This window comes from Microtus pennsylvanicus, chromosome 14 (genome assembly GCF_037038515.1).
Source record: "Microtus pennsylvanicus isolate mMicPen1 chromosome 14, mMicPen1.hap1, whole genome shotgun sequence".
Lineage (NCBI taxonomy): Eukaryota > Metazoa > Chordata > Mammalia > Rodentia > Cricetidae > Microtus > Microtus pennsylvanicus.
In genome coordinates, this window is record NC_134592.1 from 14,466,485 (window position 1) to 14,536,939 (window position 70,455).

Genomic DNA, 70,455 nt, shown 5'->3' on the forward strand with positions numbered 1-70,455 from the left:
GGCCAAACTTAATTCACCTTAATACTTTGATTCCCCACTCCTCACATTCCAATGTCTTTCTAGTTGAGGCTTGAGGGGAGGGGGCAGCCCTGTCTGGAGTCAGCTGCTCAAAAGCACCAGGAAGCTCAAAGTTCCAAAACCAGCAATTTGTCATGGGCTTTCCCTTCCCTCCCATCCTTTCCTCTCCCCTCTCTTCTCCTTCCCTCCCCTCCCCTGCTTGGAGGGGAATCTGGCTATGTAGCTCAGGCTGGTCTGGAGCTCATGGACATCCTCCTGCCTCAGTATCCCCAACTCTGTGGTTACAGGCACACCTGTAACACACATGCCCGCCTCTTTTTTTAAAAGAGAGTCTTACTATGTCTCCCTGGCTGCTCTGGAGCTTTCTATGTAGGCCAGGTTGACCTCAACCTCACAAAGATCCAGCTGCTTCTGCTTCTACCTCCCTAGGGTGAGAACTGTATTCCATCCTTTGGGGCGGGGGTAGAATCTCATAGCCTAGGCTGGACTTGAACTCCTATGTAGTAGAGATGACTGAATTTCTAATCTTCCCACTGATACCTCCCAATAGTGTCTGGATTGTAGGTGTTTGCCACATGTCCTGTTTATGTGATGTTGGGGCGGAACCCTAAAATTTAGTGCACGGTAGGCAAACACTCTACCGACTGAAATACAGCCCCAGACCCTGGTGTCCATGTTTTCAGAGGCATGCATGCATCAGGAAATGCATGTGGCTGGGGCTAGACAGGGTAGGGAGACAATGATGCCATCCACCCAGAAGGGATAAGAATATTTAGAGGCATCTGTGAAGGCTGGCAGTCATTTCTGACTTTGCTTTGGTCCTCATGTTTGCAAGGTAACAACACACTTTTAAGGTTCTGATGGTTTCGAGCATAAATGAAGGCCTGGGTTTGGGATGGAGCTCTAACTGGTACCCTACTTAGCATACAGCCTCACATATGACCTGCACTGAGTTACACAACCACACCCTCATGAGGCTTTCTTGCTCACTGTAGGATCAGGACATACACAGCACTGACTTGGCAGGATTTCTGAGAGGCTCAAATGAGACTCCATGGAAGAGTGGGAGGCTCCACCTGGGCCCTCAGCTTACCTCCCCATGATGGGACCCTTCTGTTTTACAGACTTCCTTCCTTCCTTCCAAATGGGCTCTTCCTTTTACCGAGTTCTCCTATTGGTTGGCATCACTGCTCCAATCGTCTGCATGTCCTCAGCCAATTCCAATCTCAGCAACAGAGAGTCCCCCCGCCCTCCCTCCATGAAGAGCAACCCAGCCTCTAAGGTGTCTCCCAGCAACACCATGTTTGCCTTCTCCCTGTACCAGAGACTAGTTCAGGAAAACCCAGGTCAGAATGTTCTCTTTTCTCCTGTGAGCATCTCGACTTCCCTGGCCATGCTGTCCCTGGGGGCCCGCTCAGCCACCAAGATGCAGATACTCCGGAGCCTTGGCTTCGACCTCATGAGCACACCGGAACCCACCATCCATCTGGGCTTCGAGCACCTGGTGCACTCGCTTAATGTATGCCACAAAGACCGGGACTTGAGGATGGGCAGTGTCCTCTTCATCAGGAAGGGGCTGCAGCTGCAGGCCAGTTTCCTGGACAGGGTCAAGAAGCTTTATGGAACAAAAGTCTTTTCCGAAGACTTCTCAGACACTGACACTGCCCAGGCACGAATCAACCGCTATGTGGAAAAAGAGACCAAAGGGAAGGTGGTGGATGTAATCCAAGACCTTGATTCGCAGACCGCCATGGTCCTGGTGAACCATATCTTCTTTAAAGGTGAAGTCAAGTTTCTCTTTTCTTCATTTCTCTTCTCTTTTTTTCCCTTCCCCTTCCTTCTCATTTACTTGGGTGTTTTATTTGTCTGTTTGTTTATCTTTTGAGTCGGGTTCTTATGCATTTCAAGATGGCCTCCATCATGCTGCTGTAGCTGAGGCTGACCTGAAATGTCTGATTCTTCCTGCCTCCACCTCCTTAGTGCTGGGATTATAGGTGTCTTCACCACACCCCACTTATGCAGTGGGGACTGAACCCAGGGCTCTGTGCCTGCTGGCACAAATCTACTGCTGAGAGAGACACAACCCTAGCCCACCCTTGATTTACATTTCTTTTCTTCTTGGTGTTGTGTAGTCAAGGAGACCAGTATGTAAAACAAGTCCTAGACAGCGGGGTGTGCCTAAGCTCTCCTCAGCTTTGCAAGTAGCTACCTGTGCATCCTTGGCAGACTTCTGTTCTCTCTCCTGCTGCCATTCATTCATTAACCTGGGGCCTCATTCAGTTCTGCCTTAGCATGAACCAAGAGGCTGTGCTGAAGACTTGGCTGACACTGTGTTCAGCAAAGAGGACCCCTAAAAGTGCTCTGTTTGGGAGAAGATGAACTTTGCCACCAGTCCCTGTCTTCCTACTACTCCCTGTCAACTTCAGAGCAGTGGCACAAGGGTCCCTGGCAGGCCAGTTTCAAAAGCCATCCCAAGGGTGAAAACAGCGGCAAAGGTTTGGAAGTGTGGTCAAGCTGGTCCATCACTCACAAGGGCTTTGCTGTTTATGAAGACGCCGTCATGAACGGCACTGTTCCCACACAGTCTGAGCATCTGTTTTGAAATCACATGGCCCCGGGTTTCAGTTCTACCCCTGCCTCTCTCTTGCCCCAGGGTGCTAAGTGTGTTGTTGTAAAAGGTCTGCCAGGGACTATGTGCCCCCTCTGTGTCTGTCTGTGCTGCTCGGCTGGGCAGTCACTGAGCACACACGGCCTCACAGGACAGTGTCCGACACTGAGTGTCTGGACGTCAGAGCTATGCAGGCCGCTGTGTCATGGTTTTTCCCACTTCCCACCTTTCCCTTGTGCCTCTTTCCCTCCCTCCCTCCTCTGTTTACCCAACTGCCAGTTCATCCATCCAGCTTTTCTTCCATTCATCCATTTTTCTTTTAACCCATCCCGTCTGCCCATTAATCTAGCTATCCATGCACACATTTACCAAACACAGAAGAGAGGGAAAGGAAATTGAGCTGTTTTCCTTCATTGGTGAGTTATCTTCATCTGCTGTATTATCCAGCTTGGTTTATTTCTAATGAAGGATCATGCACACAGCATATGATGTGTCCATGTCAGTGTCTTTGGCTCCTGGCAGCTTCACCAAGTCACTCACATCTGTCTATTCTCTGGTGTTTCTCAAGACAGTGTATTAAAGAGCACTGTTTCGACGTCAAGTGAGCATCGGCTCTGAAGACAGTTATCAGTCGCTCTCTGGAATTCCACAGCATGTTCTCCTCCCCAGAAGGAAGACCCCATCCCCGCAAGAAAGGGGGATGTCTCCCAACTCCTGCTCTATCCCTACATTATGTTTCTGCAATCTGCCTATTTCATACATTTCAAATCAAGTAAATGAAACGATAGGATTCCAGGCCACATCACACCCAGACTTTCGTGTTCATGTTTAATGGCATCATTTCCTTTGCTGAGGTCTGTTGTTCGTGGTGTAGATCCATGCCACTGTCTCAGTCCAGTCCGAGGGGCTCCTGGAGCACTGGCAAAGCTCCTTTATTCCGTTTCATCCAACTACTGTTTGATCCTCATATCTTCTGATAGGAAACCATTTGTTGGTCTTATGAAGGCCACCTGAAACGGAACCAGTCACTTGTGAATCTCCTTTGCCTTTTGACTGATTGTGCTAAGTCTGGGAGTGGGAATTGTTGACTGTTAAACCAAAGTTTGGGAGCTTCTGGGTGTTACTTCTTCCCATAGCCCCCTCCCCTTTCTTTCTCTCTCCTCCTTTTGGGAGTCCCATGACGTGTGTGTTTGCTATGCTTGGCTGTGTGTCCCAGGTGCCCGATGTGTTGTTGGATTCCCTCCATCTTTTTTCTCAGTGTTCCTCAGATTACACACTTTACGGACACACTTTCTAGCTCACTGGTATTGTCTTCCGTTAGCTCTGATTGGCTGTGGAGTCTCTCTAGTGAACCTTTCATTCCTGTTAGCGTATTTTCTAACTCTAGACTCTATGCAATGGCTTCAAATCATTTCTTTTATTGTGGGCAGATGCTTACTTAAAAAACGGTTTCTTTTAGTTCTTTGAGCATGTTCAAAATAGCTGCCTTGACATGTTTGACTAATAGGGGCCATATCTGGGCCAACTTCCCCCACCCCCTAATGTTTGGCGCATACTTTCTTGTTTCTTTTCATATCCCATTTTTTGTTTTCTTAAAAGTATTTTGTTATTTACTTTTTTTTTTTTGTGGTTTTTCGAGACGAGGTTTCTCTGTGGTTTTGGAGTCTGTCCTGGAACTAGCTCTCCAGGCTGGTCTCGAACTCACAGAGATCCGCCTGCCTCTGCCTCCCGAGTGCTGGGATTAAAGGCGTGCGCCACCACCGCCCGGCTTTGTTATTTACTTTTAATTATGTGTATTCACTTATGTGTCTTGTGGTATTTGTGCACAAGTGCAGCGGCCTGCAGAATCCAGAAGAGGGCTTCAGTCCCCTGGAACTGGAGCTATAGGAGACTGTAGACTGGAAGTTGAAGTGGGTCCTCCGGGAGAACAGTGAGTGCTCTTAACCTCAGAGCCATTTCCTTAGCCCCTTTGTGTGTTTTCAGCACAGCATTGTACACAATGTAAATCAATTCTAGACATAAAATCCCCCTTCTGGAGAGTCCATTCTTGGTGCTGTTCATTGTGGCAATTGTTTCCTGTTTCTTTCAAACGAATTCTTTAACATCACAGATGTCTTCTTGTCTGGAAGATACCCCAATCTTTGCAGTGGGTCACCGCATGTGCATTGCACCTCACCATCCACAATTGATAGGCAGTCTGTCAATTTGTTTCTCCCTTCATTTTCTGTTTGTGAACCCCAAGACCAGCTGGCAGTGAGAGCTCTGAAATGCCTAAAGAGTTTCCAAGCTGCCAATAGCTCTGCTCATGTCTGGGTCTTCTGCATGCTTGAGAGACGCCGAAAGTTTCCAAATCTCCTGTAAACATTGGATTCTTTAGACAATTTTGTTTATTTCTCTTTTTCTTATCTCTTATCCACCCTCTACGCAGCCAGGAAGTGAGGACACTTGCCTGTAATTGCATTTGGAACACACTCCCACACCTATAGGCAGAATAAACCTCAATCAGTTGTGTGACCCCCATGCAGGTCACACCATGATAGTTCTTCGAGAGTTCTTCGGTAATGACACATTGAACCCCTACCCCCGCTGGACTCTATTCCTGTTTCTCTGGTTGCACTAATCCAGTCTGCAATCCTTCTAGACTACTGCTGAGCTGGAAAGTGGCTAAAGGATGGGCCCCGAGCCAGGAAAAGTGTCACAAAGCCGGCCGTTCACATCAAGATTCTGCCATTTGTTTTGAATGAACTCTCCTTAGGGCACCATAGGGCTGTGGTTGCCGGGGTTCTAAAAGACCAGGGCAGTGTTTAGGGAAGGGTAGATGTGTAGAGGTATACTCATGTTGTCATTTGGGTTGGTACGGGCTTCCTCCTCGCTTCTCAGTTCGTCCTCTTAAGCTTTGTGGTTGGTGTCTCAACTGTTATGTTCCGCCGGAGGTGTTTCAGGACTCCGCCTGCCACTGTCTTGGCAATTGTTGCTGGGGAAATGATATTTGCCTTGACTGAATTCCAAGTCAGATTAAATACAGACAGATTTTATAAGTCATTCTTTTGGTATTGTAGGAGGCAGGTCAGATAAAGACAATTCTTTGAGAATGAGTCTATGGTTGTTGTTGTTTTGAAATATGTTCTTTTTCTGTAACTTGAGATAGCTTCAAACTCACAATCTTCCAGCCTTGGCCTCCTAAGTTCTTGATTACAGCTGTGAGCCACTATGCCTGACTGGGGATGAGGTTGTAAAGTGTTCCAGCCCTGTCCTGATTTCACTGCAAATGCTGGTTGTTATTTTCCACAGCCATCCAGAACAAAGAGTGGAGTCTAGAACCAGAGCACACTAGAATACCACAAACTTTACCATTCCACAATCATCCAGAACAAAGAGTGGAGTCTAGAACCAGAGCACACTAGAATACCACAAACTTCACCATTCCACAATCATCCAGAGCAAAGAGTGGAGTCTAGAAACAGAGCATGCTAGAATGCCACAAACTTCACCATTCCACAATCATCCAGAACAAAGAGTGGAGTCTAGAACCAGAGCATGCTAGAATGCCACAAACTTCACCACTCCACAATCATCCAGAACAAAGAGTGGAGTCTAGAACCAGAGCATGCTAGAATACCAAACTTTACAACTTCTAGCCAGACACAGTTTTTTTTCTTTCATGTTTTGTTTCTCAACTACAAGGATTTATATATTGTCCAGAGTTAAAAGTGAATTGATTCTGACCATTGTTGGCAGGGTGTGTGTGTGTGTGTGTACTGTAAGGTGTGCATGTAGTATCCGATAAGTGGGGTGTCTCTGTATGTGTGCAAGTGTGTGTATGGTGTGAATATCTTGTATGATGTGTGTGTGTGTGATGTGCTGTGATCTTTGGGGTGTAGTTGTGTGTGTGGAAGTGTACATGGTGTATGGTATGTATTATAGCGTATGGTGTGCGTAGGTGAAAGTGCGTGTAAGGGTGAGTGGGTGTGGTGTGTGCGGGGTATTTGTGTGTGTGTGTGTGTGTATGCAAGCGTGGGTGTGGTGTGTGCAGGGTATTTGTGTGTATGAAAGCGTGGGTGTGGTGTGTGCGGGGTATTTGTGTGTGTGTGTGTGTGCAAGCATGGGTGTGGTGTGTGTGATATATTTATGGTATGTGAGGTATGTGGGGCATATTTGTGGTGTGTGTATGTGGTGTGTGTGGTGTATGATATGGGTATGTGAGTATGGTATGTATAAGTGTATGGTATATAGTGTGGTATATATATATATATATATATATGTGTATGTGTGTGTTTGTGTGTGTGCATTTGTTTGTGCCTCTGTGTGTGAAGTGTATGGTGTGTGGTGTGTGTGTGTTTTGTGTATATATATATGTGTGTGTGTGTGTGTGGGTGTGGTGTGTTACATATATCTGTGTGGGTGTGGGTGTGTTGTATGGTAGGTGTGGTGTGTGCATGTGTATGCATGTGTATTGGGGATTAAATCTGGGCCTGGAAATCTAGTCATAGTTGTTTCTTATGGAGAAATGAGGTTTTAGGGGTCCTCATTCCCCCCCCCCCCGTCTTCACCTGGCAGACAGCAGGGATATAAACCCCTCTCTTCTTCTGCACTGACAGAACCCTTCCCTCTCTTCTTCCCTTCTTTCTCCATGCTAGCCAACTGGACACAGCCCTTCAGTGCCGCCAATACCATCAAGAACTTCCCATTCCTTCTGAGCCAGGGCACCACTGTGCACGTCCCCATGATGCACCAGACGGAGTTGTTTGCTTTTGGAGTGGACAGAGAGCTGGACTGCTCTGTGCTGCAGATGGACTACAGGGGAGATGCCGTGGCCTACTTTGTCCTCCCTGGCAAGGGCAAGATGTGGCAGCTGGAGAAGAGTCTGTCAGCCAGGAGGCTGAGGAAGTGGAACCGCTCCCTCCAGAAAAGGTGTGCACTGCGGTCAGTTTGCCAGGAGCTGTTCAGCCAAGGATGGGTGGGTGCAGGACGGGGAATGTGGTAGCCGCCGTTCAGGAATGAGTCCTGTGTGCCGAGCCTCCGCTGCCTGCCGGATGGTGGATCTGATGCTGTGTGCACAGGACATCACAGCTTTATCATCCTCCGATTCCCTTTCCCTCCCCCACTTTCCTAGAGGGAAACTGGTTCCTTGAGGGTAAGTGAGTGTATCAGTTACCTTTCTGTTAGGTGACAAAACACCGTGATCCAGGAAGAAGTCATTCACTTCTATTTACCATTCCAGAGGGATAAGAGCGCATCAGGGCAGGGAGGCATGGTAGGAAGTGGTAGGCGTGACGACGGGAACAGGAAGCTGGGAGATGTATCAAATGCAAGTGTGAAGCAGAGAGTGAATTGAGAGAAGGGTGTAACTTTAATTTTTTTTAAATTTGGATTTATTTATTTTTACGTATATGAGTATTTTTCCTGAATGTATGTCAGAATACCATCATATTCCCTAGGACTAGAGTTACAGAAAGTTGTAAGCTGCCATGTGGGTGCTCGAAATGAAGCCCAGGTCCTTGTGGGGGGCAGCCAGTGCTATTAACCCCTGTCATCTCTCTAGCCTAATATTTTCAATGTTTTATATGTCTTCTTCCAATTTTTTTTTATTAATTTTATTGAGCCATACATTTTTTTCTGCTCCCCTCCCTGTCTCTCCTCTCCTCTTCAACCTTCTCCCATGGTCCCCGTGCTCCCAATTTACTCAGGACATCTTGTCTTTTTCTACTTCCCATGTAGATTAGATCCATGTATGTCTCTCTTAGGGTCCTCATTGTTGTCTAGGTTCTCTAGGAAAACTTTAACCTCTTGAAGCCCATCCCAGTGATGTCCTTCCTCCAGCAAGGACTCCCCCATAACCTCTCCATGCAGCACTGCCAACGGGGGACTAAGGGTTCTGATGCCTGGGCCCCTGGGGGACATTTCTCATTCAAATCACCACAGTGAATCACCAAGGACATGCATGCGAAGCTAATATGTCACCGTGGTATTATATTCAAGTAGAGGTCACCCAGAAGCCAAGGTGATGTTGAGTTCTATGAAATTACCTTTGTAAGAGCAGGAAAGCAAACCAGTCAAGGTCCTGGCACTCACTTGTAAAGCGAGGGCCACACTGTCACTGAGTCACCGGACTTAGAGGCTACTGAAGCCACATTGCTACTTGGAAAGTGTCAGAGAACATGGGGCGGTTGTAAGTGCCTAATGAACATCAGCTAACAGCAATGTTGTTAGATCTGCACAGACTGGAGAGAATGAGGATATTAATCATATGATACAAAAGATACCTAATATTTGTTTCAGTCCCCTTACGTGGCTTCCCTGTCATCTTCACCATCCTCAGGTGTTGGTCATCTAAGAGGAAAGAAAAGACAAGTCCGAGAATAGGAGTCATTTAAGTAAGACAGGGACCCATGTCTCAGGAAGGCAGGCAAAGTGCGCAGGAGCTCATGAGCAGAGGGAGCTCGCTTTCGGAAGGGGTGTGTTTCAAGAGGGCAGTGATGATCCAGCGATAAACATGGGCATACAGTAATGGCCAGGGTTCCCGGTCTCTTATTCAAATGGGATATCACAGAGATTTCAAAAGAGCAAGGAAACTTTCTTCAAAGCAAGGCAATAATACAGATCAGAAAGCAACAAGCTGGCAAGGTGGGTAGTGGGCCACACAAATGGGGCTACTCAAAGGCCCTATTGTTTGAAGCATCCTTTTATGAGGCTCAAGAGGAGGAGGAGTTTGATTTCTAAGGGCATAGCAGGGGTGCTCCCCTGTTTTGATTGACAGATTAGGTCAGGTAGTCAATCATTTGTTTGCTGCTCATATCTTGTCTTTATAAGGCTTCTCATTTTAATTATATGCATACCTAATTGTGCACAGACATAAATTGCTAAATAGGGAGCCCTCCTTAAAAGTTCACAGATTTTGTCTTATTTATATGCATCCAAAACCAGTCTAGGCTAGACAGCCCCATTGCCCATAGTTCCTGATTGTGCTCTGGGACATGTTATCAAGGGGTTCTTAAGGGAAGTAAGTTGTTCCATTGATTAAAGCAGGTGTATGTGCAGCTCTGTGTAAGTCAGGGATCCTAGGTGGCTAATAGGTTGCTAGGTGCATTGTTCGGAGGGGATTGTGTGCATAGCCCAGATCAAGCAGAGCCCCACGTCATGGAGCTGTTCCCTATGCTTGCCTCAGGTGGGACATGGACACATAGAGACCTGGGGCGGGCATTTTTGATGGAGGTAACATCACTGACAAAGATGGAAGGTGAAGAATCAAGAGACGCTTTCAGGGTTGCCTCTCTTCTCTTGCTGCACCAGGGCGAGGTGAAAGAAGACATGGTATGGGGGAGGCTGAAGGAAGGTAGAACAGATGGAACCAGAGAATGCAGAGATGCCCAGGTTAGCAGGCATCATTTGTGGTACTAGGGTCAAGGAGGCTTGACAGAAGAAGACTGGGATGTCTCTCCAATGCCCCATGCTTTTATATCTGTGAGAAACTAAGCATATAAACATATAAGCATATAAACATCAACAAGCACTACGGTTGAGCTTAACCATCTCTAAAAATGAGAGAAATGTTGCTGAACACACTCAGGATATGGTTCATGGTAAATGCTCAATAAATGGGCGGTGCTTGCTCTGGGGGAAGAAAACTATTGCAGAAGAAGATAACATGCAAAAGTCCAGGTTTGTGCTAACCAATATGGTAGCCACTGGCCACATGTGGTCATTTATATTTGAGTTAAGTAAAATAAGATAAAATTAATGGATAGTGAGATAGCTCAGTGGGTTTTGCTTCAGAGCCAGACAACCTGAGTTTGACCCCCAATATCCCCAAGTTAGAAGGGGATAACTGACTCTCAAAAGTTGTCCTCTGACCTACACAAACACACACATACACACGTACTCATTTGCACTATTTATTGCACACGAGACACCAAGCCCCATCAATGTAAACAAATAAATTAATAAAAGTAAGAGTTCAGCTTCTTGTCAACTGTAGGCATGTGCCGGATTCTTCAGGAGTCACATGTGGCCAGTGGCAATCATATTGAACAAGATGGTGTAGGCATATTCCTAGCAATGGTAATCTATTCTGGGGGCTTTTGTCGCTATGGGAGATTAGCGGGGCTGCTTGTCTCAGGAAGTCCTACTGGGCACAGCCAGGTTATATGGTTGGTAGGTGAGTTGTCATCACTTCCTAATGTTACTCTGATCTCTGCTGTGACCCATGCTGAGCCATTATCTCATCCCTAGTTCTTATTAGGGTGTTTTATTCTGATCCCCAGAGATGGACTTGCTCAGCGGGGAGGCTCATAGACGGAGCAGCGTGGTGGTTTGGGGCTGGCACATGGGGACAGTTTTAGCAGTCACTAACGTCCTGGAGAAAGAAGAGTCTCCGAAGCACCACAAGGAAACCGAGATGGAGACATTATGACCACAGCTGTTCCCTTTCTATTCTCCATAGGTGGATCAAGGTGTTCATTCCCAAATTTTCCATTTCTGCTTCCTACAACCTGGAAACCATCCTCCCCAAAATGGGGATCCGTGACGCCTTTGACGCAAATGCTGACTTTTCTGGAATTTCAAAGACACGCTTCCTGCAGGTTTCTAAAGTGAGTTGCTAGAGAGGTTTGTAAGAAAGTCCGTGCTGGAAGGCAGCTCACAAAGGACTCTCACCTTACTGAGAAGGTGACAGACTACAGAGAAGCAGAAGCACTTAATGGTCAAAGGAAAGACTGAGTGTCATGGCTGCTGGGCCCGGGCCGTTATGGCCACTACAATCTAACTCACAGTACCCATAATCCCTCTCCAAGCAAATAGTCTTTGCTTAGAGATCTGTTGCCAGCAAGCAACACTGTTGCCACACACCTGCCGTGGAAGAGCAGTGGGCATTGGGTTTCCCTTCCTTCCCCGCACAGCTGAACTCCCAAGCAGGTGCAATGACAGTCACTGCCAGGTGCCTGTGGATGGGGTGTTTGCACTGAAGTGGGGAGGAGTCTGGATATAAAATTCCCGATTTTTGGTTCTCTTCTGAGGGACTGTTGAATTCCCTTCCGATATAGTAATTGCTGCCTCTGAAGACCCTTAGCCTGACAGGTGACCCAGGCACTCCCGTCCCCCACAGAGGCCTCCTTGTCCACTGTCTAGCCTCTGTCCACATTCAAGTTCAGATCCACCAGGTTTTTGGTCCTTGACTTAATGTGTTAATTTGATAATGGGCGGTGATGGTCAGATGTGGTTCTGGGGACATTTTTGTCACTGGTCCCCACGGAAGAAAGGCTGAAAGGTCCCCACAGGATATGATGAACCCAGTAGAGCTTTACCCAAGGGGAAACACTCATAAGCACCTGGGAAAATGAATGCCTGTCCTCGCAGGTGGTTCCCAGCCCATTCTGCAGCTTGGCTATTGGGCGCAGGCTGAAACCTCAGCCCTAGAAGAGAAAGTGGCAGCAGTCTATGTCACTCCAGGCTCACGTCACAGCTTTTGTGGGAGTCACTGACATCTGTCCCCCCCCCTCCACAGGCTGCTCACAAGGCTGTGCTGGACGTCAGTGAGGAGGGGACAGAAGCCGCGGCAGCCACCACCACCAAGCTTATAGTCCGCTCAAAGGACAGCCCCTCTTCTGTCATCTCCTTCAACCAGCCCTTCCTGATACTGCTCTCGGACAGAAGCACGGAATCGATTCTCTTCCTAGGGAAAGTTGAGAATCCCACGAAGATGTAGGTGGGACGTGAACTCTTGGCTGGTCCCACACTGGTGACGAGAGAAAGAAGGCATGTATTGGATAATGCTTACAGGGTGATGTCAAGACTTGCTTCCTTGCTTGAGGCCCACTTGACCCTAACAGGGGTATATTTGCCTCAGGGCTGGCACACTGAGCCTGGTCACCCCAACAGTGGTCCCTCTTACCTGTTCTCGTAGCCCTTTCCAATAGCGTGGCAGAGCAGGCAGGGTTCCATCCCTCGGGGCTCCTGGGAATGAGGCCACGCAGAGCTCAGTGCCCTTTTACTTTTATTGCTGGCTTCCAGCACTGTATTCAATAAAACCTGAGATGGGAACACAGTGACCTCTGACCCCACCGCACCCCATCACCAGGGTCCTGTCTGGAAATGCGACATTGCTCACCTCTGAGTGGTTGGGTTGTCAGTCATGTTCATTTGTTGGGCCCATCGAGCACTTCAAGGGCAAGGATCCTGGCATGCTGGGATTAGATGGGAGAGAGACCATCCAAAAGGGATGAAATGACTCTGTGGATAAAGACATGACAAATTCGGGTAAGTGTCATGGAGGCTGCGTAGGACAGTCATGACACTCCCAGGAGAGGCAAGAGGGGGTTATGGAGTTCTGCAGTGAGCCAGCATCAGAGGGACAGTGGGGAGGCCCTGCAGCTGGAGCATCGGCTGCCAGAGATGCAAAGGTAGACACTGGCTCTTGGGTAAATGGAGAGGGGACTGCATAGGAGTGTACTCTTCCCAGGAAGACCACCTAAGCCAGGAAAGGCCCCAGGGTTTCTGGGGCAGGAACATAGCGAGTGTCAATGCAGTACGGGTTGTAAAGACCGCTTCAAATGCAGCCACCTTTCTGGCCCTGTGACACAGTCCTCGAGCACACAGCCTCTCCCTGGCTGTGGCTGTCTGTAGTGACAACAGTCTGGTGTAACCTGAAAGCCACACTGAATGCCCTGAGACCTGGAGACTCCAAGGCAGAGGCCGCTCATCACCTTCGCCTCATTCCCCACTGTCCTTTCTGCACCCACTGCCAGGTGTTCCATGTGGGCTCCTGGCCACTTCATTTCTCAACACTGGTGTGTCCTGTACACCTCCGGCAAAGCTAGAGTTCATTTTCTGGAGGTACTGGTGCCCCGTGTCCCCATGTGTGTCAACCAGGGGCCCCAAGCTGGTTTTCCCATTTTCTGCTACGTAGGAAACAAAACAAAACCAACCACCTTATCCTGGGGACCGCCACAGACTTTCAAAAGTAAGTTGGGTGGGGTGCCCTCTGCTGCAAAATGCAGGTAGGAAGGCTTGAAGGTTGTATCTGTGTTGTAGCTAGGAATTACTCACCCCCACGAGCTGGCCCAAGACCTCAAACTCATCAGCTACAGAATGTCAAGAATGACTAAGGCTGGCATGAGTGTCTCACCCAAGACGACCAACAGTATTCTAAAGGCAGATGTAGCTAATGGAGCCCAGGGTGAGCAGAGGATCAAAACAAACAGACAACTATAGATTCCTGGTCCTGAAGCCAGAGCTCCAGGTTCTGCCTGTTCATCCAATTCCAGAAGCAACTGCACGATGTTTCAGGCTGCCGTGGTCAGACTGATTGTCAGTGAGACAAAGAGAAGCTTCTGCGTGTCTTCGAGGGGTTATGTAGATGAGGTCCATTGAGGTAGAAAGGCTTAAGGGGGAAGGGTGCCATTCTTTGGGCTGGGGTGTCTGACAAATTGTGAAGGAGAAACCAAGACGTGAGCACTCACTGCTCTCTTCCTCCTGGCTCCAGATGCAATGCGACCACCTGCCTCTAGCTTGGCCACTGAGACTTCTCTGAACTCTACCTCGAGCCTTGAGGCAGAACGAACCTTCCTTTTCTTTATTCGGTTTTGCCAGACTGATTTTTGGTCACAGCAATAAGACAAGTAGCCACCACCGTAGCCACGCTCTGCATCTCACACACCCGGCGTTTCCTCAGCAGAACGTCTTTATTTCTCCACCTAACCATTGGCTGCGCTCATTGTCTATTCTGCTTGGCCAGGGCTTGCAGAATATGTGCTCTCCAGTGCTAAGCAGCCTTCGGAGTGGATGGCTGAGCTGGCTGCATGGTAGCTACCTAAGCACCTTAGAATGTAAACAGAAACAATGGCCATGCATTCCCGTCTGTGCAGGAATATTTTAAAGGGCATTGTAGAGCATTGGGCACCCTGCCCAGGGCACTAGGCATATGGAATTTCTAAGTGGATGTCCGTTCTTCGATACCTACTTAGTGAATCAGTCTGCAGGCAGGAGCAGCCCCGAGGCTGGGGTGTGCTGAAGAATCCCTCCCACATTACGAAGCTTGCCGTGAGGCAGGAGAGGAAGGCACCGGGAAGATCATCAAGTGCAGGGACGTGGCTTCAACTGTGTCTCTGGCCTGTAGAACACGGGTAAGAGCTGCGTCTGTGGTCTGACACTGGGGACCTCACATGCAATGCAGGTTTCTAGCATACAGGCAAGCGGCAGAAGGGACCGAGCTCAGGATGGAGGACTTACAGAGGGTGTTTCAGTTCAGGCTTTCTCAGGCAGAACGGAAAGGCAGTCCTGCCCACCCCTGACTGTGCGCGCTTTGGGGCTCTGTTTAATCTCCATGAGCTTCATCCCCCCCGAAGAATCCATGGCGCCCATGCCATTAGATTGTCCAATGAGCAAACACACTGCACTGCGAATTCTGAGGAAGACTCACCCCAGATAATTGGTGCAGTATACACCGCCTGTGTATACAGCTGCTCTTATCGCAGCTAACGCTGGAAAGGTGGGAAGCAAGGATGTTTCTGATAAGCTTATTCCCCACCTGGCAGCTGTGGAGAAAGGCAGGCATTTATGCAGAATGCCATTCTGACTTCTGCCCACCACCCACATCCCCACTTCCCTGTCCTCCGAGGCATCTATGACACCTCACACCCGGCATCCTCCGTCCTACCTGGAACTCAGAACGGGCTGCAGCAGAGGGTGCCCTTCTGCTCCGTGGTGTGTGATTGCTTTCCAGTGGTAACACACCCCCACTCTGCAGCCCAAAGGAGCCCTCATGTAACGAGTTTGGGGGACAATGATAACGTCACCTGCTTTGTGATGGCTGTGAAGATTGGTAACATAGCACAGGTGTGTAGCCCGGGGCCCAGGGTGTGGTACAGGCTCTGATCAGCACAGGGGTGCCACTGTCGCTGTCCAAAACCACAAGCCATTTGTTTAAAGGTGACCTATAAGTCACATTTCCTTCCTCTTCTGTCCCAGGTGGCTATGCCAAACTGGTAGAGGTGTAACCCTGGAAGAAAATGTGAGCTTCTCTTATTATTAATCAAGTTTGTTCTTATACAATTTTGTATAAGTATACAATGCGTTCTGGTTTCTCTCTCTCTCTCTCTCTCTCTCTCTCTCTCTCTCTCTCTCTCATGCTTTTTCATTTTCTTCCCACTCCAGTCAGCACCTTTTTTTCCTTTCGAGTATTTCCCCCAATATTTACTAGTTCCTATTTCGTTTCATGTCCCACGGAGTTTAACTAAGGCCGTCTGTGTGACCCTGAGTTTGGAACAAACTCACCACTGCAGCCTGACACACTCACCAGTGGATACACAGTTGAATAACATGTCATCAATAGGTCATCAAAGTGAGAAAGTGAGTTTCTGTGTGGAAAAGAACATGTGTGCATTTGCAGAAGACACATGTGCTTGCCCCGTGCCAACACATCAGACACAAGCTCCGATTAGGAGCAGGTTGTGTCTATGAAGATCTCATAGACCAAGGGGAAATGAAGCTCTTTGCAAGCCAGCACGAGAAGTAGGGAGTGATACAAAGTGAGTGCTACAGGCATTGGGGGGGGGATTAGCACAGCAGGCAGGCAGGGAGCAGGTGATTTTTAGGGTGGCTTTCTGCAGGAGAGGTTTGGGCTGAATCCCAGGAATGAAGAAGGAGTAGCAGCTGGTGTCAGCCTGAGAAGCAGACAGCAGACAGGGTGGGGATGGCATTCTAGGCAGGGGACAGGGTGTGCACAAAAGAAAGCAAGGCTCCTTTGCTTATCAGTGATTGTTCGGGGTGGAGCAAGAACAGAGTTTCAGGGGTGGGAGGTGAGGTATGAGGTTGGCAGGTGGGTAACAGCATCACCAGCATCCGGGAGAAAGAGGCGCGCTGGCTAAAGGGGGAAATGGACATATTGCAGAATGGAGAACAGATAGGTACAGCCTGGCCTCCTCTGAGGAGGCCAGGAAACTGCAGGCAACCCAGGAGGGAGATGAGGGTTAGTGCAGCTGGGGCTGGGATCCAGGGCTCTAGAGAGGAATGTGGGGCAGGTCCCGTGAGCCTCCTGAGAGGCTCTGGTGAGGGGACTCTAGAGCCTGGTCCTAGGTTAGGAACATGGGCACCTGGTCTCTCCCTGGAACTCCCACTGAGATCCATCTCTCCCACACTGTGTCTTCTGCTCTCCACGGGACCCTCTGTGCATCCTCAGTGGCAAAGAAAAGAGCGCAGATTTCCCTTCTCAGGTTCCCTATTCAGTCAAGTGGTCAGGCTTAGTGCAAGCACCTCACCCATTCAGCTGTCTGCCGGCGCATGTGACAGGAATTTGAGAGTGCCTCCAGCTCTCACGAAGCTGAGAGAGTATTCAAGACAAGGAGGGGGACAGACATTATGGGCTGTCTCCAAATGATGCTCCAGGGAGCAACTACATCACGTGGACCAGGGAGAGTGTGTGACAGACACAGACCCCCTCCCCCCCCACTGAAGGGTCAGGGCCATCTCTCGTGACACTTTACACTTTAAAAATGCCCCTTGCAGAGAGATTTACTTGTAGGATTAGCAGATTCTACTTTTTAATCTTAAAATTTTGTTTGTTTTATTGAGATCAACATAGATGGTCTGTAGGGAAGTTGCTTGAGGAGGACGAGGCTGAGTTGGTAAAGGGCTGGTCTGTAGGTATGAGAACAAGGGTTAGATTCCCAGCACCCACATAAAATGCTGGGTGCGGTGATTTGTGCCTGTAATCTCACTGAGGAGGTGGAGACAGGTGGATCCTTGGGGCTCCCTGGGGAGCCGACATGGTCCCATCAGTGACCCCCAGGGCCCAGTGTATGAGACCGTATCCCACAAAACAAGGTGGATGTCTTCTGAGCAATGACATCTTCTGGGACTGACCTCTTTCCTCCACATGAATATTGCACACGGCACGCCCCCACCCCACTCCAGCCCACCCCCACACCTACAAGAACACAAAAGTCACCTCTGCTCCATCAGGGAGACACTATCTCTTAAATAAGAAAAAAAAATACCAGCATCCCACTTCACAGGTCTTTCTTATTTAAAATGTTTATTTTCTCTCTCTCTCTCTCTCTCTCTCTCTCTCTCTCTCTCTCTCTCTCTCTCTCTCTGTGTGTGTGTGTGTGTGTGTGTGTGTGTGTGTGTGTGTGTGTGTTTGCATGCGTACAGGCTCTCAGAGAGTCCAGAAAAGGATGTCAGATCCCCTGAAGCTGGAGTTACAGGCAGTTGGGAGTCACTCGAAGTGGGTACTGGGAACCAAACTCAGGCCGTCTGCAAGAGAAGCATCCATTCTAAACCACTGAGCCACAGCTCCAGCCCTCACTTCATAGGTTCTTCAACACTTACTAAACTTCTCTCCAGCACCGTCCGAGATCTATATGGATTATACTTATTTAGAGTGTCTGTGAAACAAGAGGAGGCTTTGGCGTGGTAAGAAAGGCTCAGAGTGACTTCTGAGCAAGGCACTGGGCCTCATGCTTCCGTCTGTGGAGTAGAAATGACCACACGTTCCTCACAGTCTCACCACCAGGGTTCTGGATCCTGCAAAGCCCCAGTACACAGGCCAGCATCTTCCACCTCCCGTGCCCCCATCGCCACCACCAGTGCCGCAGCACCCTCAGACAGAAGGCGACCCTGAACCACAAGCCGCCTGTTGGTGGGACTGGCAGCCGGGACACACACATTGAAAACAGATCCTTTCCCATTTGCCCCATCTGCCTTCCTGTCAGTTCCAGGAATTGACCTGACAAATATTAACCAGGTGACTGTGGTCTTCAAACACTATTGCCCTATGGGCAGAAGGCAGTGTGGGGCTGTGGAGCTGCGCCCACCTCGGTAACTTCTCTGTGAGTATACACTGTACCCCAAATGAGGGTAGGCCTCTGTCTGTCTGTCTGTCTGTCTGTCTATCTATCTATCTATCTATCTATCTATCTATCTATCTATCTATCTACCTATCATTTTTTGGCCTTGGCAGCAGAAATGGGCAGTGAGTTCCCTAGAAGGCCCTGATGAGTACTGCCTCTGAATTTTGCAGCTAGAGCTTCCGGTCTTCTGTCACCTTCTCTGGAAAAGTCAGCCACTGGGAGTCGTGACATATGGACTCCCAATACTGCTAGCAAGCCAATAAGGCAACCGAACTCAAAGCAAAATGGCAACTTCCCTAAGAACTAAGTTATGACCACAGGTCCATGCCCAGAAGTCTAGGTCTGGAATAGAGCCTTGCCAAGTGGAAGCCTCAGTTTCCCCATATGCACAACTGAGTTAAGAGTCTCTGTGACTGGAGGGTCTCAGGGGCATTAATTTAAACAAGAGAGAGCCAACTGCCACAGTATTTGAGAGTTCCCGGCATTCCAACAGCTTTCAGGTGTTTGCGTCTCAGCTGGGAAACATCTTCTGGCCAGTGATAAGACCTGGGATGCCACGCCCACTCACACCCTCCCACACATATGTAAATACCTCTGTCTGCAGACCTGTGATGCAATGTGCCCAATGTACCCAGCGCTTCAACAAACATTTCGAAACCAGGTTTATAATTCAGGAACAGGGTTCTGAGTTTTCTCCAAGGATCTGCCAGGGAATGGAGCTAAGTTAACTGGATTCCCATTGCCCCCAGCCTGGGTAGAAGTGGGAGACAACCTCCTGCAGTGTCTTTCTCAGGCGCTGGCACTTTTCATGTCGATGTCATAAATCATGAAAGGGGATGGCATTGCCATTTGAATTCTGCATAGAACTGCGGAGACAGTGTCCCACAGTGAGTAACTGCAGAGCCCTAGAGCAAGCCCAGGCTATGGCAGCGCTGGCTACATCAGTCTTCCTTGGGAAACACGTGCACCTTGGGGTGCAGCTGGGTAGGGAAGGGTGCTGAGTTCAATGGCCACAATTGGCTCCCTCACAGTTTCCGCCCTTCCTTTACCAGGGGCAGACCAATTACCTAATTGTTTTATATCTTCTGGTTTTTCTATCTAAGGAAAATCCCAACACACAAAACATCCCTTAATATGCTTCCATGGAGCTGGTGCTGGTGGGAGGAGCCGACTTTCGGATCTGGCCACCATACTCTAGCTACCAAATGTGTTTCCGCATTGCCCTCACCTACTGAGAGCAGGTGGCTCTTGTAATTTGGTGGGCATTCTGAGTGCCAGGGGCAGTGCTCCATCCATCTGCAATCTCTCCCTCGTCACTCCAACAGTTAATACTGAGAGCTAAAGGCCACCACATGGGCAAAACCTACAGAAGGTGTTGGTCACAATGTAGATGCTTTCAGGACCAACCAGAGTCAAGGATCAGCTTGTAGCTACTGGATGTGGAATCAAAAAGTGGAAGGGCTTGTTTGGGGGGCACCCAGGAGGATATCAGGGTCCAGAAGTGGATGCAAAGTGGGGTGAGCCTAGCTCTGCCTACACAGCAGGATCCTCCCCTGCACTTAAGCAAAGGGTCTTCTAGCTCCTGTTTCTCTTTGAACCCTGTGGAGGTGACCAAAGGCCTTCTGGGGAGTCTCATATCTTAAACTAGAGCAGAAGACGGGTTGGCATTTGCCCGCAGGGGTCTGCCTCTGTGTACGGAAGGAGGGGCTTAAGCAGACATTTTTGCCTTGCACCTCTGGAAACTAGTTCAGAATCACAGTCAAGGCAATGGCTGTGCCCCTCTGAGGCTGTACTGGAGAGCCCATTCCAGGCCCCTCCCTGGGACTTTCTACATTTTGTGGTTTTCAGCAGTGTCTCATCTCTGCCTTTACCTTCCCTAATACCTTCTTTGGGTGCTTCTCAGAACCCAAAGTCTCCCTCTTTCAAGGACACTAGTCATATGGGATTAAAGACCGACTTTAATGGCCACATCTTGTTTAATTATGTCTGTAAGGACTCCATTTCTTTTCCTTTCATTTTTTCTTTTTCACTCTTTTTTTTTCAAGATAGGGTTTCTCTGTGTAAGCCTGAGTGTTCTGGAATTAACTCTGTAGATCAGGCTGGCCTCAAACTTACAGAGATCTGCCTGCTTCTGCCTCCCAAGAGGGATTAAAGGCGTGTGCTACCATTACCCAGGCAAGCACTCCATTTCTAAGTAAAGCAGCATTATGAGATCTTAGGAGTTGGAACTTGGCATATTAATTTGGGGCAGGCACAACTCAATCTGTAACAGATCTTTCCAAAAATCCTGCATCCATGCACAAAAGACGTTTCTGTGGCTGCAGATAGTGTAGGTGGTACCCTGTAGGTAGAGACTGCTTGTTCATTCCCTGCTACCCAGATCCTAATAATCACACAGAAACTATATTAATCGCAACACTGTTTGTCCTTTTAGCTCAGGCTTCTTATCCCACTCTCTCTAAATATCTCTGTTTGGATTTTCCACCAGGCTTTGCTCTGCTAAGCCATTGGCCAAAACAGCCTTATTAATTGGATAATAAAATTAACACATATACAGAAGGACATCCCACATAAGTGCCCCTGCATCCATGCCACAGGTGTTTCTGTGGCTGCACACAGTGTGGATGGTGCCCCTGCATCCATGCACACAGATGTTTCTGTGGCTGCACACAGTGTGGATGGTGCCCCTGCATCAAAGCACACAGGTGTTTCTGTGTAGATGCTACCGCTGCATGCATGTACATGGATGCTTCCATCACTGCACACAGTGTAGATAGTACCCCTGCATCCATGCACACGGGTGTTTCTGTGGCTGCACACAGTGTAGATGGTACCCCTGCATCCATGCACACGGGTGTTTCTGTGGCTGCACACAGTGTAGATAGTACCCCTGCATCCATGCACACGGGTGTTTCTGTGGCTGCACACAGTGTAGATAGTACCCCTGCATCCATGCACACAGGTGTTTCTGTGGCTGCACACAGTGTAGATGGTACCCTTGCATCCATGCACACGGGTGTTTCTGTGGCTGCACACAGTGTAGGTGACACCCCTGCATCCATGCACACAGGTGTTTCTGTGGCTGCACACAGTGTAGATGGTACCCCTGCATCCATGCACACGGGTGTTTCCATCCCTGCACACAGTGTAGATAGTACCCCTGCATCCATGCACACGGGTGTTTCTGTGGCTGCACACAGTGTAGATGGTACCCTTGCATCCATGCACACGGGTGTTTCTGTGGCTGCACACAGGGTAGATGACACCCCTGCATCCATGCACACGGGTGTTTCTGTGGCTGCACAGAGTGTAGATGACACCCCTGCATCCATGCACACAGGTGTTTCTGTGGCTGCACACAGTGTAGATAGTACCCCTGCATCCATGCACACAGGTGTTTCTGTGGCTGCACACAGTGTAGATGGTACCCCTGCATCCATGCACACGGGTGTTTCTGTGGCTGCACACAGTGTAGATAGTACCCCTGCATCCATGCACACGGGTGTTTCTGTGGCTGCACACAGTGTAGATAGTACCCCTGCATCCATGCACACGGGTGTTTCTGTGGCTGCACACAGTGTAGATAGTACCCCTGCATCCATGCACACAGGTGTTTCTATGGCTGCACACAGTGTAGATGACATCCCTGCATCCATGCACACGGGTGTTTCTGTGGCTGCACACAGTGTAGATAGTACCCCTGCATCCATGCACACGGGTGTTTCTGTGGCTGCACACAGTGTAGATGGTACCCCTGCATCCATGCACACAGGTGTTTCTATGGCTGCATACAGTGTAGATAGTACCCCTGCATCCATGCACACGGGTGTTTCTGTGGCTGCACACAGTGTAGATGACACCCCTGCATCCATGCACACGGGTGTTTCTGTGGCTGCACACAGTGTAGATGACACCCCTGCATCCATGCACACAGGTATTTCTGTGGCTGCACACAGTGTAGATGACACCCCTGCATCCATGCACACAGGTGTTTCTGTGGCTGCACACAGTGTAGATGACACCCCTGCATCCATGCACACGGGTGTTTCTGTGGCTGCACACAGTGTAGATGACACCCCTGCATCCATGCACACAGGTGTTTCTGTGGCTGCACACAGTGTAGATGACACCCCTGCATCCATGCACACGGGTGTTTCTGTGGCTGCACACAGTGTAGATGGTACCCTTGCATCCATGCACACAGGTGTTTCTGTGGCTGCACACAGTGTAGATGACACCCCTGCATCCATGCACACAGGTGTTTCTGTGGCTGCACACAGTGTAGATGACACCCCTGCATCCATGCACACGGGTGTTTCTGTGGCTGCACACAGTGTAGATGACACCCTTGCATCCATGCACACAGGTGTTTCTGTGGCTGCACACAGTGTAGATAGTACCCCTGCATCCATGCACACAGGTATTTCTATGGCTGCACACAGTGTAGATGACACCCCTGCATCCATGCACACAGGTGTTTCTGTGGCTGCACACAGTGTAGATGGTACCCTTGCATCCATGCACACAGGTGTTTCTGTGGCTGCACACAACATAGATGATTTCCCTGCACTCATGCACACAGGTGTTTCCATCCCTGCACACAGCGTGGATAGTTTCTAGGCAGCAGGGGTGTGGAGATGTAGAGACAGAGCCCATCTCTCTTTCAGCTCTTCTCCTGGGAGCCATGGGTCCTGTTACTTTATCCTCCCTCAGAGGCTGCCCTCATCTCTGTGAACTTGAAAGTTGATCCAAGCTAATGTAAGGTGTCAAAGGTAGATGGCCTCTCTCCTTGGGACCTAAAGGAGATGTTGTACTGCACCTTCTTCCTTGCAACTGACTGCACTATCCCATAGCCACACTCAAGGGGCCTAGCATCACTTGTGTTCATACAGAACATTTTCTCCACAGCATCCCCTAGTTTCTAAAGAGGGTTACATAAGCACCCGCCTAGACCAACACTGGATATTGCCTCAAATATGCCCTAAATCAGTGGTTCTCAACCTGTGAGTCACGATATTTATATGATCAATAATAACAGTTGCAAAATTTACAGTTATGAAATAGCAAAAAAATAATTTTATGGTTTGTGGTCATCACACCATAAGGAACTGTATTAAAGGGTTGCAGCATTGGGTAGGTTGAGAATCACTGTCCTAAATTCTGGGGATCCTGGGATAGTGTTAGTATCTTTTCTCCATGATATACTCAGTGCCTAGCACACCTGTACAGCCAATGGAGCCTTGGACACTCTGTATGATTAAAAAAAACCAACAACTAAGTCAAGAAGAATAAAGAAAAATTAAAAATAAAATGGAAGGGGAGGAGGGAGAAAGGAAGGAAGGAAGGAAGGAAGGAAGGAAGGAAGGAAGGAAGGAAGGAAGGAAAGAGAGAGGGAGGGAAGGGAAGGGAGAGAGGAAGAGAGGGGAAGAAAAAGATAAAGATGGAAAGATGAGAAGAGAATCAAAAGGAGGAAGAAGAGGGAGGGAGTGAATGAAGAAGGAGGAAAGGAGGGAAAGGAGGAAGGGAAGAAGATGGGAGGAAGGCTGGATTGCAGGATCTATTTTCCAGCTGGAGTCCCAGTTGTCCCCCTTTCCCCTCTTCTCTGCAGCACAGTGAGGGATAGATAAGTCATGGGTGGTGGCGTCACTGTAAGCTCTGGGGATGATGCTCTCATCTACCAAGAAAACTAATGTGTCCCCATCTTCTTTTCAGATGATGGGGCCAGTGTGGCTGTGGCTGCTGGTAGCCGAGGTCCTGCTCCCTGTTCATTGTCAGCCATTTTCTCCCCATGGAGAGAAGAGTCTGGGGGTGCCTCAACCAGCCAGCCACCAGCTCCTGGAGCCAGCACCTGCCTATGGCAAGGTCACACCCACCATCACTAATTTTGCTTTGCGTCTCTACAAACAGCTAGCAGAGGACGTCCCTGGAAACATCCTCTTCTCCCCCGTGAGCCTCTCTAGCATCCTGGCTCTTCTCTCTCTTGGGGCACCTGCTGACACCCAAATTCAGATTCTGGAGAGCCTGGGCTTCAACCTCACGGAGACCCCAGCAGCTGACGTCCACCGGGGCTTCCAGAGCCTCCTGCACACACTTGACCTGCCCAGCCCCAAACTGGAACTGAAAGTGGGGCATTCCCTGTTCTTAGACAGGCAGCTGAAGCCTCAGCAGCGCTTTCTGGACAGTGCCAAGGAGCTGTATGGAGCACTGGCTTTTTCTGCCAACTTCACGGATGCAGCTGCCACAGGGCAGCAGATCAACGACCTGGTGAGGAAGCAGACCTATGGGCAGGTGGTGGACTCTCTCCCGGAGTTTGGCCCTGACACCGTCATGGTTCTCTTGAACTACATCTTCTTCAAAGGTGAGACTTCTCTAACAGAACTATTGCTCTCTCTGCTCTCTCTGCTCAAGTAAGTGGTCTGTTTGCGGGGCTGGCCAGGCTCCTGCCTTTCGTGGAAATGATAGTTCCCCTACCCTTGTGTAGATCATGTCCCCTGTAGATTGGAACTCAGGAAAGAGAAAGCACAGCTCAGAGGAACAGTGTAAGCATGGGCCATATAACTCTCAACAGAGACCCTGGCCTGCATTAAGGCATACATCCCAGAAAGGGGGCATCTGTTTTAGCATGGCGGCACATTCCTGCAAGCCCAGCATTCGGGAGGCTGGGGAAAGAGCGTTCCAATTGGATATGAGCCTGGATTATATAGCGAGACCTTACCTCAAATGAATAAATGAAAAAAAAAAGAATCAATGAATGAACGAATAAATGGAGGGCCAAGGAGACGGCTCCATGAGTACATGATCCTCTAGCCTCAGCTTCCTGAGGGCTGACATTACAGGTGTGGGCCCCCATCCCCAGCTTGAAGTTCTTCACAGATGCTGAGCCATCTGGTCAAACGCTTGCTTTCGCGTTCCCACATAACCTGAGCAGTGCTGTCAGAATCAGGCTGCCAGTCCCAGTCACATCCCTCAGGGCCCTGGAGATCAGGGTGTGTTAATCAACCCATGCCTACCAAGTTACTAAAAACGCACTCTTCTTACTCATTTCTGATGATGTAAGTCTTAAGAGGTAGTTCTTCAGGGGCTGGAGAGATGACTCAATGGTTAGGACTACTGGCTGCTCTCCTAGAGGACCTGGATTCAATTCCTGGCACCAGCTCATGGCTGTAATGCCATGTTCAGGGGGATCTGATGCCCACTTTGTGCCTCCATGGGCACTGCACATACATAGTGACTAGACATACAGGTGCTAAATACTCATACACATAAAATAAAAACACATTTTTCTTTTTTTTTGTCAGTATGTTCTTCTTTTTTTTAAATTTATTTATTTATTAAAGATTTCTGCCTCCTCCCCGCCACAGCCTCCCATTTCCCTCCCCCTCCCCCAATCAAGTCCCTCATCAGCCCGAAGATCAATCAGGGTTCCCTGACCTGTGGGAAGTCCAAGGGCCACCCACCTCCATCCAGGTCTAGTAAGGTGAGCATCCCAACTTCCTAGGCTCCCACAAAGCCAGTACGTGCAGTAGGATCAAAAACCCACTGCCATTGTTTTTGAGTTCTCAGTAGTCCTCATTGTCCACTATGTTCAGAGAGTCCGGTTTTATCCCATGCTTTTTCAGACCCAGGCCAGCTGGCCTTGGTGAGTTCCCGATAGAACATCCCCATTGTCTCAGTGTGTGGGTGCACCCCTCACGGTCCTGAGTTCCTTGCTTGTGCTCTCTCTCCTTCTGCTCCTGATTTGGACCTTGAGATTTCAGTCTGGTGCTCCAGTGAAAACACATCTTTCTTAAAGGAGAGAAATCAGGCTTTGTACAAGGAAGGCAGGGCCACCCCATGTCTGCTTTGTAGGCAAATTCTCTCAGTGCAGTGTAACCATGGGTCACTGAGTTCGGACCCTAAGGACACAAGTTCACCCTGGCTTTGGGTCCTGCTACTTCTGACCCATTCCAGAGGACATCACCACCCTGCATGACCTTGTGGAGGGAGGTCTCCCTGAATGGCTGCCTTGCCCATGTGTTCATTTGTACCCTCAGCCAAATGGAAGCATCCCTTTGATCGCTACCAGACCCGGAAGCAAGAGAACTTCTCCCGGGACCAGAGGACGGCACTCCGCATCCCAATGATGCGGCAGAAGGAAATGCACAGGTTCCTGTATGACCAGGAGGCATCATGCACTGTCCTTCAGATCGAGTACAGCGGCACTGCCCTGCTGCTGCTGGTCCTCCCTGACCCTGGGAAGATGCAGCAGGTAGAGGCTGCCCTCCAACCAGAGACGCTGAGAAGGTGGAGCCAGAGGTTCCTGCCCAGGTGAGTGCCCCAACGTGTTGTCTATCCTTGCTCAAGAGCTGGGGCAAGTTTGATCAATCCAGCCCCAAGATCTATCTGCTGGTTTGCCTCACCATCTCACCCTCGACTTCACATTGATTTCCCCGTGTCTTTGGGTCCCAGACTTCCTCGAGTGTTCAAGCAAGAACACGGTACCTGCTGCATGGCAGTGAGGGTGGAGACGAATGGAGACAGTAATTGAGTTCTTAGGCTGTTACTAGGATCTGAGTGCTCTCTGGGCTGACTTTATTATCCCTCCTTGGGATCCTTCTGACCCCCCAACCATAAAATTATTTTTTGTTGCTACTCCAAAACTGTAATTTTGCTACCGTTATGAATCATAATGTAAACAATTTTTGGAACTAGAGGTTTGCAAACAGGACCCACAGGTTGAGAACCACTGCTCTAGATGCTTGCAGCAGCCCTGAGGGTGGGCATCCCCATGCCATTTTCCAGGAAAGCTCAGGCAGGTGGAGGAAGGTAATGGAGGCTTGCATTGGGGCAGTGTCAGTAAATGCAGTTAGCGTACAGTTGGGGAACTGAGTCAGAAGCACCTGCAGATGAGTCGGATATAGAGGTGGGAAGTATAAATGGTATTTTATTTACTCTACCTGGTGTCACGTGGATTCAATCAGTGGAGCCTTGGGAAACTCTGGCTAGTGTCTGGCACTTAAAAAGCTCTCCGCAAACCCAGGGAAGATGATGAAGACAGACGCCTCTGCCAGGGAACTTCTTAGAACCAGCCATGAGTCACTGTGAGGTCTGCATGGTCTACATAGAGGAAGATTTGGGTTGGCATAGGTTGTGGAATACTCTACCATCATAAATGACGTCATAGGAAGACTGATTGTCCCACAAGCTGGGGGACCCTGTTCTTTCTCAGGGCCCAGGCTGTGACACACAACAGGACGGTGCCTTTTCTCTGATTCCCTCTCTAGTCTGCTGGATTTGCACCTGCCAAGGTTCTCAATTTCTGCATCCTACAACCTGGAAGAGATCCTGCCCCTCATTGGTCTCAGCAACATGTTTGACATGGAAGCTGACCTATCAGGAATCATGGGGCAACTCAACAGAACTGTCTCCAGGGTAAGGCAGGGAGTGTGGATGTGGGGAGGTTGATGTTTCTCTTCCCACATGAAGTGTATTGGGAACCAAAGTCCCCAGTCTCTTCCCTTGACTGACTTTTCAACACACAGTCTTTACAGATTCTATTCATGGACAACTCCATTTCATCTTCCCTTCCCGAGATCCACACTAGTCAGGGTGGTAGTGTAGGGTTCTAAGTAGAATGGAACTCATTGAACAGTAATCATCTGGTCATCCACAGAGCCAGAATGATGCCAGGTTAGTGGCAGCATTTTTTTTTTGTTTCAAATACTTTCTCTTTGGGTACCAGGAACTCTGTCTTTGTCATAGCTGTAGAAAGTGATATAGTATGAACAGGAGGTGCAGTAGTCAGCATTGCTACATAACAAGCATCCCCCACATCCCAACGCATTGTCATAACAGAGACTTATTGTGAGAATTCCTTCCCAGAGGAGATGTAAGCAATGTCTATCCTTTCTTCATTAGGTCCCACAACAGACCAAAGTACAGTTCCATCCAAGTTCATCTTGGGGAGCCTTTGAGTTCATTAGGCTTACTTATAGGGCACGGGTGAGGGGCTACTGGCAGGAGAATAGGTGACCCCAAGTCAGCTTTCTTCACTCAGCACAGACAGAGTCCTTCTTCCATCAGTCTTCCTCACCATTTACTCTTTTCAGGATGCTGACCCACATGAAAATAGAACAGAATTGTGTACAAATGGCTGACAGGAGCCCCTGGACACTCAGGTGTGGGCTGATGACTCATCTCCACCCCCTCCTTCTGTGAGGGAATGTCAACAGTTGTGGTGGACACTTGTAGGCACGCAAAACACTCTGCTAAAGATGACAGCGTCTTTGCTCAACCCATCTCTAGCGGGCAGTGCCTCCTAGAAGCAGCTGGCTGGTTAAAGAGCTGCTCCCTCTGACTTCTTCCAGGACAGGAGTTAAAGGACAATCCCTCTCTCAGAGGAGAAAAGGAGGACAAGAGAAACACCCAGCGACTCTTAACTCTCCCATCCTCCACAGGCCTGTGCAACAGCCACTGATTAAAACAGGGATCCTGTGCAGGCAGTGGGAAAGGGCTGGGTCCTCTCCTGATGGACGACACCACAAGCCAGGTGGAATGGGCAAGGATTTGTAGCCCTTGAACAGAAAGGGTAGCCTTTCCCAGGAGGGAAGGTGGCCAAGGCCCTTCCCAGAGCTCAGCTTGGTTTACGTTAGTGGTGTTCACTACCATTGGGATTTCTGTTAGGACCTTGTGAGGAATGGACTCTGTCTTGTCTTTAGGAGGGACCAGCTAAGAACTGAATGCACGACCCTGGCAGCAGGGATGCGATACATGTATAAGTGTGCCTGCACATGCATGGCAATGTGTGTGTGTGTGTGCGTGTGGACCTGTGTGGGGTGAGGTGGTGGACTAGAAGAAAACGAAAGATTTCTAAGAACTTCACACAGTGGCCGTGCATAACTCAGTGGCCTTTCAAGACCCTTTTTTGGAGATAAAAGAACTCATCAAGGCCCTTTCCCCAACTTTTTCTGGAATCTGAGTCCTTTCTTGTTAGGCAGTTGTGTAAAATGAGACTTTAAATGTTCTGTGCTTAGGGCAGCGTGGGGCCGTGTTCCATCTTTCTCCTTTAGAACCCGCTATTGGCCACAAGCCATCTTTAAGATGGGGGGAGGAGTTTAGAGGGGGTAGGCAAAGTTCAAAGGAGCCTGTGCCCTGTGTGCGTGCTGGATTTGAGCCACCCGGCACTTAGCTCCTCAGCGGGGCCAAGGCTGCCTCATGTCAGGGTGCTGGGCCTAGGGAGGGGAGTCAGTACAGAGGCAGGGGGTGACACACAGAACTGGGGCTGTTTCTTAGGCAGGCTCTAACCTCTGCCCTCAAACCATGGATGAGTGCTGACTCAGTCTGTCCTCTCTCCTAGGTGTCACACAAGGCTGCAGTGGACATGAACGAGAAGGGAACTGAGGCCTCCGCTGCCTCTGGCCTTCTTTCCCAGCCGGTGCCCCTGAACATGACATCGGCCCCACACGGCCACGCCCATTTCAACAGGCCCTTCCTGCTCCTTCTCTGGGAGGTGTACACTCAGAGTCTGCTCTTCCTGGGGAAAGTGGTCAATCCAGCTGCTGTGTGACTGTGGTGGGAGGCACAGTATGGCTACCGGGCTGCACTGCAGGACCCTCCGGAGCAGGCTTCCTTTGGGCCACCAACCAGCTCCCAAATAAAGACACGGAGACTTAATATTAGTTATGAATGCCCAATCTTAGCTTATACTTGTCCTGCTGGCTCTTATAACTTACTTTGTTTCTCCCATTTACATTTGCCTCAGGTTTTATTTTTTTTAACCTTTCTTTCATTCTGTATGTCTTACTCCACTGCTTACTCCATGTCTGGCTGGTAGATGTCTGGCTAGGTGTCTCCCTAGAGTTTCTGCCTCATTCTCTTCTCCCTTCTTTCCCAGCCTAGCTTATTTCCTCCTACTTATTCTCCCTGCTATTGGCTCTCCAGTTTTTTATTAAACCAATCAGATGTCTTAGGCAGGCGAAGCAACGTATCTTTACACCATTAAGCAAATGCAGCATAACAGATGTAACATATCCTTGCATCGTTAAAAGTACTATTCCACAACACCCCTGTTCTAATAAAGCTGAGTTTGGCTGTGAAGTCATGTGAGTCATGCTTGCAGGAGGGCAATGTCCAGGGCAGCTTCTAGTCATTCCCTCTGTGACCTTTACAACCCCCCCTCTTCCATTGCAGACATTTGCTGAGTTACCTTAGGGTCAGGGAATACCTAGGACACGCAGAGAAAGAGCAAGCTTCTGTCTTCACAGCCTCGAACCTGGGCTTGAACCAAGTGATGTCCCCCTGCAGTGTCATCTGGAGGGGAAGCTAGACCTAGGGAAGGGATTTCAAATCATGAAGAAAAAGGGTGGGAGAATGGACCAGCTTCGTCATCAATCCAACAGCAGAATTCAAAAGGCAGCAAAACAGCGTCAGAGGCAAGGGTTGCCCAAGGACAAAGAGGATGGGGTGGGATGTAGGGCAAAATCTCCTTCAGTGGGATGAACTTGGGAGCTTTATTCCTGTGTGTGTCTATGCGTGCACACACACATGCACACGCACGTGCACGTGCATATATATAATTTTAAATCTAGGATCTGTGTGTAAGGGAAACATGGCATTTGTCTTTCTATTCTACCTAGTTCTCTTCAACAGCCATGAATTTCCAGTGTCAAGCATTTTCTGCAAACGTCGTGGTTTCACTTTTCTTTATAGCTGCATAGAACGGCACTGAGCTATGTACCACCCCTCCTCCACCCATCCATCCTCTGAGGGACATCTAGGCTGGCTGCACATCCCAGCTTTTGTGTGCAGAGCAGTGACAAACCCAGAGGCACAACACTGACGTTTTATCCTACGGGTCTGCGCTGTTAGACAAAAATCCTAACCCAAAGTCCTGAGTTCAGTTCTGGACAGCCAGAGGGAATATTGGAAAAAGGCTTGGGTTGCTGAGCGGTGAATGATACCTGAGCAGCCTGAGCTGGGAAGTGCCTGCCTTCTGTTTTGTCTGCAGCAAGATTAATAAGATCAATGGGCAATATTGCCGGTTCACTTCATATTTGAGGGGAAAGGTATTTCTTAAAGTAATTTAGAGGCCTCAGATAAGAGGAGTCCCCTTTTATCTAGAGCAGTGGTTCTCAACCTTTCTGATCCCATGACCCTCCTAATATTGTGGTGATCCCCCAATCATAAAATTATTTTCGTTGCTACTTCATAACTGCAATTTTTTTACTGATGAGAATCATAATGTAAATATCTTAGGCAATCCCTCTGAAAAGGTTGTTTGACTCTGAAGGGGCTGTGACCCACAGGTTGAGAATCAAATGATCTAAACCGAGGTATTGGGAGGGGAAGATGTTGATCCCACACCTACCTGCCCATCATCAAAGGCTCATACTGCCCCCTGCCGGTTATAGAAGGTCATTGGCACATCTTGGAATCTAGCCATCTAGTTGGTGCACCCCTAGGTTAGTTGGACAGAGGATTCCTTGTAAAATGATAGGGTTGCCAAATATGATACAGTTTGCTGAAATTTAGGTACGCCAAATAAGTTTTTTATGTAAGAATTCACCATGAAATATTTGGACCATATTTATACTAAAACATTTACTTTTCTTGTTCACTCCTCTAATTAGTAAGTTGTCTTACGTTTTTACAGAGGCATAGAGAGGGGCCCCTGGGTCAACACTCCTTGATGTTTAGCCTCAGAATGAAGTCACATGGGACTGAAGGGCAGGCTGGTCCCTCCTCGGGGCAGAACATGAAGCCAACAACAGAAGGGAACAAATAAAGCACTGTTCAGAAGTGAGGCCATTTCTGAGACACCACTGCCTCCCCTGAGAAGCAAACACCAGAGATGCCCAGAACCACAGAGAGCATCACAAACACATCTGTGTTCCCTTGGCAGTAAATTACACTTCCCTTCCCGGATAAGGCTATTTTCAACATGAAGGGGCAGGCAGCTCCTGTGAAGGTCTTTGGGGAAGGGGCAGGGTGAGGCAGAGGTCCTGAAACCACTAAAGGGCTAGGGAGTCTCCAGGGAGCGCCGTGGGCAGCCGAAGGCACTGCTGGAGAGTTTATTCCTGTCAGTCTTTAAGAAATAATGACGTTGGGACATTTTAGATATTGTCTCTACTGTTTGTACAGGAGGATTATTAGTGTAGTGAATCAGAAAAGCAAACACCTAAGACAGTAGGTCCTCGTCATGCTTTAGTCCAGGTTTGGCCGTGTCCACTGCTCCTGCCTTGACAAGACTGACTTCCACGGCAGTGGAATTTCCTCCTAGTGAGGTGGTCTGAACAGTGATGTGTCCTTCAGGGCCTTCCCGAGGACAAACTCCCTCAGACCCCGATGAGGATGACATCTGGACTCTGCCTTAAGACGAGTCTACAGTGAGGAAGGAGAGCAAGAGGGGCCTCTTGTGCCAGAGGGGAGTTCATGGCCCTCAGAAAGCAAGGGCACAGTATCCTGATGGTGACAGGGAGAGGACAGGGGGAAAGCTAACACGTGAAAGACCTCATTTGCAGTGAAGGCCACATGCCCAGTGCTCACCACTTCATGCACAATTCTCTTTTATTTCTTTATTGTTTCTTCTAGGTGTTTTGTTGTTGTTGTTGACTCTGTTCACTGTACACAGTATTGGTTTAATATAGACAGTGTTTTTGAGCACATCAAATGCATTGACCGCATTCACCCCTCCTACCCTTTCTCTATAGTCTCCTCTTCCTTATTCCCCCACTAGTCTCCTCTCTCTCTCTTTCTCTCTCTCTCTCTCGTCTCCATTCTGTTTTTATGGCATATATGATTCACAATATATTTATATGATTTTATGTATGTATAAAAATCCTAGGACACACAAATGACAGAAAATATATTTAATATACTTGTCTTACTGAGTCTGGGTTTTTTCTCCTAAAATATTAATCTCCAGTTGCACCCATTTTTTAGCAAATGACATCATTTCACAGTTCTTCAGTAATGAATAAAACTCCATTCTGTGTCATCTGTGGCCCGGTACCTGAGCTGATTCTGTCACTTGGCTACTGTAAATTGTATAGGAAATAAAGAGATACTCCAAGTGTCTTGTGGCATGTCAACTTAGAATCCTTCTACAACATTTTCTATGTCTCTGTGCCACCACCCAGCTGCATTCTCCGAATTTTGACCCCAGGAAAACTACTTCAAGCAGGAGAGAAGATGGCAGTGTCGCAAGGCACAGCAGCCACTCTGCAGAGGTGCCCCACAGCTGGAAGAGTGAAGAACTGTGAGGACACAGCCTGCGATCCCCGAGTTCATTGCTCACGACTCTCTCGCCTTTTGTGGTGGTGCCATGCCACATTGTTAGCTTGTGGGCTTCAGAGCAGCTGTGTAGACCTTGTCTCATTAAAGATTGTCTCTCTGCTGAGCCCACATGATGCAAGTCACATCCGCTGAACTCTGAGAACACTGTGTTTCCACAGCACTTACCCCAGCGACGGGTTGTTATGAGTCGGTGCTGTGATCGGCAACTTTTCCTAACTGAGTCTCTGAGCCCTGGGTAGGAAAACATCCATATCATTGACTTCTGCCACTCTAGCAGTTAAGATAGAGCAAACAGAATGATTACAGTGGAAAGACGTATGGTAAGGTGTCATGAGTCACACAGCTGTTGCAGTTATGGGTGACAGAGATGATGTCCGTGTTTGTCCTGTACAGGGAAGCTCCCAGCAGGCTGTGCGTGTGAGCCTGTCCTGGTCATGCTACATCATTGTTGATGCTGCAGTAGCAATCTGGGAATGGGCATGGCCAAGCACAGATCGATGGAAGGGGAAGGAAGCAAGGAGACAGGTAAGCTGAAGAAGCAGAGCCTGGAGCAGGTTGTGTCGATGATTCCAGAGGAGGGGGCGATCTTAAAGAGACACCGTGCATATACTCCAAACCTAGACAGATACTAAGCTGGTGGAAGTTGGGCAGAGCAAAGAGGAGGCGTGAAAGTGCCCATAGCTGAAGAACTCACAAGTTCCAACAAGGCAGCAGGTGTCAACTGCTGGAACTAAGCAGGCAGGATGAGGCTGCTCTCTGGAAGAAGACTGAAGAACATCAAGCTGCCCCAGCATTGGAGGAGAAGACCTGAGGAGAGCCTCTGGCTGCGTAGGACCGCGGGCTGGAGTGCGTTCTGATAGTAGGCACACAGGGTCGTATCAGGATGCTGATGGAGGTCGGGGCTTCATAGCCAAGGGTCTCATGAAGAAAACTCGAATCTGACAGATCAGGAAGACGGTTCCTCGGTCCCTGTTGTGGAGTGAATATTTATACCCTACCAGCAAAAAAAGCCCTCACATGATGGCATCAGGAGGTGGGGACTTTGTGTGTGTGTGTGTCTGCGGGGGGGGTGATTAGACCATGAGGATGGAGCCTAGGAATAAGCCTGGTGCCCGTACAACAAGAGGCACAAGAATTTGCCTGAACTGTGTTGAGGATGCCTGGGTGGGGCCCATCTAGTACCAGATCCACAGGCACCTTTGTCACCAATTAGCTCGCTGGGGTCCTTTGGCCACACCCTGACAGACAGGCATCATGGGCAGGCAAGGAGAAGATCAAGTGTTGGTCTATTAACCTTTATGTCCTTGGAACCTTTGTTGGCAACAGTAGACAAGCCCAGGCAGCAGACAGTGGCGCCCTCTAGTGTTACAGCCGTCTCTGGCCTTGAGTATCTGCAGCCTGGGCTCCCAGCAGCAGCCTTGTTTGGTTTAGTGCCCAACCTTGGGTGTGACGTCTTGGCAGCTCTCTGGGTTTCTTCTAGTGACCCAAACCGGCTGAGTCTCTTTTCTGGATTTTTACAGCCCTTGTCCCCTTTTCAGTGCCAGTTCCCCCCATTCTTGTCATCTCTCTCTAGTTCAGCTTTCCTGCCCCCGAACCCCACCACTCTCTCTGTCCTGCTGCTCCTTCTGCTGCCGGGCAGTTGGTGCCCACCAGGGCCACCACTCTGCCATCTCAGCAGATTCTTTCCGTGTGCTACCAGCTCAGGTTACAGGAAGAAGAGATCTTTTATTAGGCCAAGTGCTGCAACAGGCGATGTGGGGTGAGGGGAGCAAAGAAGGGGCGTCACCCGGAATACTCATGAGAGAGCCCCAGCAGCCTGCACGCATAGCAAAACAACCTGTTTGAACCATCACAGCCTTGGCTCTTAGAAGTCGTCACACTCATTGAGACCCACTCGAAGCCCTGCCTCTGAATGCCAATCACAGGCATTAGGAAGAGGATTTTTGGACCAGGGACTCTTACCTCCAATCACCAGTTATAGAAGTCCTAGAGAGAATGATGCAACTCCTCCGGCCAAGACAAAAATGGTTCTAAGACATTACACAGAGTGTGGGTGGAGGGAAGAGAAATCGGTAAGAACTGTGTTTTCAACCATCCCTGGTTGGATGGAATAACTCCGTTGCAAGTCAGGGCACTCAGCTTCCTGTTGTTTGTGCACAGCTGTCTGAAGGACTCCGTAGCATGTTCAGGAAGGTCAGTGCACAGGCAAGGGTTGTCCAGCTAGTTGTTAGACTGGTTGTCCATTGCTCAAGGCATCTAGGGCAACCAGGATCAGCTCGACAGTTGCCAATTAGCAGATCACGTTGCTCCATCCTAAGCATGCCTGCTTACGTACGGGAAAATGGACATCAAAAGAGATGCTGACGCCATGCATTAACACTAGCAGTAATTTTCGCAGATTTTAACAGTGCCCGGTGCCCCGGGGAGAGGTGGTCCACTCACCCACTCGGCTTTATCTTGAAATTGTTCAGCCCCAGCAGCAGTCATCCATGTAAGCAGCCAGTGTCTGTCCTGTCAGGATTTGAAAGCCGGTGCCTATGACCGGGTGTTTCCTATGCCACGGAGTGGTAACCGTTGCTCATAGTTCTGAGGCCCAGATCAGGCTCCGGCAGATTTGGTGACAGGAGAGAGCCCATTCCGCATGGAGGCTACCTTCTGTGTGACACCTCACCCTGAAAGAGAAAAAGTAGCCACCCTGGTCCTCTTTTACAGGGGTCACAATTCCATTCTGAGGGCATCACCCTCCTGCCTGGTCACCTCTCTTCATACTGTCTCACTGGGGCTGAGGTAGCCGCGCAGCACAGACCACAGCAGAGTCTGATTAAGACGTCCCTCCTAGGCTATTCCTTGCAGAAAGACAAGGGCTCTTGACAGACAGACAGGCAGACAGACAGTAGAGCTGACAGAACTTAGCTTGTGGTCCACAACCAATTCCAGAGCATCCATCTGTCTTACAAGGACTCATTAAAAGCACAGTTTTTGTGTCGAAACAAACACTTGTTTATCATGGAACAAAAGGTAAAAATTGCCAAAATTTCAAGGAAATCCACTCTGTGCTCTAGTCCCTGGGAAGCAGAACCTGCAGCTAGGGGATCTGATGACAAGATCAGCACTGCATCCTTCCTGACAGCTCTGATTGGGGGTGGGGTGGACAGGATCTGAGAAAGATGGATGATCTTCCTTGAAGTCCCGAATCCTGTTTCCACAGCGTCCACGGACGACACCGCTCCTGTCTTATACTAGAACAGTTCACAGCAACCCTGACTTTTAAATGTATGGTTCTCCCTTCCCCATGCCCTCATGTGAGGGATCTCACCGACCCAGGGCATCATCGTCAGATGCCAATTTGACCGTGTGGGTGGACATGATCTCTGGCAACTTCTCATTCCTTGTGAGTTAATTCCATACTGCATAGTTGACAATTTCATGCATGTATACCATGTATGTTGATCCAATTTACTCCCCCTTCCCCTCTCTTATCCCCTTTTCACTTCCTCTGGAACCTTTCTTCTCCACACATCCCTTCCTGTTCCCATCCTTTCCCTTATATGCCCCATTGGGTTTAGCTAGAGCTGCTTGCAGGAGCATGCACGGGCGTGGGGCTGGTTACTGGAATTCGAGCAACTCAACAATGGCTCCCTCCCTGAAGAAAAGCCAGAAATTGCCTAAAGTTCCTCAGCTGGGGTGGGACCTAACGTAGCCTACCCTACCATGCTGGAATGGTGACAGCTCTATCTTACGCAGGTCACCACACCTCTTCCAGAGGACCCAGGTTTGATTCCCAGCACATGGTGACTCACAACCGTCTGCACTTCTAGTTCTAGGGAATCCGACGCCCTCTTCTAGCTCCCTCCAGCATCAGGCACACACATGGTCCACAGAACATACATGCAGGCAAAACACATAAACACATGAAATTTTATTTAAACTTTAGGGAGAAATACACACCACTACCACCTCTCTCTCCTTCTCTTTCTCTCTCTCTCTCTCTCTCTCTCTCTCTCTCTCTCTCTCTCTCTCTCACACACACACACACACACACACACACACACACACGCACAAACACAAATACATACACTTGCTGGTTGGGTTTTGGTCAAAGACAAGAGAGACAGCTTTGATCTTTGGCCATGTGCTTTGATGGGGACTGAGTAATGTAAAATCTCCCACTCCTGCCTGGGCAGGGCGAGGAGCCCAGAGGCAAGGCCAGCATTCACTAATGAAAAGATGGCTAGTCAAACAAATAGCAACTTCTAAGTACTGACTAGGTTATTTGTTTGAAGCAACCAGGAAGGCCAGAGGTTTTTTTTTGGGGGGGGGAGGGGATCTCAAGAGTAAAATTCATTCTGAGGTCAAAAGTAGAAACCAGGTGTATGTGTTGGAGTGGGGGTGGGGAGCAGATCTTCAGCCTTATTAGCAATCATCTCCCACATAATGGGATCATGATTAGAGTGAAGACAAGAATGCAGGTGACCTGCAAGAGGCATGGTTCACATACAGGGATGGAACCTGAGACAGACCCATCCGCAGAGAGATCAGCGCTCCCTAAAGGGTAACTGGGTAGCCTTGTGGCCTCTTCCAGGCATTCCCTTTAGTTCATGGAAATCCAGATATCGCAGTCCTTACTCAGCCAGGCTCTGCAACAGGTTGCTTTCTGTTCCCTTGGCACTCCACTTGGGTAGCTCTTTCTTTTTGTGTGCAGTTGCAGGGACCCACAGAGGACAAACCCAGTTCTAACCTGAGCATGCATACCGCACGCAATCACCCTGCCAAAGGGGACTGTAATGTTCGTGTGGACAGCTGAGCTCTGAGCATGTGTGTGAGGGAGTTTCTAGATCAATTGAGGTAAGAAGACTTACCTTAAATGCAGAAGTCTTTGCCATGTTTCACATTGGGTGGGTTTTTTTAAAGATTAATTTACTTTTATTTTATGTGCATGGGTACTTTGCCTACATGCATGTTTGTGTACCAGAAATGTACTTGTACATGCATATGTTCACAGAGGCCTGAAGAAGGTGTCAGATCCCTTGGAACTGGAGTTTCAGATGTTTGTGGGCTCTGGGAATTGAGCCTGGGTCCTCTGGAAGACCAGTCAAGGCTCTTAGCCATGAGCCCTTCCCCCAGTCCTGTCAAACTGCTTTCTATGAGTATAGCAGACTTCCTAAGGCAAGGTAATTTTATAAAGGAAAGAGATTTATTCAGCTCATAGGAGGTCTTATGTCCTGGAGGTCTTAGGTCCTTCTTGCAGGTGGCATCAGAATAGTAGAAACATATATAAAAATGGAGGGATGTACTCACTCATATTTGGTTTCTAGCCATAAATAAAGGACATTGAGCTTATAATGCATGTTCCTAGAGAAGCTAAATAAGAAGGTGAACCCAAAGACAAACAAATAGGCATCCTCATGAATATTAACCTTCATCAGGCGATGAAAGGAGACAGAGACAGAGGAGCACGGGACAGAAATCTCAAGGTCCAAATCAGGAGCAGAAGGAGACGGAGCACGAGCAAGGAACTCAGGACCGTGAGGGGTGCACCCACACACTGAGACAATGGGGATGTCCTATCAGGAACTCACCAAGGCCAGCTGGCCTGGGTCTGAAAAAGCATGGGATAAATCCGGACTAGCTGAACATAGAGGACAATGAGGAATACTGAGATCTCAAGAACAATGGCAGTGGGTTTTTGATCCTACTGCACTTACTGGCTTTGGGGGAGCCTAGGCAGTTTGGATGCTCACCTTAGGAGACCTGGATAGAGGTGGGCGGTCCTTGGGCTTCCCACAGGTCAGGGAATCCTGATTGCTCTTCGAGCAGATGAGGGAGGGTGACTTGATCGGGGGAGGGGGAGGGAAATGGGAGGCGGTTGCGGGGAGGAGGCAGAAATCCTTAATAAATAAATAAATTAAAAAAAATGGAGGGATCACATTGCCAGGAAGAAACCCAGGGAGGCCACTGAGTTGCCTCTACAGAACCAACTAAGGCCTATCAGAAGAACATTATCCCTGTCCATGAGCAGGGCCCTAGTGACCTGATGAGGCTCTTTCTCAACAACGATACTCTTAAGATCAAGCCTTCCACTCATGAGCCAGAGAGCAGGCAATAACTCATGCAAGGGCTGATGGTGGCAGGGACCATAGCAATGGAGCAGGTCACCACACTCTGCATTTTTCCTGCAGGGAGGGCCACTCAGATGTTCTACCGGGAATGAATTGAGAAAGAGAGGGTTAAAGAACAACCAATGATTTTATCTTGAGCAACTGAAGAACCGAGCTGCAGTTACACCGATTGTCAACTTATAGTCTCAGCTCCAGATTCAGTCAGTTCTGAGTCTTTCATGCCATCTTTTCCTTTGCCATCTGGCTTGAACCCAAGATCAGCAGTCAAAGAGACCCCAAGAGGCATGGCAAGATGGTGGGGACTTCGCCTTCTCAAACTCAGCGTGCTCTCTAAGGACAGGCTCCTGCAGGTCACCCAGCCTCCATCTTCAGATATACAGATGGTTTCTCCGGTAGGTCCAGCCTGTTGGGCATAGTAGCCATCCATACCCAGTGGCCAACTGGTTCCTTTAGCCACCCACTTGATCCTAGTCTAGAATTTAGAATAGCCAATACAATATTTGATTTCTTTCTAGAACATAAAAATGCCACTGCCGGGGCCAGAGAGATGGCTCAACAATTAAGAGTGCTTGCTGAAGGCTTCCAGTGGCAATACTGAGACACCAACCCAGCCACAAATTCTTTGATCTATAACTTGTCCTGCCTTCTGGTTTGTGCTGGGTCAATTGTGGCTCAGAGCTTGTGGGGCGTGGCCAACCAGTGACTAGTCTAATTTGACACCCATAGCACGAAAGGAAGCCCATACCTAACACTGCCTGGATGGTCAGAAACCAGAAGCTGTGGCCCAGAGACCTAGGGTAGAACCAGACATGACTGAAAAAAGTCAATGGCTTGGTTCCTAATGATGTTCTGCTATGTTCCACACTCACAGACTGGTGTCTGGCCCAGCTGTCATCAGAGAGGCTTCCTCCAGCAGCTGAGGGGAGCAGATGCAGAGACCCCCAGCCAAATATTAGACAGATCTTTTGGAACCCAGTGAAAGAGTAGGAACCAGAGGGGCTGAGGACATCAGGAGAATGTGGTCCACAGAATCAACTACACAGGGCTCATGGGGGCTCACAGAGACTGAAGCAGCAATCATAGAGCCTGCATGGGTCTGCACTCTGCATACATTCTGTGGTTGTTTAGCTTGGGTTTTATTGTGGGGGGTGTAGAACTTCTAACAGTGGTAATGGGGGTGTTTCTGACTCTTTTTTGCCTGCTTTTGGGATCCATTTCTTCTTACTGGGTTGCCTTGTCCACTTGGTATGAGGGCATGCACCTAGTCTTATTGAATCTTGTTATGCCATGTTCAGTAGATAGCCACGGAAGGCCTGCTCTTTTCTGAAGGGAAACAAGCAGTGGATCTGGAGGAGAGGGGAGATAGGGGAGGAACTGGGAGAAGTGGAGAGAGGGGAGCTGCGGTCGAGAGGTATTATATGAAAGCAGAGAGAGAGAGAGAGAGAGAGAGAGAGAGAGAGAGAGAGAGAGAGAGAGAGAGAGAGAGAGAGAGATTGCTTTTCTTACAGGACCTGGGTTTTGTTCCCAGCACTAATGCTGGGTGGGTGACTGAGGGCAGGTTCCAGGAGTTATCTGATGCCCCTGGCTCCTGTGGGCACCTGCACTCACATGCAAATACCCACACAAAGACACCTCATTGGAAATATAAAGTATACTGCTCCGTCATGTCACCTGAGACGTGACTGCTACAGGCAGCAAGCAGTTGTCTCCTCCCTGCACATAAAAACCACTAATAAAACTGTTCTGCGAGACCCTGCCCTACTCCTCTGCAGTTTCAACTAAGTGAGTCGTGAACGGGTCACTTTGGTAGCAGCATCTGTGGAGATGGGCTTTCTGGCCATTCCCCCTGTAGAGTGTCTTTGCTCGCTGCCTTCTCATGTTTGAGAGTGGATCTTCTTTCTTTTGAAACTACGTACCCGACACTTGTGCAATAAAGACACAAAGGACTCAGGGTCTACTAGCTCATGGTCCAGTCACCATCCGAGAAATGTTAGCATCTCCATGCTGGCTCGAGAAATGCCTGGCGCAGCCGCAGGACCAACAACATTGCTCAAAGTCTAAGGCAAGCAAGCAATGAAATCAAATGGATGGTTGACTAGCAGAACTGAGTTTAGAGATGCCATGGGTTTCCCATGTAAAAGCTACAACATTGGCCATAATAATGTATGGCTTGAATTTTAAGACGGGGCACTGACTAGACTACAATTCTTAGAGCTTTCATCCGAATTGTAAGATACAATGATGAATAAGAAAAGATACGAAAGGAGACAGACGTGGGTCTTGGTGGTGGTCACGACTCAGACAGCCCTGTATGGAGGGCAAATGGATCCTGGAGATTGACAAGAACATGTGTCCCTTACATGCCCACTGTGGGTAGGGTAGAAGATAAAATTTCCCTGAATCCAGGGCTTGCCGTTACTGAGGATGGACTTGGGGGGTGATGATTGGAGGCCAGGCATGGCATCCCCTCTGAGGTGACATTGTCACCACCACATCAGCACAGGAGGCCCAGGGCTCAGGTCTAAAGACTCCATGTGGACCTGGCATCCACAGTCAGAAGTGGTAATCTGATATTGCACAGCACCACCTCCTGAAGGTTCTCCGTGTGCTCTTTCTCTTTTCTGGCTCCAGGAATCATTCTGTAGGTCCTGGAGGGAGCTTTTCCTTGCCTCAGGGCCTTTATGCATGATGTCATCCCTCTGCCTGGCATGTTTTCTCTTCCAGTGGGAAGCATGGCTCCCTCCCTCACAGATGGTTTCCCTAATTACCCTGCTGGCTTGGTTTCCCACGCACATTCAGACTTTCCACCTCTGCCTTTCTTAATCTCCTCTGCCACATAACTTGACACTTGTTATCTGCTTCCTGTCCCACGTCACAACACACCTCCCTCCTCCGGTCTTCTGTGACTTAGAGTCACACCGGTAAATCTTTCCAGTGCCTGCCCTTCCCCTCGGATGATGGTCCATGAACTTGGTCATGCTTCCATCTTTACCCAAGACTGGGATCCATCATCTGAATCCCTCAGCCAGGCTGCGTCTTTCTCCACTCAGCACAGGGCACAACCCAGCCCTAAGTAAGTGAGTCCTCTGTGCACTCACTGAATACCCGCAGGAGCAGGATACTGGGAACAACAGGACTCTAATGATTGGTCCCATTGTAACTTCACTATTGCTGAGAGCCTAAGCACATCCCCGGTGGGTCCCGGCCATCATCCTCCTCTTCTCTAGTTTGCTCTGAGTCTTCTAAGAAACTATCTCTTATTCTCTCCATTTCCTCAGCCTCCTGAAAAATCTTCTCCCCTCCAGTCCATTCTTATTCGCAGCCTATGAAGCTATTTCTTGCTGCACTGTAACCAGGAGGGAATTTCTAAAATCTCCCTCTGGTCCTTTTCTACATTCTGACACAGAAGACCTAGCTCTTTTCTCTCCACTGTGCAAGGACTGAATGAAGAGGCCCTGCCAGCAACCACACTCATTAGACCGATGGGCCTCGACCACAGAGAGTCAATGCTGGCAAGGCCCCACTTTCTGCTCCACCACAATTCCCCTCTCTACCGAACTTTTTTTTTTCTCTGCTGACAAATAGCCTTTTCCTGCAGGAGCTGGTATCAGGTGCTGTAGGATGCCCAGAGGTGAGTAAACACATTATCCGTTTCCCAGAACACAGAAAGTGGCTCCACCTGATCTACCGGAACAACGCCTCTGAGAATTTGCATCTAAAAATGGTAAGGCTGGGGCAGGAGAGATGGCTCAGCAGTCAAAAGCACAGACTGCTCTTCTAGAGGACCCGGGTCAGTCCTCAGCATCCACATGATGACTAACAGCTGTCTGGAGTCCCAGGGCCAGGGGGATCCAGAGTCCTCTTTGGGCTTTCATTGGCCCTGGCACACAATCAGTACACAGACAGATTGTGCAGGCAGACTCCCATATACATAAACTAAACTAAAAATGCTGCATTATGTATGTAGACTGAGACTTGGCTTCTAGCCTTACATCTACCATATGAAATCATTACTTCTAATTTAGACTTGCCAAATAATAATAATAATAACTTTAACCAGGCAAATAAGAGATGTAGTACTTTAACTAACTGACACTTTCAGGATCAGGACTGTTCTGTGGCTCTAACATGAGGAGGCTTCAGCAAACTCCCAATGTATTCCTGTCTTCACCTTCCTAGATTGGGTGCCTTTGAGTGTTAGTCCCATACTTTTAGGGGTGCCATTGTAAACATCTCTCATGTGAACTGGCCATGGTTAGGAGGACACGTGGACACCTGTTCTTCCAGACATCATGGGTGAGGTGTCACTATTTATAATTTCACATCTCAGCACAAGACTCCCACTTTGACCATTGTGAGATGAAGTGACTCACTCAGGGCCATCGGTGTTTCAGTCCAGATGGAGCAGACAGTACTTTTTTTCTGTCTCTAAACAAAGTATAGATCCACCAGCAGCTTGGCTGGGAAGTGTTACTCTCCATGAGCCTTAAAGCAAAGGAAACCCCAACGTTGGAAAGTGTAGCATGTCTCCTATACCCAACTCAGCCATTCTTTCTTCTAGAAGTTTCTACTCAGCTTGGCATCTGGCTTCCAGAGTTCCACAGCACAAAGATACTGGTGCCCTGATGTGAGTGGCAATAGTTCCTTCAATGAGGTCATTTTGCCATCTCTACAATTAATAAACCAGACTGTCATGTAGAGTGGCCTTTCCTGGAAACATTGCTCAGATCTGTGGATCCTCGAGGTTTATTGGCCTGCAAGGATGCCAAGTTCATGACTGGCTGGACCCAGGAATCAGGCATTTCTATGTTGATAGTTGCCAGCTCCTAGACTTGTTGGCATCCTGATCAGGCATAGGGAGTTCAGGTCAGCTTAACATTGTTCTTTTCCTGAACCACACACGTCCCTTCTGCCCCGACGGAGGGGCTGGCCATTTCCCCAGCCTTAGAGGCAGAGTAGATGTGAATTGCAAATTGTTCGAATGCCAACAGCTAAATTATAAGCATAGTATGTGTGTCTGTGTATCTTATTGCTCATCTCATCTCAAAGATCACAAACTCAAACACCACCTGCTTTAAAATGGCTGCTGCCGCTCAGATCAGCAGGCAAGCATCTCCTTCCTGGGGACCTCTAGAAGCCAGATTACCAGGACTCGGGCAGCTGAGCATTTACAGACTTTTACTGGAACGCCTGACATGTCTCCCAGAAGCCCATTGCAGCACGGAGCTCACCCACGGTACAAGAGGAAACAGAGATGGCAAATGTTCCTAGAAACTGATTTGTCAAGGTGCCGTTCTTGGCAGCCGTGGAGAAATGCGTCAGGAGAGATGTATGCGAGCGATTTACGCAGGAGTCACCCTTCCTGACGGTAGACAAACACTGAAGATAATGGGTTACCTTCACTCGGGCGCCTCACTGATGCCAAGGTCAGCAAAAGAGGAGAGAGTTGCAGCAATGTGTGGACAACGCCAATCTATGGACTGAGCTACTTAGTCTAAAACCTCTGTAGATCAAGACTTTGTAACCCCAGGGCTGTGAGGGAGCCATCCCTATAGAGTCCCAGAGGCCCACGGGCATGTTCAGCTTGCCCCGTGGGCACCGCATGTGCCCGTACAGAAAGATGCGCAAACAGTGTCTTCGTTGCTTCATTCATGTGTGGGAGGGTAGGGATTCAGTCTACGCACCGGGGTTATTTTTCTCATTCCTGTAACAGATTACCTGGCAAAGCAGCTTAAGGCAAGAAGGCCTCGTTTTGGCTCACGGCTGGCTCACATTTTGCCTCAGAGATGGGAAAGTCATGGTGGTGGCAGTATGAGGACAGAGTTGGGACTTGTTTCCAAGCAGGAAGCAGAGACCTACGAGCACTGATGCTCGGCTTTCTCTCCACTTGTTCTATAGTTCAAGACCCCAGTGTACCTCAAATAATAAAGGGTTCAAGCTGAAGATCAAAAAAACAAAGCAGTGAAGCCACTAGAGAGACCTTTTACCTCTATCAGATCTTCAAACCGAAAAGGCAAGATCCTGTCTCCACGAATCTCCAGACTCCACACTCCACTGGGTTCCTGTCTCTTCCCCTCTTCATTCCTCTCTCCACCCAGCCATATAGCTCCTGTCTCCACCTCCCTAGTGCTGGGATTAAAAGTGTGTGACTCCCAATAACTGGGATTAAAGGTGTGAGCCACTTTCACTTGGATCTGCTTCTGGATGGATCTTGTGTAGCCCAGGGTAGCCTTGAACTCACAGAGATCTGCCTGCCTCTGTCTCCTGAGTCCTGGGATTGAAGGTGTGTGCCAGCACTCCCTGGCCTCTAGTGGCTTAGCTTTGCACTCTGGTCTTCAGGCAAGCTTTATTTATTAAAATACAAATAAAGTATCGCTGCAATCCATGGCGTGTGCAGCTGCAAGCAGGGTCAGTCTTTCCACCTCTAGTAGGCCAGTCTAGAAACTCCTCCCAGACATGCTCAGAGCTTCAACTCCTAGGTAATCCTCAAACCTGTGGTGCTGATGGCCAATAGGAACTACCACAACTTGGGGTCATAGTTTGGATAAACACATCGGGAGACTGTTGCGGAACTGCTCCAAGAGTAGGTGATGTGGCGGTGAGGGGGGTGGGGGTGGGGACGGACTGTAAATCCTAAAGAGACAGGTCACAATCCCCATAGTGTCCCTCCACAAGTGACTGATGACCCACATGCTTAACAGGGAAGTAAAGGCTCCAAGCAGGGAGCTCCCAGGCATTGCCTTTGCATCTAACACATGACTTTAGACATAAAGGTCTTTCTACGTGAATGAGGCTAACAGGTTAATTCTCAAAAGCCAAGCCGTGCCAGCTCCCATACCATGCTGATTATCCTGGAAACTTTCCTGGCAGAAGTTGCAGGAAGACAAGCGTGTCGTTCACACAGCCCTCCGCACCTCTCCAGGATCCCCGTCATCCACATCCAGTCATACTAGAATCCTCTGGCATTCAGAGAACGTGCGCACTGTACTGTGAACACAGAGAATAAAGACAGCTGTGGCTCTCCATCTAGAAAGAAAGGCGAGGCTATGGATCACCCCTGCCCAGGAAGGTGGAGATGATGCCCTCAGAGCATAAAGGGATATATGGTATAGGGAGAAAGCTCCATCAGGTGTTTCTCTGTGTTTGGACCATATGTATTGAGCTTCCTCGAACCTCCTCAACAAAATCAGCATTCCTGAGTACGCACAGGAGGAAGCAGCTGCCTAGGATATGAACCCAATGCTGGACAGGGCTTTACTTCTTTGCTCTCTGCTCCCAAGCAGGAGTTGGGGAGGAGAATGCAAAAGGCATCATCTGAAGATCACAAAAGAAACAGTCACACGTTCCAATGTAGCATCCATTTGATTGCATTAAAATGGAACGAAGCCCTTTCTTACAAAGACATATTGTTCTTATAAAAATGTAAGCAACACACGAAACAATAAAGAACAAAGTCTAAGTGGCCCCGGCTGGAAGCCTGCATTCTGGGATAATTGCCCTTTGTCTTCTTCTAGAATCTTACACATATGTACATACACACACACACACACACACACACACACACACACACATACACACACTTACATATCTGTGTGTGTATCACACACACATATATTCTTACCCTTTACAATGTATTATGACTTTCTCTGTTTTTTACTTCATTGATGGTTGACGCTTGAGACAGGATCTCAATATATAGTCTAGTTGACCTGGAATTCAGTCTGTTGTTCAAGCTGGTTTCAGTTTTGCAGTGACCCTCCTGCCTCTGTCTCCTAGAGGTAGCATGAATTTTAGTTGGTATTAATAATAAAAACCCAGAGACAGATATAGGATTTAATGCTGAAGGTCAGAGAAGCAAAGGCCAGCCACTAGAGAGGATTTTTTACCTCTACCAATGTTCAGACCAAAGGGGTGATCCTGTCCTCAAACTACCTCTATCTCCACCAAACCTCAGATTGCACGGAGCTCCTGCCTTATAGTCCTCTCTCCCCCGAGCCATATCACTCCTGTCTCTACTTTTCTGTGTTGTGATTAAAGGCATGGGATCTCAAGTGCTGGGATCTCCTTTGAGTGAGCTCCGTTTCTCTCTTAGACAGAATCAACCTTGTGCAGCCCAGGGTGGCCCTGAACTCACAGAGATCCCTTTGCTTCTGTCTCCGGAGTCCTAGGATTAAAGGTTTGTGCCACCACTCCTTGGCCTCTAGTGGCTGAGATCTGCACTCTTTAGGCTATCTTTATTTGTTAAAACACAAACAAAATATCACTACACCTAGGTGTTGGAATGGCAGGCGTGTGCTGCCTCGCCCGTCCTGTTCTTTCCCGTCTTCGTGCTTATAATGAAAGCCCAAAAGCGATGAGAGAAAAATGGGAAGAGAGGCCACATTGTAGGTATCCATCTACCCTCTGCAAGTCACTCCCAGGTGTGCCAAGTGCACTCCCAAGCATTCATTTGTGTTATCAAACAATGATAAGACCTTCAAACTATTTATATTTATATGTAAAGACAACAAAACCACTAACTTGTCCACAGAGAACTGAATTTTAACGTTTCTAGCTCTGGCTGTTCACAGACCCTGAGATGTTATTGAAGTCCATATTATTCAACCTTCAGGGGGTGTCAGGACCATCATTTTTCCAGAATAGAAAGAAGAACCCCATATGACTCTCCTTTATATGGTGGGAGAACCCCAGAGTCTTGAATAGGGCTGGTTATGTGCCTGGCTGTGTGTTTGTCGTCAACTCCTCCAGTGGCCTCTAGAGGGCGCCACAGTAGAAGGAGGAGTTCTTCAAGGAACCCTTCCTTGGCCGTCTTAACACTGACTACACAGCTTCCATTAGCTGGGTACAAATTTCTCAACAGACTCTCCACCTAGCTACTTCCCACAGCTGAGACCTGTGGGCAGTAGAGATGGGGGAAGGGCACAGAAACCCAGAGGACATTTTTTAGATGTCTGCTCTGAACAGACCTTGATAGCAGAGACACTGTGACCTATGGTGCTTGCCTGACTTACTCAATTCTAGGCAATACTAAGCTCCTAGTGTTAGGATTCAGACATTATACTGTCTAATCCTGTCATCTGGCAGGATGTACCCAGATTGTACCTTGGCAAGCCCAGGGTCCCAGTTTGTAAGCAGGTGCAAAGGTCCCTTTAAGAGACAAGCTCCGCCTACTCCCAGCTGCTCTTCCCCTCTGTTCTTCTGAAAAGGCAGACGGGGCTTTTCCTGCTTCTTCTCTTTTCTCTCTCTCTTCCTGTCCCCTCTCTTACTTCCTTTTCCCGTTCCCTTCTCTTCCCCCAATAAAACTCCTCGCTTAAGCTCTGCCTGTATGGTGTATTCTCTCACCCACTGAGCCGTCCTCCCCTGCCAGGGTACCTGACAAAGTCCAAGTCATGCCTTTAACCACACCCAGAAGAAGCTTATCCCCCCTCTCCATCCCAAAGATAAAAAAGGTTGATTTCTATGGAACCCAGAACATCTTGGCCACATGGGCCCAGAACAGCTTGGCCACACTGCTGCCATAACATTTAATAAAAACAAGCTAAAAAGTAGGCCTGAGTTTCAGTTTAGTGGCAGGCAACACTGGGTTCCAGGGAAATCCATAAGCTGAAACCTCCTAGGAAGGGCCAGCATCTAAAGGAAGTACCTGACATTCCAAACATTAGATAAGATTTGATAAGATCACCAGATGACATTCCTGAGCCTAGGGAATCACCTATTCCCCTTTTGCTAAGATCCATAGACAAATATCAGTCAATCAGGGTCCTGAACCCTGGAAATCCCTTCATCCGAACCTCAACTATGATAAAAACCCTGCCCCACTGTGACTCAGGGTCTCTTCTACTCCACCCATTGTGTCGGACAGATGGAGGTCCCAAGTTAACTCGTGGTTAAAAAGACTCTTTGCTTTGACTTTGGATCTGGTCTCTTGGTAGTTTTGGGGGCCCACACTCTGGAAACAACAATTTCCAGGACCCATGTTCTCAGTGTTCAGGTCAGTGGGATTGTATTATGTCTGTCTAACTGTATTTCTTATCTTCCCAGAACCCTCATAAGCTGAGAGAATGAGGAAGGACAGAGAAGAAAACAACAATGATTCTTAAAGTTGAGTGTGCACTATCCTGTAGACAGCCATGTCCACACAAAGACTTATGCTATACGTGAATACTCCCAGCAGCTGCATTCAAAAAAGCACAGATGTGCTATGATCCCAGGACTTGAGAGGCAGAGGCAGGAGGTTCTTGTGTTTGACATCATTCTGGGCTGCATAATATGATTACATAATGAGACCATGTCTCAAGGAAAAAAAAAAGAAGAAGAAGAAGAAGTTCAAAAATATCCCTCAGTAGGGGGACTCAGTGTAGGCTAGTCATGCAACAGAAATCCTTGACAAAAAGCAGGGGCAGACTCTAGATGTGTGTGGATGGATGGATGGATGGATGGATGGATGGATGGATGGATGATGGATGGGAGGATGGGTGGATGGGTGGGTGGATGGATGGATGATGGATGGGAGGATGGGTGAATGGATTTCTTTGCTATTTTGCTTAGAAGAGCAATTACATACTTGTCTGCAGATGTGAAAGTCTGCATGCTAAGGATGCCTCAGCAAAAATGTAGTCCTAAAATGTGAAGGGAGAGGAGAGAGCATGGTGTGTGTGACCACACAGCATACACCATTTGGTGTAGGAGGTCCTTTTGTGTTTGTATGGCTTTTATTGGTTGAATAAAGAAACTGCCTTGGCCTTTTGATAGAGCCAAGCACTTAGGTGGGCGGAGTAGACAGAACAGGATGCTGGAACCAAGGCAGGCAGGGAGACCCGCCATGGAGTCGCCAGAGTCAGATATGCTGAATCTTTCCCAGTAAGCCACGACCTTGTAGTAACATACAGATTAATAAGAATGGGTTAGATCAAGATGTGAGAGTTAGCCAAGAAGAAGCTAGATATAATGGCAATAATTTAATTAATACAATTCCTGTGTGGTTATTTCGGGTGTAAGCTAGCCGGGCGGGATGAAACTAAGGGGCCCGCTCCCTCTCCATACAACAGAGGGGCAGGACGGAACAAAGGAGCCTGTTCCTTCCTTACGACATCATTTCTCTGTGTTACAACCCTGGCTATCCTGGAACTAGCTCTTGTAGACGGGGTTGACCTCAAACTCACAAAGATCCGCCTGTCTCTGCTTCCCGAGTGCTGGTATTAAAGGTGTGCGCCACCACGGCTTGGCATCATTGGTCATCTTAAAAGGCCTCTCTGAGCCTTCCCTGCAAGGAAGGTACAACAAACTCCTCTTACAGTGCCCTTGGGGAAATGAGAGCTTGTGCACACAAATTGGCTAACAGAATATCTGCCAGCAAATGGGCTGATTTCCGAGGAATAGCTAGTCAGCTCACAGGCCAGGATGTCAAGGTGAAAGGCCCCTGCACTGGCCAGGCTGGGTGGAGCTCTAGGCAGAAAGAGACAACCAATCAATGAGGCAATCCACTTTCCTGGCAATAGCTCCCACCCTCAGAGCTCAGCCCTCACACTGCTCTCCTGCGTGAACAGGACCTGTTACCCTTCCAGAGAGGCCAGATAAGGAAGCAGGTTTGGGTGGGGTAGGACCTCAGGATTGACCATCTCGTCTGCCACCTTCCCTTTCTCTAGTCTTCCCTTCCAGCTCAAAGAACAAGGCATATAAGATTTTTGTTTAATTATTATTTACTTTTAAAAACTTTTCTGAAACAAGTTCTTATAATACATACCCTAACTGAAGAGTTCAAGCCTGCATGGTTCCTGGCTTCTCTTTGTTCCTTTAATCTAAGAAGTGACATGTCCCACACAAACATCTGCCAAGCCAGATGTTCTCACTCTGGCAGGAGCTGCTGCACCTTAACTACCCAATAAGAGAAAGGTACTATTTCTCCCCCCCCCCCCAATTAACTCTGCCCTTCAGTCAGCTCAGACACCCTGTTCTATGCTTATCCCCAAACCAAAAAGGCAGAAAACATAATCCCCCTGCCTCAGGTTACTTGCGGACTAGAAATGCAGCCGAGCTTTGGTGACCCATGACATATTCCTCCAGTCACACATCAGGTTAGATTGTCCTTTCTGTCCCCTACCAGCCCTGGTGAGCTAGGGCTAGTTGCTGGACTCCAGTAAGCCTTTCTTGCCTAATCTACAATGTAAAAATCCGACAAGCACGGACCCGAGGGCTCAGTGTGAGCATCAGCATCCACGCAGGGCTCAGAAGGGCATCTGTCTTGTGTCATGGGCTCAGTAATCAACAGTTGCTGTGAGCATGCTATGGGCGAAGGCTATAAAAGCAGCTGAGAGGGAGGCAAAGAGGAAGGGTGGGCACACACTGTCAGCAGTTCCCACATTTGTACTAAAAGGTTAAGAAAAATGGCTGCAGAATGATCAGCCAGCCATCCCACTGCACCCTGGACTACTCCCACCCCTGACCCCTCTGTCTGTGCCATGTGAAATTGGGGACCATGTTCAGGAGGTCAGAACAGGTAGAGCTTTTAGAGTGAGAAAAACATTGGTGGGTGGTGGATTGCATCATTCTCTTGGCTTCCCTTCCCCCACAAGGCTCTGCCTGGCTTCAGAATGGTAAAACATCTTGCCCGGAACTCACTCTACCAGAAGGAAGAGTTTTCTAGAACCTACTATACCTTGCAAGGTTTGAGAAATACTACTTTGGCCAGGGAACTGCTATGCCACATGTGGACTTAGAAAATCTGCTACTACCTGGCTTGTTACTGAGCTTGCCAGACTTCTGGCCTCCGCTGGAGAAGTCTCTGTTTTCAAAAACAAAAAACAAACAAACAAACAAAAAACAACAACAACAATAATAATAAAAAAAAACCCACAAACCTCCTTACTTCTTGACCTCTGAGGAACAGCAGCCTGGCTTCCACACTCTATGACCTCCAATGTGTTCCACTACACAGCACCCGAATAAAAACATCTCAGCCACATTTTAACTGCATTTCTGATTTTTTTTTTTGTTTGTTGTTTCTCAAGATGTAGGAAGAGTGCCCACTGTCTGGGGCCATGCAAGTTCATGCCTTTTAGAACAAGGCCTGCCAGGCAGTGCCTGATAAGTGTCGATCGTAAGTTAATAAGGGATGCCCCCCATCTTGGAGTCCGTTTGAGGATCTGCGTGGTCAAATGACAGCAGGGAGAGACCCGGTAAAACAGAGCAAACAGAAATGTTCAAGATCAACACCAGAAAGTCAACAAGGTCAGTCAAAACAAGCCAAGGTCGGAGTTGGGCAAGTTCTAAGAATTGAGGCCCGTGTTGTCTGAGCTACCCCTGCCAAGCTTGTGTTGGTGCATAACAAACCCCAAACACCTACTGGCTGTCCCTTGGCCCCTCTAAGGCAAGTCCTGCATGTTCCACTCCACCAGTGATTCACTGAAGGTCTTGCACAAACCCCTTATTTGTTTCCCACAGGGACATCATGTCTGGAGAAAATGCACATGGGGCTTGGCCTGGCGTCACTGCCAGAAGACAAGGCTTCCAAAATGTCAGCAGGAGTCAAAGAGAAATCCCCCACCCCCTGCATGCACACACACAGACAAATACACACGTCACCTCAAGAGTTCCTATTGGGCAAAATGTGACAAATTAACCACCAAAAAGGAAACTGGGATAGGTTTAGTCTCTCTCTCAAAAATTCTGTAACAGTCACAATGTCCAGAACTTACTCTTATATTTTATGTTCATGGGTATTTTGCCTGCATGGATGTTTGTGCACCATTTGCATGCCTGGTGCCTCTTGGGCCAGAAGAGGATGTCAGATTCCCTGAAACAGAAGTTACAGGTGGTGTGAGCCACCCTGTGGGTACTGGAAATTGAACCCAGGCCCTCTGGGAAGAGCAGTTTTTAATGGCTCTTAATGGCTCAGCCATTTCCCCAGCCCTTGATCCAGAACTTCAAATGAGCAAAGTTAAAGTACGAAAAGGACTTGCTATAAAAATTAACTAACACAGAAAGCCTCTAGTTTCATTAATTTAACAAGGAAATGAAACTAAAGTCACATCCTCCATTCCTTGGGTTAATGGCATCGTTATTTGTGATGCACGGAGTAACCTCTCTTTTTCTACCTGAGGAAAGATGAGACATGAAAACAGGAAGCTGAGAGTGGCTGAGAGAGAGTTCCAGAAAAGAATAATTGTGCCTTCATAGGAAGCTACCAGAAGGACCCAGAAGGTTATATATATATATCTGTATTATACATATCAGGGGTTGGCATGTTGGAAGATGCCCGGTGGAGGCACAGAGTCTGTGCTGATTCAGTTCCTCCCCAGAAAAGAAACATGGACCCCCAGTTAAATGAGGTACAGCCAGCACTCTGCCGACCCAGAGGCTTCTGTGTGAAATGCTCGCCATCACTGTGCCTTCCAGCTGTCACCACAACCACAAGGAAAGGCTCGGAGAGATGAGAAGCCCTCCACACACTCCGTCTGCCCACTGTCAATCATCCCAAATGCTCTGCCCACCACACATGCTTAGGAAAAGAAGCTCACAAAGACCTGAGCCTTCAGTAGAGAAATGAGCACCCTCTGCTCACCAAGGACTGGCTCCAAGGCCTTCTGGGTAACCAGATGCTTGACTATGAGGTGGCTCTGGGCAAAGGGCACTGCCCCTAGCCAGGGACCATGCACAGCAGGTGCTCTGCTCAGACCCTGCAATCCTTTCGCAAGGCCTCAGTGACATGGAAGAGGAAACCGAGGCACAAAGAGGTTAAGTGTCTACGATCTAGCTGGGAGCAAGACTGGAACCAGTGCTCTGTAGCAGGCACCTAGGAGGGTGCATGGGCACATGCGTGCATGTACGTGCGCCTGTGTGTGTGTATATGTGCACTCATGCTTGTGCGTGTGACTATGCATGTGCTCATGTGTCTGTGTGCATGTGTGTGTGTGTACATCTCTGTGTGTATATATATATATGTGTGTGTACTTGTGCCTGTGTGTACTCATGTGTATGTGTTTGTGTGCATGTGGGAGGGAGAGGGAGTATCAGTGTGTCTGTCTGTGTTTGCCTGCCTCTGTGTGTGTCTGTCAGTGTGTCTGTGTGCATGTGTATGTCTGTTTGTGAGTGTGAGTTTCTGTGTATGTCTGTGTGTGTCCTCATGGTGTGTTTGTCTGAGGCAAGTCACACTCATTCCAGAATGCTATTCCTAAGTCTGCCATCACTCTCCCTTACATCCATGATGAGATCGGACCCACCTTCCCCCAGCAGAGTCCCACCCCCCTCTTTGCTGAAGACTCCAAGTTCAGAGCTCAGCCACCGGCAGCACACAGTCAAGGCCCCCGCATCCAGCCAGAACCCTGTGCAGGATTTCCCTAGAATCTTCTCAGAAGCCCTTTACCTCCCGAACAGCCTAGATGTCGCCAAGACAGTTCTAGAAGTAACCAATGGATAAGACTTCCCCCCACTGTGGCCTGGAGACTGACTGTGGGGTCCCCCAGGGATTCTGCCCATGCTAACATACTGGTTCAGAGGAAAAGGGGCACGGGGCATAGGGTTCATGACCAAGGGGTAGGGTCTCCTCCTGAAGCCCCCCCTTGCCTCAGAGGCTCTAGTTTTGTAGTCTTATTCATTTACACTTCAGATGGCCCGGCCCGCCCACTGTCCCCCCTGATATACTTAGATTATGAAAACATGCATGCATGCACACAAACACACACCCCTGCCCCAGCCTCAGGGGCTCATCTTGGCATGGAAGACTGGTATGGCCCCTTTGCTACTACAGTCCCAGAAAACCTGGCAAGATACTGGGGCTGAGCCCTTTTGAGATCCTCTAAGCCAGGGCCACTGTTCCTCTTCCAGAGGTGACCAGTTCGTTTACAAGCAAGTGTAGATGAGCCCACACTGGGTCATCTGGTGTGGCCACAGCCAGTACAGTAGGTGGCTCCCAGTACTGCTTGGGCCAGGAAGGACTGGTCTGATGTGCTCCTGGCACAGGGCGAGGCCCCTTCCTGCCCCAGCTCCCGCCCCTCCCGGACCTAGCACTACTGTCCAGAACTGCCCTCCTGCCTGGCAGGCAGACACCAGACACGCTTAGCACGCCGGCTTCCCGACACAGCCTTGGGAGCCAAGGATTTGACTCTGAGGAGGAGTGGAAACAGCAGCCACCAGAGGGATTGGAGGCTTGGCTGCCAGGAGCCTGGCCAGGATTCTCAGGTAGAGCTCTGGGACCTCCCACCTGCCTGCAGGCTGCTGCCTGCCCCAGGGGGTTGAGTTTGGGGAGAGCAATGGGATACTTGCACAGGCTGCCATCCACCTAGTGCAACAGATGGGAGGGGCATTGTACAGATGGGGAAACTGAGGCCCAGAGAGGGGAAGTGCAGACGGAGTCATACCTCAACCACAGTCTGGTTCTCCAGATACTGGGTGAATGTAGAATAAATACTCCTACATACAAGGACGGGAAGACAGGTGTTTGGGGGGAGGGAGGGAACGAAAGAGGATGGGGGTGGAGAAGCTGAGCTGTTTCCAGTGAGGGAGGCACACTTCCACCCACTCCCCAGATCTATAGGGGTTACTGAATGAGATAATATGCAATCCATCCCACTCTATACCTTCACCCCATCCCATGACATCAAGGAGACCCACTGGCAGGGGCAACAGCTGAAAGAGCCAGTTGGATGATTTGAGCCCTAGGCTCTGAGCTTCCCTTGAACCACTGCATACAGTTCTTGTAGGAGCTATGTGCAGTCATAGCCCCATCTTAGAGATGGGGAAACTGAGGCGCAGGAGGTGAAAAGACTTGTCTGATAGCTTGAGGTCTGAGCTCATCACATACTGCAGGGTCCTGTGGAACATCCAGTTGGCACCCTAAGGTGGAGCCCAAGGGTACTAGAGAGTGGCTGAGGATGGACGCATGAGCATCATGTATCTACCTAACACCTGCTGTGACCTGCCAAGAGCCAGGAAAGCTGGACCACCAGGGTGGGGGTGAGGCGGAGGGGTGGGGGCGTGTGTGAACTCACCACCCACATCATTCACAGGGTCAGTGGGATGTGAAGGAGGTTTTGAAAAGTGTCAGAGTGGAATGCCCAATAGCCTCCACCCTGAACCCCTTCAAACCACGGACAGAACCTTCGAGAGCTACCTCCTTCCCACCACAGAGCAGAGAGACTGTCCCTGCAGAGTTTCCCCATCCCCAAGGATAGCCCCCACTAGGAGGAAAGTCCGCACACTAACTTCAGTGTGGGAGCGCGCACAGCTCACAGGAGGGGCACGGTGGGGGATGGGAAGGCTGGAAAAGGACTTCTTAGATAAAGAGTTGGCTGTGTGCACTCTTTACCCAAGGTGCTTCGTGTACCCCTAGCAACCATGCTGGCATCCGACTGGCTGGCATCCAATCTGCTATCCTACAGGGAGAAATGTCTCTGGTGCAGAAAGGTAAAGCAACTCGCTGGGGCAGCGTTCTTCCTTACAGACCTAATCTCTGTCCCCTAGCCTGTCAGCTGGGCACTGTGCTCCAGCCTGTCATGGGAGTGTCCTGCCTATCACATTCCAGTCTCCTGTAAAGAAAATAAGAATTTAACATTCACACTTAGAGGACTATCCCTGTTCTGGGCCTGTTTCTCCATCTGCCAAGTGTGTTCCCAACCTACTGAGCCCCCAGGGAGGCAGTGGATCTTCAGTCCCAGGCATTTGTAGGCAGATGGTTCAGTGAATACTGATTTTGTTTGTACGAAGGCAACCCCAGCATTGTCCAGAAGAGTGCGAGGCTTGCCATGGGGTGCCTTCCCAGAGGCTGTGTGACTCAGGCCACCAGATGCTCCCAGGATGCTTCTGGATGCCGTGCTCATGGGGGATGTCCTCACACCTTTGATTTGGGAACAAAGGGCTGAGCTCTGTTCCCGGACAGTGTGGGTGGTAGCTCAGGGCCCAGGTGATGGACTTAGTCCCTCTCTGTTTGCTCCTCCGATAACTGTGCTGACCTTGGTTAATATTCACTAGCAGACTCCCCCATGGCCCCTCGGCACCCACTGTTTAAATACAGACTAGAACACGGGCTCTGCCTCCTCGGTCACCACCCAGCTCTGGGACAGCAAGTTGTGAGTATATGTTTCCCTGGGGAGGTTTTGGAAGGGCCCCTGCGTTCCCACACTTCCCAAGCAGGCAGCAGATCTGGGACCAGAGCGATACTAGGAAGATAAAGTTCATCGCACCTGTGGCTCCTAGGCCTCCTGTTGCCATGGGAACAGCAGTCCCTAAGGTCTCTTCTTGAACCAAGGTGCCCAGTACCTAGCTAGTACCTTCAGGTGATAGGAGGCTAAGACGTGAAGGGGCCAAGGGGCAGCCACAGCTGTTTCCAGGCAGGCACCACCTGCCCTTCTCCGGCCTTTCCTGTGTGGCTTTTTCAGGCCTTTCCCGCTCCTGTGTTGTGGGGTGTTGTGGGGTGTGGACCTTCCCCTTCAGCAGATAAGCAAGGTAAGACTGGAGGGACAGTGGGAACTGTGACTCTCAGGCTGGCCTCTCCAACTGCACCCCAAATTCACATTCTGGGGCCTCAGCCTGTAGACCTCAGGGTGCCTGACTGTCCTAGGCATTGTGGCCTGTGAGCTATCCTTGCATCATAGGTGTGTGTGTGTGTGTGTGTGTGTGTGTGTGTGTGTGTGTGAGAGAGAGAGAGAGAGAGAGAGAGAGACAGAGACAGAGACAGACAGAGAGAGAGAGACAGAGAGAGAGAGAGAGACAGAGAGAGACAGACAGAGAGAGAGAGAGAGAGAGAGAGAAAGAGAGAGAGAGACAGAGACAGAGACAGAGAGAGAGAGAGATTTCAGCTTTCAGCTCCACAGGCCCCTCAGAGGAGGCTTATCCCCATTTTACAGACAAGGAGATGGGAAACACAAAGGAGAATACTTTGTGTTAATCTTACACAGCACAGTGTTCAAACCGGGGCGTACTCCTGATCTTGCCGACTGAGACATCTTTTCCTCTGGGCTAACCTCCAGGCACCTGATAGTAGCTGTAGCTTAATGGCTCTGCTCTGTGAGGCAGAAGACCTTCACCCTTTCTCCAGTCAACCTTGGCCTTTGGAGGATGGGAGGGATTTGGTTTACCACTGTGGTGTTTTGGAGACTAAGGTGGGCAAGGTCAAGGTGACCAGATCCCCATGATTCCACTGAAATAGCCAGAGCGGGAGTAATGGGTTCTTCTGGGCTCTTTGTACTGTCTCTGCCTTGGTCTCTGTGAACCAATCAGTAACTGATTCTCGGAGAGGCTAAGCAGCTGGTGTAAGGTCATAGAGAATAACAGCGGGCCTCCGACTTTGCCATTTTAGCACCAATGATTCTGTCCTTTAGCCAAGCCACCTCTGACATCTGTTTCAAGTCTTCCGGCTTCAATGTTGTACATAGAGAAGCGCTCAGTCCTAGAACTAACCCATGGGGTTAAGCACTAGCTCTTTTCCAGAATGGTTCTGTGGGTTTTCGGATGTGGATTAGCCTGTTTGGACCTTAGTTTTTCTTTTCACAAAGTAGAATGAATACAAAGCATTGAGGGTGTTATGCCCAAGTTTCTGGTCCCCAAATGAATTCACGGAGCTAGATTTCCAATGCAAATTACATGAGGGTTTTAAATATTCAAACTCAAGTTTGAACCAGCACCTTTCCAACACCCCAGCATGGTGGGTATGGAAAGGGTGGCAGGGAGGCCTGGGAGGGTAGAACTTTTAAAGGGGAAACACTGTAGTCAGGGGAGTTCATGTCCTGTCGCCTTGGCATTGGGTAAGGAGGGCATAGGGAAAGGTAGTTTCTGAAACCATTGGTCAGGTTTGGGGCACGAAAACCTAACAACGAGCCATTAGTAACTGGCAAGGTATCTTTACGGACAGGATGCCTCCAAAGGACATCTGGACATTGCTTAATTTTATGACCATGCTCCCTAACTCCTTAATTGGCCATTTTCAGGGTGTCTGTTCAAATTCTGCTGTGGTAGCATATTTCTGGAATTGAGATCTGGCCTTAAGATGAAGTCCCTTATTTAAAACAGAGTTTGCAAAATCAGGTCCTCTCACGGAAAGGCTAGATAAGATAGGTATAAGGCCTGTTTAGTGAGAACATCTATAAGGACTACAGCTAATACTCCTGTTTGCACAGCGCATGGCTGCTAACAGGCGGTGCACCTGATGGTGATGGACAGGCACCTGACTAGCAGGAGCCCTTCTCTGGTCATGGGGGGCTCTGAACAAGGTCTTAGAACAAGCTCCCATGTGCAGGTGCAGGGGCTTGGGAGACTCCAGTGCCTGTAGGTACTCTGAGCCTGTCTTGGTTCCTGCCACACCCCTTTCTTCAAAGGACTTTTCTCTCCACCGTGCAAACAGGAACTGAGGCTTAAAGAGATGAGATCATTTGCCTAAGGCCACTGGCAGTAAGTGGAGGAGCTGGGCTCCCACAGGTTGTGACCTGCCTCAGTTGATTCTCTGGAGCGTTCATTTTCTGCTCCTAGCTGGATATGGTATAGAATGAAGCAAACCAGGAGGCATCACCTTTCTCTTGCCTCCCAAAGGCCACTCCCCCCAGCCTCTGAAGTCAGAATGTCACCCGAGCTATCACCAGCTTTTTGGCTTTTGTGACCCAACACCACAAGAGCTTAAGCTTCTTCCTCCTTTCCAGTTGACCTGGGGGTCATAGGTCACCTCTTACAGATCAGGGAGAAAGCAAGGCTCAGGACCCTGAGCTTCAGAGGAACAGGTTGGAATGCAAAATGCACCTGACTGGACGTGTCAGACCAGAGTCAGGGCCTGTGATGAATCCGTTGTCAACTTGTTTGCCTAGGGCAGTAGTGAGGCACTGAGGGCCTGCTCAAGGAGGATTAACTGAGGTGATAATCTGCCCCAAATGTGTGTGGTTCCTCCCACGGGCGGCGGGGGGGGGGGGGGGGGGGGATGAGGGGGGGGTGGTCTCAGATAGAATCGAAAGACAAAGTGAGCTGAGCTCTCTTCCTCCGCCTTTACCTCGCCCTCTGCGATGTGAGCCAGCAGCCACTTTAGGCTGCTGCCACCAGCATGCCTTCCTACCGTGAAGTACCATATCCCCTCAAATCGTGACCAGAATAAACCTCTCCCACTTAAGTGACTTTTCAACTATTTGACCCACTCCTGACATTTCCAGGAACTCATTTCCTGGAACTCATGCTGCGTCAGTCAGTGGCAGGTTCTCTCCAGGCCTCAGACCCTTCACCATCAGAGGAGGAAATCAAAGAGGTGATGGGACATGGGGAAGATGGAAGAGAGTGTGTTCGCCCTAGCAGGGCATCTCTCCTGCCCAATGCTAGCCTTGCCTCCTTAAAGCTCATCAGTAACCCCCCAAATAGGAGAGCACCCCCTTTCATCCCTCCCTAGACAGAGACCCTTGGAACTAGAGTCTGATGTATTGGGATGAAAAAATGGCTCCGTCTGTACAATGTTTGCCAAACAAACATGAAGACCAAAGTTTGCCCCCTAGAACCCAAGTAACAAAACCAGGTGTGGGGGCATGGTCTTGTAATCCCAGCACTGGGGAGATGGGCACAGGCAGGTCTCTGGCTTTCTAGCCAGCTAGCCTAGCTGGATTGTTAGGCTCCAGGCCAAAGAGACACTGTTTCATAAGAAAAGTTGCATGACACCTGAAGAGCCACCTGAAGAGGACCTCTGGCCCCTCTCTCTCTCTCTCTCTCTCTCTCTCTCTCTCTCTATATATATATATATATATATATATATATATATATATATATGTGTGTGTGTGTGTGTGTGTGTGTGTGTGTGTGTGTGTATGTGTGTGTGTGTGAGTGCACACGTGCACACACACATTTACACACATATAGAATACAGCATCTGTGCACAGGGCATCTCCTCCTCTTAACTCTCCCCAGACCCACTTCATACTCCTGAGGCGGCGCTGTCTAGGTTGTGCTTCCCAAATGCTGTTGAATGCCTAGTGAACAGTGATGGTCATGCCAGGACTTGAAGCCACAACCTCTGGCCTGAGGTCACTTGGTGTTTTATCCCCACCCTGTGAAGGCCCAAGCTCTTGGTGAAGGTGGGAAATTTCCACAGGATTCACCAAAATCCAAACAGGAAGCAACCGAGACATGAGAGAGATGGAAATACACAGAACTAGATCCAGTGCTGTCCCAGCCTTAAGACACTGCCTGGTTTAAGAAAACATTAGCATGTATTATGCAATGTGTGGCCGGCCCTCCAGATCATTCACACCGAAGAGCAGAAAGCACCATGGTGGGCCGAGAGATGTCCCTGCTTCGTTTTGTTGTGTACTTGGAAAGACCCTTCACAGGTCGAGGGCAGGCAAAACTCAGTCTTCAACATTAGCTTTGTTTGCAAGTCTCAGACTTGAGGGCGCCTTTTATTAAACTGAGATTATAGTTTTAACTATGGGTCTAGGGGTTGTAGAATGTTCACCTAGCACACGTGAAGCCCAGAGCTACACAAAGAGGTCACGGTAGTACATACCTGTCATCCCAGTGCTCAAGAGGTAGAGGTAGGAGGATCCGGCTTTCAGGGTCATCCTCAGCTACATAGTGAGTTTAAGGCTCTCCTGGGACACATGAAATCATCTCAAAAATTTTTTAAAGCTTTTTTTTCATTATTGAATTAATAACAAACACATTCTTTATAGCTCCAGCCTCTGTTTCCCTGTCTAGAAAGAGAGAATGAGGTTGTAGACTAGAAGCTTGTGGCACGTCAGTCGAGGGGGATTTGTATGGAACAGGGAAGGCTGGGACTGCGGATGTAACCTTGACTTTGACCACCTCCAAACAGAGGCTGCCCTGTCTGGTGCATGCCAGGCCTTGCCCCTCCCTCTTGCCTCACTGAGCCACACAAAACATTGCCCCGCCTGCCTGTTTCTCCAGCATTTGAATTAGCAACATCTGCCACCCCTCTGTCCCCAAGACTGCCTTTTGAGAGCTCATCTGTGGAAGGTTTGAATGGTGACACTTAGTGCACTGAATTCTCCCAGCCCCATTTTGTACCTGAGGCAAAATAAGGATCAGCGAGATCCAATGACTTGTCCTGGCTTTCCCGGGTGTTGGGTGTCAGAACCTGGGTTAGAACTCAGGGTTGTCAGGGATGGGTCTTCCCCTCTACCGCACACATATCCCTCCCATAACTAAAGCAGAGGCAGTAACTTCTGCTCTTCCAGAACCGAGACAGGAGTGGTGGCAAGATGGCAGAGGGAAGGTCAACCCAACATGAGGCTGGAGATGCAGAGTGGTGACGGTCCCTCTCTCAGGGAAAGCCACTAGATACTGAGCTTCCTTGTGGGCACTGAGTGGAGACAGCCCCTGTGTGCCCCCTCCTTCTCTAGAGATTCATTTTTGTCTTATGTGTATGAGTGTTCTGCCTGCATGTATGTAAGTACACTGTGTGTGTGCTTCTAGTGCCTGAGAGGACCGAAGAAGGCACCAGAGACCCTGAAACTAGTAACAGATGTTGTAATCTGCCTGGGAATCGAACCCAGGTCCTCTGCTGGAGGACCAAGTGCTCTTACCTGCTGAACCATCTCTCTGGCCCACCTGGGTTGTTTCTTTACAGCCTTAAACTTCCCATGTGCCCAGGTTCCTGGCTACCAACATTCATCTCTTCTCCTTATGACAATCACCACACCTTCAACATGGTCTCTCTGGGGACCAGAGGTGACACCCACACCTGGATTCTGGAAACCGTCCATGGGTTTTTCTGGTTTCAAGTGACTGTAGTCTGGGTCATCCCCTGCTCCCCTTGTAATTACTGACAAGTCCATTCCTCACCCCGAGCCTTGGTTTCTTCCTTGTAAAATGGGGCTGGGGCTTGTGACTCAAAATCATTGCAGGTGGGAGTTGAGCTGAAGAGAGCACGGGCCAGGAACCAGACCACTCATTGTGTGTGGCTTAGACCTGTTGCATTATTTGTTGACTTTATTTTTTTTTAACATTTATTTTTATTTTTATTTTTTTTTCAATTTATTTATTTATTAAGGATTTCTGCCTCCTCCCCGCAACTGCCTCCCATTTCCCTCCCCCTCCCCCGATCAAGTCCCCCTCCCTCATCTGCTCAAAGAGCAATCAGGGTTCCCTGGCCTGTGGAAAGCCCAAGGGTCGCCCACCTCTATCCAGGTCTCCTAAGGTGAGCATCCAAACTGCCTAGGCTCCCCCAAAGCCAGTACGTGCAGTAGGATCAAAAACCCACTGCGACCTACCTCTGGATCCAGCAATACCACTCTTGGGAATATACCCAAGAGAGGCCCTATCATACAACAAAAGTATATGCTCAACTATGTTCATGGCAGCATTGTTTGTAATAGCCAGAACCTGGAAACAACCTAGATGCCCTTCAACGGAAGAATGGATGAAGAAAGTATGGAATATATACATATTTGTTGACTTTAAATGTGGTCTTAATATCTCCCTTACCAGCGACCTGAAGGGGAGCAATGGTCTTCCCACAAGACCCTGGGAGTTCACACACATGAGGGCTCAGGAAAGCACTGGACAGATGGAGAGCATTCGGTCTGTTCTTGCTCTTTGTTTTCACACATGCTTGTGTGTGAGGTGTGAGCATGTGTGTGTGTGCTTACATGTATGTGGAAATGTGTGCATGCGGGAAACTCACATTGATGTCGGATGATCTCCTCAACCACTCTCCACTTTGCTTATGGAGGCAGTGTCTCTCACTGCTCCAAGAGCTCAGAGATCCTGGTTAGCAAATCAGTCAGCTTGTCTCTGCCCCCCATGCCCCGCCCCTGTGTTGAGACTGCAGATGGCTTCTGTGCCCACATATCCTGTGGGTTCTAGACACCCTCTTCTCGCACTTACATAATAAGAACAGAACTGTCTCCAATTTTCTTTTAACAGTTTTACTTCAATGATAGCAATTTGGAACAGTGCTTGATCTAGGCTGGCATGCAGCAGCTATTATTAGGCCCTGGTTATTTTTTGCATTGTGCCAAGTTGTAGCTGACGGGAGTCACCACAGCCCCGACTCCCTCTCAGCTTGCATCTCTTTCTGTGTCTTACAGAAAAATGACATCCTCTTTATCAAGGGGCATCCTGCTGCTGGCAGGCCTGTGCTGCCTAGTCCCCAGCTTCCTGGCTGAGGATGCCCAGAAGACAGAGGCTTCCCAGCAGGAGCAAGAGCATGCAGCCTGCCGTAAGATTGCTCCAAATCTGGCAGACTTTGCCTTCAGTCTATATCGGGAGTTGGCCCATCAGTCCAATACCACCAACATCTTCTTCTCTCCTGTGAGCATCACCACGGCCTTTGCCATGCTCTCCCTAGGATCCAAGGGTGTCACTCACACCCAGATTCTAGAGGGCCTGGAATTCAACCTCACAGAAGTAGGCGAGGCTGAGATCCACAAGGGCTACCATCACCTCCTCCAGACCCTCAACAAGCCAGACAATGAGCTTCAGCTGACCACAGGCAATGGCCTGTTCGTCCAAAAGAGTCTGAAGCTGGCGGAGAAGTTCCTGGAAGAAGTCAAGAACAATTACCACTCAGAACCCTTCCCCGTCGACTTCACAGACTCAGAAGAGGCCAAGAAAGTGATCAATGGTTTTGTGGAGAAGGGAACCCAAGGAAAGATAGTCGATTTAGTGAAGGACCTTGACAAGGACACAGTTCTCGCCCTGGTGAACTACATTTTCTTTAAAGGTAAGAGGGCACAAGCAGCTTGAGCTGGTTCTGGGTGTCTCCACACATATTCTCAAGGGCCAGTTTCTGAGTTCTCACTCAGGGCTGTGTCACTCCGTCTCACCACCTTCCTTACTCGCTGGTGGGTAAGCTCTGTCATATTCTAAATCATCACTAAGTTTGGGAATTGTCAATGATAAAATCCACCAGCTTCTTTGAAGTGGGCTGATCAGAGACCTTATTGTGTTCATGCTCATTGAAGACCCCTATAAAGAAGTCTTAGAATAGGCAATCCTTCCCCAGCCTCAGAACCAAGGGTATCAGGTGTTATGGAGAACACTGTTCCATAGAACATACTTTGAGTATGAACTCTGGAAACATGGGATTGAATTTTGCCTCTACTGTCTTTTAGTTTTGATGTTGGACAAGTCATTTTACATGTTTGGGGTATGACTGTCCACATGACTAGCTACAAAGCTGCTGTGAGGTGATAAAGGGATTAGTGACTAGTGTACACAGGGATAGTTTGGAAGGAAACACTTGATCAACTATCCTTGACCCTAGGCATGGCCTTCAGCCTGGACATGGTTAGGTCAGGGATCTATGGTAAGCACCTATATCCCAGAGAAACCATCTGAGCAGGGTCTGGGAGTCAAAGCCAGGAGTCTCTCTGCCCTTCAAGGCTGCCTTCTCCTTAGGCAGAGTCTTACAGAACAGAATATCAGGTCACATCCAGCACAGCTCAAGTCTTGGCTTTTCTGTCACAAGGGCAAGCGCCAACCCCTCCCCAAACCCTTCACCTCTTCCCATCCGATAAGAAGATGGAGCCAGGGCTCCTGATGCCCTTCTACTTCTGAGGGCCTTGACAGTGGATCCCTGAGAGCCTTGTCCACTCTGACAGCTTTGGTGATGGGTCCTTGAGAGCCTTGCTTACCCTAGTGGCCTTGTAGATGTGTCTCTGAGACTCTTACCCGTTCTGATGTCCTTGTTGGTGGGTCTCTGGGGCCCCTGCTCACTCCGGTGATCAATGATGGTGGTCTTACACAGCAGATGGCTTTTTGCACTGAACCCAAAGGACATTTATTCTGAGTGATAACTGAACTCACAGTTCCCAACAAGTGCATCACCCATGATAAGAAGCTAGCAAATGGAATTGCTGTCAAGATTTCCACTTATAACCCCAAGTCACCTTTCCATGAACATCTAATACTTATTCAAAATGCTTTCTAGGCACAACGGGGATGGTAGCTGTCAGCTTTTGTAATCTGTAAAGCGCGAGTCCTTCTCTAGGTCTGAGTTACCCTCACCAAAGTCCCTGGGCAACCTGGAAGGCTGGTAGTGTCCGCTGGTCACATGGAAAGCCAAGGCCTGGGCCACCACCTTACTAAGCTCTCTTCCCTCTCCCTGCCCCACCCCCTACAGGAAAGTGGAAGAAGCCTTTCGACGCAAAGCACACTGAGGAAGCTGACTTCCACGTGGATAAGTCTACCACGGTGAAGGTGCCCATGATGAACCGCCTGGGCATGTTTGACGTGCATCACTGCAGTACCCTGTCCAGCTGGATCCTGCTGATGGATTACCTTGGCAACGCCACTGCCATCTTCATCCTGCCTGATGATGGGCAGATGCAGCATCTGGAGCAAACTCTTACCAAGGAACTCATTGGCAAGTTCCTGGCGCACAGGCATACAAGGTGACTCCCCGGACAGAGACTTTCCCCTGAGTGTCCTGACCTAAATGTCACAAGGTGCTTGCAGAGGGTGGACTCAATGCCAAGGCCACAGCTAAGTGCATAATCTTGGGCTAAAATAGCCTTCAGCTCAGATAGTGCCAGGTAGAGTCTGGGGAGGGACAAGGCCCCTGATGAGACAGCCCTGCCCCTGCTTTAGAGGGGCTTCCATCCCCAGAGGACATGGGATATTCTAACCCAGAGCCCCGGGGCTGGGGCATCAGCAGTACTAGCATACATTATGCATTAACTAAGAACTGAGACTGGTCTCAAATCTTGGGCAAAGATGAAGGTAGAGGTTGGGGTGGGAAGTTTACAGAATGCAGGAGAGCCTGAATGAACAGCAATAGAGATCTCCGGGCGGCTTTACAAAAGGTTCTGTTCTTCTGCCACTCCTCAGGGCAGCTTCTAGGTCTCCAGAACCAGGTAGTCCTAAAGTTTGCTCCTCAGAACCCAGGCTCTGCTGCCTGTTGGATGAGCTTCAGACCTGAGGTTAGGAGTGGGTAGAGGTGGCCTCTCTGCTGCTTGGCCTGGCCTCTTCTTTGGCTTAATACCCATCAAAGTACAGAGGACCAGACACTGCTGGGTCCAGAATAGGTGGCATATCCTGAGGGCCAGTAAGACCCTATTGGGATCGCCTCTTGACCTATGGAAGTTGAGAGTTGAGCCTTCAGTCCTGGGAGGGTGTGGAATGTCAACTCTGCTACAAGGCCCTAGTTCCCTTGATAATCAGATCCAAGGGTATCCTTGGATCGAGAGGAGGGATTGACCAAACACCACAGGGCATACATAGTGAAACATAGTTCCATGTGAATACCCTGAATCTGCCCGAATTCTCAGAGGAGGTGACCCCTAGGGGCTTCCAAGAGCCAGTCTGGTTGATCTCATTATCTTATGCTAGATGGGGACCATGTCAAAGAAAAGCACATCAAGAAGCTTTCTCGTCCTGCAGTGGGTAGTGACGTGTTCCCTGGGAGAATCAGCCAGAAACAATTCCACAACAACAATTCTGGTCTCAGCAGATCCCAGAGGTCCCAAGAAACTCCTTTAACTTGAACTCCTTCCTGGCCCCCCAGGTCAGCCAATCTTCACTTCCCCAAACTGTCCATCTCTGGAACCTATAACTTGAAGACAGCCTTGAGTTCCCTGGGCATTACCCAGGTCTTCAGCAACGAAGCTGACCTCTCTGGGGTCACAGAGGATGTTGCCCTGAAACTCAACAAGGTGAGGTCATCTCATTATGGAGGTGTGTCTGCAGGGCAGCATAGGGTATGGGGGGAGCTCAGACTCAAGGCTGGGGAAGAGGGAAGGTATTCAGTCTGGGCTGAGCTCTTCCTGAAGACTCGGGATTCACCTGGACGGGATGTGCTGGTCAGATGTCAGCTGGCAGGGTGGGTAGATTTATGGGCCTTCCCTGAGGTGACACCCCAACCCTTGGTTTCCAGGGAATCTGAGTGCTTGGGCTCAGTTTATGTATACTCACATAGAGACTTAGGCCTGGTGACCTCAGAGAGTGTTCAGGCATTTAGAGCTAACTAGTGAGCTGCCAATTTTGAATTTTAAGTTCAACCGAACAGGGCACTGGTTCAGAGAAATGAAAGGCGGTTCAGAATGGGTAGAACATTATGGAGAATCTGGATGTTAAAGATCATCTCCAGAACCCCTGTCACAGCATGCTCACTGGAAGGGAACACTTGCACAGGGGACATGAAGTTCCTTTCCTTGGGAAGCTATGAGCTGCACCTAAGGCCATGAGAGATGGAATCAGGAAGGGAGAATGGAGGGAAGTGGACCAAGGCAGGCAAAGATTAAGGAGACAAGGAGAGGGCTCAGGCCATCACCATGAAAGGGGACTTGGGGAGGACTAGGAGACATGGAGGGAGACACATTCGCTAGTGATGTCCTCCCTGAGTGAGTCCCACACAAGATCTTGCTCCAGCCAGGAGTGGCCATCACGCCACCTACGACCCGCCTTTGCTTCTCTCTCCACAGGCTGTGCATAAGGCCGTGCTGAGCATCGATGAGACAGGGACAGAAGCTACAGGAGCCACAGTTTTGGAAGCCATCCCCATGTCTGTGCCCCCTGAGGTGAACTTTAACAGCCCTTTCCTTGTCATAATATATGATAGCCTGACCCAGAGCCCCCTCTTCGTGGGAAAAGTGGTGGACCCCACACAATAATCACCACTCTCATGTCCTCCTTTCTGGATTGGGTCCCCTCCCCAATGGCATTAAACACATGCTGGCCTGGCCCATGCCTGAGGGCTTCTGCAAATCCTTGACTCTGTGGTTTTTGTATCTCTTTATGCCTGGTTTGTTGCAGACTTGAGGTCACAGGGTGTCTTGGTGTCCCCTCCATCCAAACAAATAGGTTGTGGGCAGGGGACCATGGCTGAGACCACGGACTCTGGTCCTGGAACCATTTACTCTCCGAAACATCTGTCATCTCTGGAAATCCAGAGGGGACCACATGGCTCATGCTCAAAAAACCCGGGGTTCACCAAGTGCCCATGCTCCTTACTGAGCTATCTCCCTTTGTCCTATGTCCCGGGCTGGAGTCTCGCCACACTGCCAATGGGACCGCACCCCACGGTGACCCTGTCAGTCTCCCAGGGCTGCCAGCTCAGGACCAGGCTGTCAGCTTCAGCATCTCTAGTTCCATGAAGGCAGGACCACAAGCCCCTGTCATTCCACTGTGTTACCTCACCATGACCAGCCCCTCCATTTCACCTGGAATTTCCTGAGAAGGGATAGAGGAGATTGTTGGTGGTGACTGATATAAGTCTTTTCCTCGGGATATGTGAACAAACACCTAATCACTCCGGACAGGATACTAATGACATCTCTGCACCCAAGTCTAGTGTGGTGAAGCAATGAGTTTCTTGGGGTAATTTACTGAGCACAGATGACCCGAGGGCAGCACAGCACTGAAAAGCCTGCCCCCAGCATGAGTGACAGCTCAGGCTAGAAGCATTTCCCTGTACAACTTGCAGGCAACTCCACAGAAGAGCTTCCTTTCCCCAACTATTGCTTATTGTCTCCGTATGGTCAGAGAGGGGCTTGTAGGCCCGGGAGGAGCTTATAAATCCCCTCATAACTTTTATAGGCTTCCTGAGTCTTGTTTTCTACTTCCTGTCATGTGTGAGTCCCCTTCCTCCTTCCTCCCTCCAGAAGATAATATTTCAATTCAAAGCAAATAATTACACAACAGAACCCTTCTTCCAAGGAGCTAGGACAGAACCTCAGCC

The 70,455-nt window shown here is 49.1% G+C and overlaps 3 protein-coding genes across 4 annotated transcripts; all 3 read left to right on the forward strand.

Annotated features, from left to right (window-relative positions):
• The first annotated feature begins 1,162 nt into the window (after positions 1-1,162).
• Serpina9 (serpin family A member 9) lies at positions 1,163-12,326 on the forward strand. The gene is made up of 4 exons (XM_075948117.1): positions 1,163-1,799; positions 7,264-7,537; positions 11,067-11,214; positions 12,126-12,326. Exons 1-4 carry the CDS (start codon positions 1,163-1,165, stop codon positions 12,324-12,326), a joined length of 1,260 nt encoding a protein of 419 aa, XP_075804232.1.
• Positions 12,327-18,395: 6,069 nt separating this feature from the next.
• On the forward strand, positions 18,396-30,543 carry LOC142834823 (serpin A11). The gene is made up of 5 exons (XM_075947718.1): positions 18,396-18,447; positions 24,181-24,826; positions 26,502-26,775; positions 27,732-27,879; positions 29,804-30,543. The coding sequence occupies exons 2-5, from the start codon at positions 24,181-24,183 to the stop codon at positions 30,011-30,013; spliced, it is 1,278 nt and encodes a 425-aa protein (XP_075803833.1). The 5' UTR covers positions 18,396-18,447; the 3' UTR covers positions 30,014-30,543.
• Positions 30,544-55,890: 25,347 nt separating this feature from the next.
• Positions 55,891-69,482, forward strand: LOC142835018 (alpha-1-antitrypsin-like). Of its 2 annotated transcripts, none has more exons than XM_075948109.1 (5): positions 55,891-56,036; positions 64,865-65,499; positions 66,901-67,171; positions 68,284-68,431; positions 69,200-69,482. In XM_075948109.1, exons 2-5 carry the CDS (start codon positions 64,869-64,871, stop codon positions 69,386-69,388), a joined length of 1,239 nt encoding a protein of 412 aa, XP_075804224.1. In that variant the 5' UTR covers positions 55,891-56,036; positions 64,865-64,868; the 3' UTR covers positions 69,389-69,482. The 2 variants fall into 2 exon arrangements, with proteins under 2 accessions (XP_075804224.1, XP_075804223.1); XM_075948108.1 differs by lacking the exon at positions 55,891-56,036 and adding an exon at positions 57,797-57,922.
• Positions 69,483-70,455: the final 973 nt, after the last annotated feature.

Coding starts and splice junctions, on each gene's coding strand:
- Serpina9 (XM_075948117.1), top strand. CDS start 1,163: ATGGGCTCTTCCTTTTACCGAGTTCTCCTATTGGTTGGCATCACTGCT. Junction 7,538..11,066: donor AACCGCTCCCTCCAGAAAAG/GTGTGCACTGCG, acceptor TATTCTCCATAG/GTGGATCAAGGTGTTCATTC. Junction 11,215..12,125: donor GCTTCCTGCAGGTTTCTAAA/GTGAGTTGCTAG, acceptor CCCCCTCCACAG/GCTGCTCACAAGGCTGTGCT.
- LOC142835018 (XM_075948109.1), top strand. CDS start 64,869: ATGACATCCTCTTTATCAAGGGGCATCCTGCTGCTGGCAGGCCTGTGC. Junction 65,500..66,900: donor GAACTACATTTTCTTTAAAG/GTAAGAGGGCAC, acceptor CACCCCCTACAG/GAAAGTGGAAGAAGCCTTTC. Junction 67,172..68,283: donor CTGGCGCACAGGCATACAAG/GTGACTCCCCGG, acceptor CTGGCCCCCCAG/GTCAGCCAATCTTCACTTCC.
- LOC142834823 (XM_075947718.1), top strand. CDS start 24,181: ATGATGGGGCCAGTGTGGCTGTGGCTGCTGGTAGCCGAGGTCCTGCTC. Junction 26,776..27,731: donor AGCCAGAGGTTCCTGCCCAG/GTGAGTGCCCCA, acceptor TTCCCTCTCTAG/TCTGCTGGATTTGCACCTGC. Junction 27,880..29,803: donor TCAACAGAACTGTCTCCAGG/GTAAGGCAGGGA, acceptor CCTCTCTCCTAG/GTGTCACACAAGGCTGCAGT.